Raw genomic sequence first — 70,202 nt, 5'->3', positions numbered from 1 at the left:
ATGCTTGGATAATTTTATAAAAATATATAAAGGTTCAATAAACCTTATTTTAAATCAAATAAATCCCTTAAAATCATTTAAAAATAACCAGAGCACATAATCAAACATATTTTCAAGTAATAACATGTATTCACATATCACGACTCATATCATAACACATTCGATCATAAAAATTTCCCTTTTTTTAATTAATATACACTTTTCGCGTAACGGGTCGCGTCCTGTCTGACGGCCCGATGCTGAGCGTTTTCAACTATGCTTCTCAATCATTCTCTTATACCAACTGACAAGTCACTGGAATATACCATTTTTTTAAACATTCTACTTCACATAGCAACTCATAATCACGCTTTATTCACATAATTTATAATTACAACACAAAAGTATATTTTATGCACTTAATCACATCGCGAATTACCCAGTCGCTAAAATCTACCCCCCTTAAAAGGATTCTGTCCTCAGAATCTAGTCTAAGTAAAAAGATGGGGATACTTTTCCTGCATTTCACTCTCGAATTTCCAAGTTGACTCTTCTACTTTAGGATTTCTCCACAACACTCTAACTAGAGGTACAACTTTATTTCTGAGTGTCTTCTCTTTTCGATCTAAGATTCGAACTAGTTGTTCCACATAGGACAGATCTTGCTGAATTTCTACCGTTTCCAATTCGATCACATGGCTTGCATCAGCATTATATTTCTTTAGTAGAGAAACGTGAAACACGTTATGAAGATGTTGCATTTGCGGAGGTAACGCTAATTCATATTCCACTTTTCCAACTTGTCATAGCACTTCGAAAGGTCCAATATACCTAGGACTTAACTTTCCTTTCTTCCCGAATCGGGATAAACCATTCCAGGGAGATATCTTTAACAATACTTTGTCTCCGGGTTCGAATTGCAATTTTTTCTGGTCTTGATCCGCGTATTTCTTTTGTCGATATTGAGCATCAATTAACCTTTTACGAATCACTTCCACTTTCTCTTTCGTTTGTTGAACTAGCTTTGGCCCAATTAGTTTGCGCTCACCAACCTCGTCCCAATATATAGGGGATCTGTATTTTCTTCCATACAACGCCTTATAAGGAGGCATGCCAATACTCGCGTGGTAACTGTTGTTATAGGAAAACTCAATCAATGGCAAATGATCGTCCCAATTTCCTTTGAAATCCAATGCACACGTTCTCAACATATCTTCGATCGTTTGAATTGTCCTTTCACTTTGTTTGTCTGTCTGTGGATGATACGCCGTGCTCATTTTCAATTTAGTTCCCAAATGATCATGAAATTATCGCCAAAATCTCAAGTTAAATCTCGGATCTCTATTGGACACGATAGACACTGGAACTCCGTGACGCATTACGATCTCGTCCAAATACATTTTAACCAACTTTTCAAGGAAAATCTCTCGTTGATAGGCAAAAAATGTGCTGATTTTGTAAGTCGATCAACTATCACCCAAATCGCATCATGATTAGACTTGGTATTTGGTAATCCTACCACGAAATCCATTGCGATATGTTCCCATTTCCATTCAGGTATGTCCAGTGGTTGAAGCAATCCACTCGGTCGCTGTAACACCCCCAGATCCGGGGTCGGGGATCCGGGTTGTCACGAGATCCATTTCCCTTAATAACACCCAATCTTAATACACAATCAACTACTCTGTACTGTGACCCCACAATAAACACACACCACACGTTATAGTCTCAGAGATGAACATCCACAAATAATCACAAGTCATTTTATTCCACAATTATAAGTCAATACACCTTAAAAGGGTTCTGAATAAATTTACATTTCTTTGCCATTATTACAATTCATAAGTATACATAAATCTGGTACATCAAAAGTTGAAGCCTAGTCTATTGGTAGTTCCCTACCTCAGCTACAGTGACTTCAATGCCTATAGGAAGCCGCGGAACGCTTCCTATCCGCTCGCGAATTGGGAGCCTGGTCCTGTTCATCTTATCTATCTGATGTTGTGTGATGAAAGAAGAAAGCAAGGGTGAGCAGCAAGCCCACCAAAATAATATGTATAATGATTAACAATATATGAGTCTACTCATAATACTCATGAAAGTCTTGGTCAAAAGAAATGAACCAAGTTGATAACTTAATGCGATAAAGTCGCAAAATATTCAGTATATATATATACATATATACTTTTCAAAATATTGGAAGTCCTCTTCCATGCATAATATACACAAAATCCCAGTGTATAACTGTATATAAAAAAATATCGTTGCAAGGTGATCTCATATATCTAACCTTGTCTCAACGTTTTTCTGAAAATCTTTGTCATACATAAGACAATTATTAATTAGATATAAGTTTAAAAGATGAAGTTACCAAATACTTCACTACACTTATATCATTCCCAAATACTACTTGAACTACCACCGTTCAAGTTACAATCAATTTCAAAAGTTCATCCCACTGATGAGACCACAAGATAAGACTTGAATAGATTCAATCTTTGAAATATTATTGAATGAAAAAGTTATGAGATACTTTCTTTAGTCCCGATATATATATATCCACACATATATACCCCTTTAAACATTTCCTGGAACCTCTGTTATGTAAAGTATGAACAGAGTTTGAAACATCCAATGAATTTTGGGAAAGGAAAAGAATTTTGGCATAAACCCGATATCTTGCTGATCAGGCAAAGATACCAATAAGTAACCTTTTCTACTAGTAGATGGATGAATTCCTCACCGGTCATCACCCTGGCCGCATTAGGACCTCGCGCTAGACCGTACCCCGGCCCCTCACGCGTTGATGGACTGCCACCCAGCCACTTACACAATAATAGACCGTACCCCGGCCTGTCGCTTATGCCGACTCAATGAGATGGGATTACTTCCCGAACGTTGGGCAAGTAATCAATTCATTTACCAAATCTGCAACCTCGTTGCGAATATAAAATACACCACAGAGCCGGATTCCCCAGGTTTTGAGCGAGTATTTAAATCCCCTTAAAAAGGAAGATCTTAAATATAAAAATGAGTTTTGGGATCCGCTCTGACTTTTAAAAATCATTTTGAAGACTCGAAAACACTTTAAAGAGTGTTTGGAGTAAGGCTGATTTAATGAAGTAAATCAGTCCCCAGAATATTTAGAAAATGACTGAATATTATTATTTAATATAATATTCCCATAAAGAATAATCTTTATAAAAATAATAGAAGTAGAAGTATTAAAACTTATACTTGAAATAAACATTAAATAACCAAAGATATACTTATATGAAAGTATTATCTTTAGTTGAATAATCGAAAATAAGTTTGATTATTAACACCTTATTCTTTAATAAAATAAAGAATATATTTCAGTACATAATCGGAGTCATAGATCCTCAAATGAATATTTAAATAATATTCATAATAATATAAAGGAGTCATAAGTCCTCGAATGAATATTCAAATAATATTCAGATAAATAAATAAAAGAGTCATAAGCCCTCGAATAATATTCGAAATAATATTCAAATATAAAATAGAGTTTAAAGTTATCGAATAAACCTTATTCGATTAATAGTTTGGAAAACTATAACCATATATATATATAAATATATATATAAATAAATATCCATATCCATATATATAAAATCTACTCGGGATCCTCGACTCCCGGTTTTAGAAAATATTTTCACCTTTGGGTCCCTATACTAAGGGTATATACAAGATACAACTATCCTCTAGCATAGGTATTATTAAATGAACCAACAGATATGTATTTCAAGAATATGAAACAGGCATGCATATATACCATATTAGCATACTCCAATATATTGCAAAATTTGCTAATAACAATCATGCAATATCACAAGATAATGCATATACATATATTTACATCACAACAACAGTATAACGGGTAGAAAACTTGCCTGAGCGACTTGGGGGTGAGAAAGGCTCGGGACGAGTCTGGTAACCTATAAACAACAAGTAAGTTGGAATTAAACCAAAATCACTTGTAAATCTATACTTTAACTAACTTAGACTCTAACGCTTGTTTTGCGCTCACCGATTTGCTTAAGTCACTCGGGTACCCTCGGCTCCACCATTTTTAATAATTTAACCTTTACGAGTTTTAAAGTGATTCCTTCGCGAATGACTTACGAACTGCCTAACACACTTACCATAAATGTTTCACACATTAATTAACCCTTTTTGGTCTTTAACCTACATTCCAAAGTAAGGCGAGGGAAAAAGTTTCGTTCGCGAAACGCCGTTACTTGAAACGGTCGTTTCTCCTAAACCGTAAATCGGAATCGAACGAACTACATATCAAAACGAAGCTCGTAACATGAGCTATCTAAACATGGCAGTGGTCACAATCTAGCAGGGGGTTCTCGGGTCCTAATGCTATGCACAAAAACAGTCCAAAGAAAATCGGACGTTACGACGGCTATGTTTACGCGATTTCCAATATTTTAAACCATTCAAACCCATTCCAAATCAACCCCAAATCCAACCTCAAATCCATCATACAACAAACATCCATCCTTATCACATCATAACAACCCCAACCAATTTAATTTAATCATTCATACTTATGCCTAAACTTAACTTTAATCATACTTAAGTTCTTTTAACTAATTACCAAGATTTACAACTCCAACAATGCAACAAAACCAACTAATCTCTACAACTCAACCAAACTTCAACCAATCAAGCATCATGCTTCACATATGCTATATCAAACACATTCAATCCTAATTACTCAAAACTAAAGCTAGGGTTTGTAGTTTATACCTTCCTTGGAGAGTGGAGAATCAAGAGGATGGCTTGGAATCACCTTTAAAGCCCTTATCCAAGCTTAATCTAAACAAAACTTCAAGAACACAAATTTTAGTTCTTGAAAACACTATTCACCATCTTCTTTGATGATTTATAGAAAAAGATTGGCTTGGAATTAGAAGCTTAAACTTATAGGAAGTATGTAACTTAACTAGGAGAAGCTAGGATAATTACCTTGGAAAATAACAAGTGGAGGAGCTTGGACTTTCAAAATTTAAGAAAACCACCCGAGAGCTTCATGAAGAATGGAGGATTTTGTGTTTTGTTTGATGAAAATGAAATGATTTGCTTGGTTGATTGATTTTTTGTATTTGATTTAGCAAATTACTACCTTGCCCTTGAATTTGTGTGGTCCTTATTCAACCACACCTCCTTCCTTCCCATGTCATGCTTACCTCATCCTCATGATGTCATCCTTCCTTCCTTGTCTTCTTTCTATTGGTTGGATGACATCATTCCCATTAATCCCTTTGATTAACTTCCTAATCGTTTGCCTAATGACCGCTGATCTGTTATACGGTTCGCTTAACTTTCGTTCTCGTTTATCGTTTGAAGGATCATACCCGGGATCTTATTACTTAGGTTCCCTTAACCTTTCTCAATACATTGTATTCCTTTTATGATCCTCTCTTATAATCCTTTAATTTAAATCCTTTTTATCCTGTTACCTTATACTCAATTCTCTCCGTATATTGTGGATTTCCGGGAAAAATCAAAGTGTTCGTAATTGGATTCTGACGATCTTTACATACACTTATATACCTCATAGAGTACTAATAATATCCCATAAGATCAATAACAGAACCCCTACATAGCGTGGCATGAAAAGTTTTCTCGTTCAGCAAAAACACTATTCATAATGGTTTCAAAATTTCTCAAAAATTGGGGTTATTACAGTCTCCCCTCCTTAAAAGGATTCCGTCCCGGAATCAGATAGAATTCAAATGGGGATACTTTCTTAGCATTACACTTTCTAACTCTCGAGTCAATTTTCCCACATTGTGGTTCTGCCACCAAACTCTGCCTAGTTTGATAATCCTTCTCCTGAGCACTTGTTCCCTTTTCACTCTACAACCCTTCCTGGTTGCTCCATATAGGTTACGTCTGGTTGCATGTCTATGCGCTCATATGCCTCTATTTATCTGGCATCTAAATTACACTTCCTTAACATTGATACGTGAAACACGTTACGACCTGCTACATGTTCGGGGTTAGGGCTAGCTCATATGCTAACTTCCCAAACGTCTTAACATATCCAAGGGTCCAATAAATTGTAGACTTAGCTTTCCTTTCTTTCCGAACCTCATCAATCCTTTCCAAGGGATACCTATAACATTACTAGGTCCCCTATTTCATACTCTTTATCCTTTCGTGTCAAATCAACATACTCATCATGTCCATCTTGGGCTACTACCAGCCGTCCTCTGATTAGATCTATCATATCCTTGGTCCTTTGGACTACTGCGGGTCCGAGCATCTTGCGCTCTACAACTTCATCCTAACATAAGGGAGATCGACATTGTCTTCCCTCAAGGATCTCATAAGGCGACATCTCGATAATGACATATGATCTATTGTCGTAAGATAACTCAATCCGAATTAAGTGATCATTCCAAATTCTTTCAAGTCTATTGCACAGACTCTCATCATAGCTTCCAATCATTAGAGCTCTTGCTTCTCAATACCCATTCTTTTCCAGTTCGTAATCGCTATCACCTTCCGTTCCTAATATTATACTGGTCATACTTTTGCTCGCTAGCGTTCTATAACCCTTTTTAATAACCACGTCAACCTTAGTATCACGAATGTGTTCCCATTCCGCATACTACCACCACTTTATTACTCCTTTTTCAGTTGTTTCTATTTTCCAAAATTTGATCAATCAAATAGAAGTAAAGGAATTTGTTGAGAGATCACTATGATCATGAACACTTGTTATATCGCATAGTTAGTACAGAAGGTGGCCAGCCTTTAGTACTTGACAAGCAATTAAACAACATGTGGTATCCTACTAGGCTTCTATCACAAAGATAGATAGTCATTCGGCAATACCTCCCCTTCCTGGAAGGGTTGTTCTTCTCAGTTTATATGAAATGAAAGAAGAGAAAAGAACGAATTGAAGAGAATTGTATATATAAAAAAATATACTGCCACAAAATATCTGGCTTGGAACCTACCTCTGAATTATAGAGGTTTGTCATAGGAGAACAAAACATAAACGTATTTATATCAGCATCAAGTATTATAACATCGTATTTCCCATGTCTAAATATTTCTATTCCGTTCATCATTCTATGGACCCATGCTCTTCCTCGAGCTCATACACAATCACCTTTGAAACTCCCTCGACATCGAAAATCGAATCTGGGATCTCATTTTAGACATCATCGTTACTAGAATTCTATGCTTGCACCGCAACCTTCCTCGTATAATAATACGACTCCCTATTGATAAGAAAGAATAATAATTCACTAGGTAGACACTCTACTTAATTAGTCTATCAATGATAACTTATACACTACCACGACCCGATTAGTGGTACTCAATCTCAACACCCGTTCCAATACAACTCTCACGGTTGTAATCAGCTCACTACTCGCAGAATCATTGCTGCCTTACTATGGCCCACCACTGACCTACTGTCGTCATTCACATTCCATGAAATCTTAATAGCTAACCATACGGAGTCCATACATGTCGTATCAAATCCTTCTAAGGAGGTAACATAATCACCATTCACGATTCATGAAGAACACTCCTGATTCTGACATACATACATGACATGAAGCAGATAAAATTGCAGAAGAGTTTCGCTCAAAGCAACGATAGCAGGTTAATACCATTCTTAATCATATGCCTTCGATAGAAGACTTAACTCAAAGGTTCGTTTAGTCCTTTTGGAAACATGGTCCTGGCTTATCCCAAGATAGGACCTCCTAAGATAGATAGCCCGTTCATGGCGATTACACGAATTAAATTTTACCAACTACTATTACGGTTGGGTATTGCACAGTCATCAGAAGGAATGTCAATCTTCCAAACCATAATACAACCTTCACAGTTTTAACCATCATTACTGTATTCTTTTGGCACAAACGCCTATAATTATCCTCTTACCTTTAAAGTGTCGGCCACCTCTTTGGCCTTTCCTGATAGTAAAATTTCCTTACAGTCAATGTCTTTTTAACCACCTCCAAATAAATTTTCTACCTTATTTCCGACCACTGCTTGAGTGAAGATATTTTCCTTAAAATCAGATGGGAAAAAAAATATCACCATTTTTCCATAAGTTATTGCCTCAGTCTTTAGAGGCTAATCACTGTCACGACGGACTCTCAATCATAATTAGAACATCTTTTATCCTAGGCCCTAATTGCCCTGAACAATTTCGACCCTTACTGGTTCGATCCATACTTTCTCGTGGTTTAACACGTGCCCCACTTGGCATCATTATAACTACGTCATATTTCCTTTATCAATATTTTTACTCTTGAGAATTTTGAATATTTCCTTTCTCCTTGTAAAACCTCTAAGGTTATCCTTCAATCGTTCCTCCTGTATTCCCTAGATACAGGGCATATCAAAATACCATTTATTAATACTAGAACCATTGTCTATATACTTCTGAAAAATTTCTCCACTGATTCTTAAAGGTTGTTATTACCTTAATCCTTTCCAATTCATACTGTCAGATTTCATATTATCCCTATTAAGGGTGAAATGTCCACCTTTATGCATTCCCCTAAGATTCATTTTAAGTTACCGATGTTCTATCCTTAATTCCACCTTTAAAAAGGTACATGCATCCTTCCATGGATAACTCAAGTCATATATCCCTGATAAGGGTATCTTATTCAATCATTCCCACCTTGATAGTACATGTCTATTTTCACAATAACGTATGTATTCAAAATGGGGTCAATAAATATGGCCTCCAAAAGATAACAACGGTTATCCGCTTATCTTGCCTAATTTGGTAACGATAACAAGGATGTTCTGGAAGATATTGGTCGTGTTCAACGTGAACTTCTTCTTAATAATTCCTTATTTACTTTTGTTGTTTATCTCAACAGTCACCTCAATATTGGGATATCTCTCATACCTGGCGTCTCCCTATCTGGGTATCAAGCCACCGATCTTACACTTCACATTCTTGAAGGTCACTTCCTTCATCCAATTTTCCTAATTTCTTACTTCCTTGTCTCCTTAGTCTATCCGCGTCTCATTATTTATCCTTCGAATTATCTCAAGGTTTCCTCGAATCTTCCCAACTTACAGGGGACAAAATATATGTATCTCTTATGCCCTCAACCATCAATTTTAACTCATGGTGAATCATCATCATCCTGACGATTACATACTTTTCTATTTCTATTGCTATGAGTCTTTAGGGTTTCCTCATACCCAACTCCCTTATCATTCCTCAAACTCTATTGCCGTTATATTCCTTTCTCTTATCATTATTTCATGAACCAACACAACATAAGCATTGATTTCAAACATCCCGTCATTCTGGATTCGTGTCCTCGGAACAAATCTTGACAACTTTTTACAACTTAGATTCACAATTCATCATACTCGTCTGCCTTTGTTCTGGCTCTAAAGCTTTTACACTATCTCCATAACCTTGGGAATTACTTTCTCGAAAACAATTGATTGAACTTTAATCAGTTTATTCTAACCTCTGGCTCCGTGCCTTTCTTGATCTTTCACCGGCGGGTGGTTTCTCTCTTAGGAGGGTAAGTGACGAAAACAGTCTTTGATGGTTCATCAATCATTTTGAATCTCAAATGATTCCTATATTTCCTTTAGCCAGGCTCTTGCCTCGGCTGGGTCAGCTTGTTCCTTAGAACTCAGAGAGCTTAGCGACTTAAAGGTCCTGAAAGAATTTCCCACTACATTGTTTCCTCAAGGTGGTGGTTGGGGATAATAGTCTAAGTTCTCTTTTTTTTTTTTTTTTTTTTTTAGACAGGTCCATGAATTGCCGTATAGGGGTACCATCTCGGGTCTCCTTTCCTTACTCGACTTTTGTTTCCTCAGTCTAAATGTTTCTTCCTACTCCCCATAATTGGAGTCATCTTTTAATTTAAAATCTTCATTTTCCACTTTATTATTTTCCGGGTTCTTTATATCTTAATTGCGGCCTCCCCGATTATCATGTTCAAGGTTTGCCCTTAATCTTATTCCTTGTGGGGGCATATTACTTGGAAAATTTTGAGAATCTCCGGATATTTGTCTTACTTACTTTGCTTAAGTCTTCCCCTCGTTTAGTACTTGCACGATTGTAAATTATGAATTCTTAAGTTCGATAAACTTCATGACACTCTCTTAAGTGTTAATAGAGCAATTAACAATGTGATTTATCACAATTAAACTGACCTGAACTGAAATTAACGAATATATACATAACCATTTGTTCGAGGGTACAACAACTGAACATACTAAAGAGGATTACATCATATGAACTTATCGCTCCTATCCCAAAAGTACTACCATAGATAGTCATCTCGTCATTAAAACTAATCATTCATAACTTAGGCTAATCCTCCAAAAGCGGTGCTACATGAGACCCTTGTTTGATTGCTCTGGCTCTGCACACTACCATGGATTAAGAGGTGCGAGCACGCACAACATCCCTAACCTGCTCCATCACAGAGGTGATGAGGTCTAAGATAGTCGCAAGTAGAGCTGGATCAACCTGACCCTCAAGATGGCCTCTAGCTGTAACACGGGTGGTAGCCTCAATCCTTTCCATGCTATACGCTAATCCTGCCGGAAGTATCCCACCCTCAATCCTTGGTGCAGTAAGTCGACCCAACAGATCACTCCTAACATTCCTGGCCTCTGACAGGCCACCCAAAGTCATATGATAATCAGCGATAAGAGAAGCCTGAGTGGTAGCATCTAGCAGTCCATGGGGGACAGGTGGTGCAGACCCAGGAGATCCAAATGGATAACCAAGCACGGTATCAGGTGACAATGGTGCAGGGGATAAAGGTGGCATTTCCTCAGTATGTGCTGGGCTCTGTACAGGGGAGGGAACAGGAACTGGTGGAACCTCATGGATGTCTACAGGAGCCTCTGGAAGAGGGTCTGATACTGGTATAATTGGGGTCGTGGAAGGCCCCACTCCTTCTGCCCTCATTAACCTTTGTGCCCTTGGTAACTCTTCATTCTCTAGGGCCACCCTCGCGGCCATTCTAGCTCTGGTAGTCGCCCTGACTACGGTCATCTGTTCCTCAACGGTCCTCTCTTCATTCTCATCAGGATCCTCCATGAGATCCTCCTCAGCCACAATCCTTTCCGGAATAACATCCTCAACCGCAGCATTCTCTATCTGAACCTCATCCGGTCCCTCATTAGGGTACTCCATCGGATTCACAATTTGATCTCCAACTTGTAATAAAACATCCTCATGCTGATGCTCCTGAACCTCAAGGTTTGGTGCCCCGCTGCCCTATACGAGAACAAACTATGTTACTATCACGATACCTATAAGGGTTCCCATAAGGGTTTTAACTGTCAGTGCTACGTTAGGTAGCCCGACTATGAACTTGGCAAGAGTTCTTATTATCTTAGTGAACTTATTATCTTAACGTCCCATCATCTCTGAGGTTTATAACGCTTAGCTCTGATACCATTTCTGTAACACCCCCAGATCCGGGGTCGGGGATCCGGGTTGTCACGAGATCCATTTCCCTTAATAACACCCAATCTTAATACACAATCAACTACTCTGTACTGTGACCCCACAATAAACACACACCACACGTTATAGTCTCAGAGATGAACATCCACAAATAATCACAAGTCGTTTTATTCCACAATTATAAGTCAATACACCTTAAAAGGGTTCTGAATAAATTTACATTTCTTTGCCATTATTACAATTCATAAGTATACATAAATCTGGTACATCAAAAGTTGAAGCCTAGTCTATTGGTAGTTCCCTACCTCAGCTACAGTGACTTCAATGCCTATAGGAAGCTGCGGAACGCTTCCTATCCGCTCGCGAATTGGGAGCTTGGTCCTGTTCATCTTATCTATCTGATGTTGTGTGATGAAAGAAGAAAGCAAGGGTGAGCAGCAAACCCACCAAAATAATATGTATAATGATTAACAATATATGAGTCTACTCATAATACTCATGAAAGTCTTGGTCAAAAGAAATGAACCAAGTTGATAACTTAATGCGATAAAGTCGCAAAATATTCAGTATATATATATACATATATACTTTTCAAAATATTGGAAGTCCTCTTCCATGCATAATATACACAAAATCCCAGTGTATAACTGTATATAAAAAAATATCGTTGCAAGGTGATCTCATATATCTAACCTTGTCTCAACGTTTTTCTGAAAATCTTTGTCATACATAAGACAATTATTAATTAGATATAAGTTTAAAAGATGAAGTTACCAAATACTTCACTACACTTATATCATTCCCAAATACTACTTGAACTACCACCGTTCAAGTTACAATCAATTTCAAAAGTTCATCCCACTGATGAGACCACAAGATAAGACTTGAATAGATTCAATCTTTGAAATATTATTGAATGAAAAAGTTATGAGATACTTTCTTTAGTCCCGATATATATATATCCACACATATATACCCCTTTAAACATTTCCTGGAACCTCTGTTATGTAAAGTATGAACAGAGTTTGAAACATCCAATGAATTTTGGAAAAGGAAAAGAATTTTGGCATAAACCCGATATCTTGCTGATCAGGCAAAGATACCAATAAGTAATCTTTTCTACTAGTAGATGGATGAATTCCTCACCGGTCATCACCCTGGCCGCATTAGGACCTCGCGCTAGACCGTACCCCGGCCCCTCACGCGTTGATGGACTGCCACCCAGCCACTTACACAATAATAGACCGTACCCCGGCCTGTCGCTTATGCCGACTCAATGAGATGGGCTTACTTCCCGAACGTTGGGCAAGTAATCAATTCATTTACCAAATCTGCAACCTCGTTGCGAATATAAAATACACCACAGAGCCGGATTCCCCAGGTTTTGAGCGAGTATTTAAATCCCCTTAAAAAGGAAGATCTTAAATATAAAAATGAGTTTTGGGATCCGCTCTGACTTTTAAAAATCATTTTGAAGACTCGAAAACACTTTAAAGAGTGTTTGGAGTAAGGCTGATTTAATGAAGTAAATCAGTCCCCAGAATATTTAGAAAATGACTGAATATTATTATTTAATATAATATTCCCATAAAGAATAATCTTTATAAAAATAATAGAAGTAGAAGTATTAAAACTTATACTTGAAATAAACATTAAATAACCAAAGATATACTTATATGAAAGTATTATCTTTAGTTGAATAATCGAAAATAAGTTTGATTATTAACACCTTATTCTTTAATAAAATAAAGAATATATTTCAGTACATAATCGGAGTCATAGATCCTCAAATGAATATTTAAATAATATTCATAATAATATAAAGGAGTCATAAGTCCTCGAATGAATATTCAAATAATATTCAGATAAATAAATAAAAGAGTCATAAGCCCTCGAATAATATTCGAAATAATATTCAAATATAAAATAGAGTTTAAAGTTATCGAATAAACCTTATTCGATTAATAGTTTGGAAAACTATAACCATATATATATATAAATATATATATAAATAAATATCCATATCCATATATATAAAATCTACTCGGGATCCTCGACTCCCGGTTTTAGAAAATATTTTCACCTTTGGGTCCCTATACTAAGGGTATATACAAGATACAACTATCCTCTAGCATAGGTATTATTAAATGAACCAACAGATATGTATTTCAAGAATATGAAACAGGCATGCATATATACCATATTAGCATACTCCAATATATTGCAAAATTTGCTAATAACAATCATGCAATATCACAAGATAATGCATATACATATATTTACATCACAACAACAGTATAACGGGTAGAAAACTTGCCTGAGCGACTTGGGGGTGAGAAAGGCTCGGGACGAGTCTGGTAACCTATAAACAACAAGTAAGTTGGAATTAAACCAAAATCACTTGTAAATCTATACTTTAACTAACTTAGACTCTAACGCTTGTTTTGCGCTCACCGATTTGCTTAAGTCACTCGGGTACCCTCGGCTCCACCATTTTTAATAATTTAACCTTTACGAGTTTTAAAGTGATTCCTTCGCGAATGACTTACGAACTGCCTAACACACTTACCATAAATGTTTCACACATTAATTAACCCTTTTTGGTCTTTAACCTACATTCCAAAGTAAGGCGAGGGAAAAAGTTTCGTTCGCGAAACGCCGTTACTTGAAACGGTCGTTTCTCCTAAACCGTAAATCGGAATCGAACGAACTACATATCAAAACGAAGCTCGTAACATGAGCTATCTAAACATGGCAGTGGTCACAATCTAGCAGGGGGTTCTCGGGTCCTAATGCTATGCACAAAAACAGTCCAAAGAAAATCGGACGTTACGACGGCTATGTTTACGCGATTTCCAATATTTTAAACCATTCAAACCCATTCCAAATCAACCCCAAATCCAACCTCAAATCCATCATACAACAAACATCCATCCTTATCACATCATAACAACCCCAACCAATTTAATTTAATCATTCATACTTATGCCTAAACTTAACTTTAATCATACTTAAGTTCTTTTAACTAATTATCAAGATTTACAACTCCAACAATGCAACAAAACCAACTAATCTCTACAACTCAACCAAACTTCAACCAATCAAGCATCATGCTTCACATATGCTATATCAAACACATTCAATCCTAATTACTCAAAACTAAAGCTAGGGTTTGTAGTTTATACCTTCCTTGGAGAGTGGAGAATCAAGAGGATGGCTTGGAATCACCTTTAAAGCCCTTATCCAAGCTTAATCTAAACAAAACTTCAAGAACACAAATTTTAGTTCTTGAAAACACTATTCACCATCTTCTTTGATGATTTATAGAAAAAGATTGGCTTGGAATTAGAAGCTTAAACTTATAGGAAGTATGTAACTTAACTAGGAGAAGCTAGGATAATTACCTTGGAAAATAACAAGTGGAGGAGCTTGGACTTTCAAAATTTAAGAAAACCACCCGAGAGCTTCATGAAGAATGGAGGATTTTGTGTTTTGTTTGATGAAAATGAAATGATTTGCTTGGTTGATTGATTTTTTGTATTTGATTTAGCAAATTACTACCTTGCCCTTGAATTTGTGTGGTCCTTATTCAACCACACCTCCTTCCTTCTCATGTCATGCTTACCTCATCCTCATGATGTCATCCTTCCTTCCTTGTCTTCTTTCTATTGGTTGGATGACATCATTCCCATTAATCCCTTTGATTAACTTCCTAATCGTTTGCCTAATGACCGCTGATCTGTTATACGGTTCGCTTAACTTTCGTTCTCGTTTATCGTTTGAAGGATCATACCCGGGATCTTATTACTTAGGTTCCCTTAACCTTTCTCAATACATTGTATTCCTTTTATGATCCTCTCTTATAATCCTTTAATTTAAATCCTTTTTATCCTGTTACCTTATACTCAATTCTCTCCGTATATTGTGGATTTCCGGGAAAAATCAAAGTGTTCGTAATTGGATTCTGACGATCTTTACATACACTTATATACCTCATAGAGTACTAATAATATCCCATAAGATCAATAACAGAACCCCTACATAGCGTGGCATGAAAAGTTTTCTCGTTCAGCAAAAACACTATTCATAAGGGTTTCAAAATTTCTCAAAAATTGGGGTTATTACAGTCGCTGATGTTCCGCTTTTACTCTTTGACACGTATAGCATTTACTTATCCATTCCATGATTTCCTTTTTCATGTTTGGCCACCAATAACTCTCTTTTAAGTCCTTGTACATTTTCGTACTTCCAGGGTGAATTAAAAATCTGGAGTTATGCGCTTCGTGCAAAATATCATGCTTAAGCTCCACAATGTTAGGCATCCAAATGCGTGAGTTAACGCGATATATCCCTTTTTCATCCTTTTGGCTTTAACCTCCTCTCCCGACAAATTATCTTTCTCATGGTTCATTACTTGCTCTTGACAACATCGAATATTTTCCAATATATCTGGTTGAAATGACATTGCATACATGGCTCCTTTTCTTAACTCTGCAATCTGCACTTCTATTTCCAACTTTTCAAAATCCTTGATCAATTTCTCTGATGAAGTTAATATATTCAATCTTTCTTTGCGGCTTAATGCATCTGCTACTACATTCGCTTTTCCGGGGTGATAACTTATCGTACAGTCGTAATCTTTGATCAATTCTAACCATCTTCTTTGTCTCATATTCAACTCCTTCTGAGTAAAAAATATACTTTAAACTCTTATGATCCGTATAGATCTCGCACTTTTCTCCATATAAATAACACCTCCAAATTTTAAGAGCAAACACAATCACTGCTAATTCCAAATCATGTGTGGGGTACTTCTGTTCATGTGGCTTTAGTTGCCTTGACGCATATGCTATTACTTTCCCGTGTTGCATTAACACACATCCTAATCCTTTATACGAAGCATCGCTGAAGATCAGAAACTCTCATTTTTCATCTGGTAACACTAAGACTGGGGAGGTTACCAGTCTCTTCTTCAACTCTTGAAAACTTTCTTCGTATTTATCCGTCCACACAAACTTCTCATTATTCCTTGTCAACTTAGTCAATGGAACATCAATTTTAGAGAAATCTTGCACAAACCTTCTATAGTATCCTGCTAAACCCAGAAAACTTCTGACCACCGTAGGAGTCTTGGGCCTTTCTCAATTCATCACAGCTTCTATCTTGGTTGGGTCTACTTTAATTCATTCACTATTGACTACATGTCCAAGAAATTGAACTTCTTTCAACCAAAACTCACACTTTGAAAACTTGGCATATAACTTTTCTTTCCTCAAAATTTCCAAAGAAATCCTCAAATGTTCCATATGGTCTTCCTCCGTCGTGGAATATATTAAAATATCGTTGATGAATACTATAACGAACTTATCCAAATATTGTTTGAACACTCTATTCATAAGATCCATAAATACAGCTGGCATGTTCGTCAAACCAAACGCCATTACTAAAAACTCATAGTGCCCATATCTCGTTCAAAACGCCATCTTGAGTATATCTTCCGCTTTAATCTTCAACTGATGATACCCAAATTTTAAATCAATCTTGGAAAAACAAGTAGCTCCTTTTAACTGATCAAAAAAGTCGTTGATTCGCGGTAGAGGGTACTTATTCTTAATCGTCAACTTATTCAATTCGCGATAGTCAATGCACAACCTCATACTTCCGTTTTTCTTCTTTACAAATAACACCGGTGCACCCCACGGGGATACACTCGGGCGTATTACTTCTTTATCCAATAACTCTTGCAATTGCATCACTAATACTTTCATTTCAACTGGCGCCATTCGATAGGGAGCTTTCGATACTGGTTCCGTTCCAGGAGCCAAATCAATCGTAAACTCGATCTCTCTATCTGGAGGTAGTCCAGGTAATTCATCTGGAAACACATCCGGAAAATATCTTACTACTGGAATATCCTCAATCCTTACGGGTTCTTTCTCTATATCTTTGACATGAGCCAAATAAGCTTCGCATCCTTGTCGTAACAATCTCCTTGTCTCAATAGCCGTTAGAAACTTCTTCTCTTGTCTTTTTCCCTTGAATGTCACTTTAACACCATCCTTGGTCTTTAACTTCACCTTCTTACTTTTACACTCAATTTGCGCCTCGTGGTTTGACAACCAATCCATTCCTAATATAACGTCGAATTCTCCTAACTTAAAAGGAATTAAGTCAGCTAAAAAGTGTCGACCTTCTATAATTAAATCGCAATTGGGACAAATCCTATTAGCAGCAACTCTCTCTTGATTTGCTACTTCTATAATCAAATTGGGTTCAAGAGGGTACACAACACAATTTAGTTTATCAAAAATACTTTCAACAATAAAGGATCTAGTTGCTCTAGAATCCATTAACACTTTTACTTCTACTGAGTTTATAACGGGCATAAATGCCACCACATCCACATCTTGCACAACATCTTTCATTGTCATGTTAAAGGTTCTAGCTCTGGGTTGAGCTGTTGGTGCTGGGAGAAGTGGCGGTCCAGCAATCCTAAGAACATTTTCCTTCTGAACAGGCTCCTTGCAATTTCTAGCCATATGGCCCACCTTTCCACACTTGAAACAGGTAATTCTGGCTTCCTTGCTCCATTTGGGCACTCTAACGAATAATGCCCTTTCTGATTACACCTAAAACAGGTCACATCTAGCTTGTTATATCTTCCAGGGTGTCTCTTCCCACAAACTTTACATTCTTGAATCTGGGGTTTACTATCCTTTCCCGGTTGTCCTGTCTTCTGAAAATGATTCTTTTGAGCTTCATTCCCGGGTTTAAACTTTTGAAACTTTTGATTCTGACCTCCTCCATTCTTACCAAACTTCCCTCTAAACTTCGAACTTCCTTGTTCTTGCTCCGAGCTCTCAAACTTCCTTTTACTACCTTCATTCTCTCTTTTTGCAGCTTCACGCTCTCCTTCCACTATCATTGCCTTCTGCACCAGCGCGGCATAGTACTTGATGTCCAAAAGTGCCACTTGACTCCGAATCCATGGCCTAAGTCCCTGTTGGAACCTTTTGGCCTTCTTCGCCTCCGTATTCACATACTCAGGTATATACCTAGATAACTCCGAAAATTTTACTTCATATTCTGCCACCGACATATCCTCTTGTTTAAGATCCAAAAACTTCATCTCTAACTGGTCTTGCATATAGCTTGGCAAGTACTTCTCCAGAAACATCTCAGTAAACTTTTCCCATGATAAGTCCTTTATTTCTTGTAAAGCCTTTGAGGATTCCCACCAATAACTAGCCTCGTCCTTAAGGTAATCACTTGCATACTGAACTTTCTTCTCGTCCTTAACTTCCGCTAGTTCAAACGCTTTCTCCATTTCTCTTAACCACGACTGAGCTTTTATCGGGTCTGGAAAACCTAAGAATTCTGGGGGATGGACAGACTGAAAATGCTTAAAGTTTCCAACTTTAGGGGCTACCGGTTGTTGCAAAAGTTGAGCAAGTCGGTTCATCATAGTGGTATCTTGGTTTAGTTCTTGATCTTGGGTTTAAGTCTCTTCTTCTCAGTGATCTGGTGAGTTGGCCATTTCTTACAAACCTGATTGAGCAATTATTTAGCAATACGGTAGCATGGCATGAATATATAACATTTTTACTCTGAAATACTTTTACGGGTTTTAAGCTTTACCCAATTTTGCACATGCAATCCTATTGCTATATAATTTCTCTTATCAGTTGTGTGTTTTCACATGGTATAAGATATGATTTGCGAAATGCTAAACATGGTTATATAGAAACATGGTATGTAAAAAAATTTCATAAAGGTTTCCAGGGTTCACAACAAGAAACAAGATATTTGATTCATTCAACAAGCCAAAGGTACATAGATAAAATGTTTGATTACAACAAGTTCTGAAATTAAAGTACAATAATATAACAGGGTTAAACAAAGGAAAAACTGGAAAACATCCCCCTATCTACCCCTAACTTCTAACAACCGCTATGATACAAAGTCCTGAAATACAATACAACAAAACAAATGAAAAAGGGATCTCAACATCTGACCAAGTATCCCTAAGCCTGCTGGCGCTGAAAAGAAACCATAACAACTACGGGCTCCACCAGATGTCCCTCCTAACCAACACTATCTAACTATCCAGAATCTCTCTCAACCCAACCAAAATCCTGCGAATGATCTTATGCAGCCTCCGGGCCTCAACATCAGCATCACTAGTGGACGGTTCCTCGTCCAATCTCCTCTGGGCAACCTGCTCCATCAACTGAATCCTAGCTTTCCACTCATCCTCCACAACTAAAGTCCTCTGCCTAGACTCTCGAGCTAGCCTATCCACCAAAGCTCCCCACTCAGGAATGCGGGGGTAAACAAAGTCTCGATCCTGGGCTAACTTGCCACCAACACTAACAGTCACAATCTTAGGCATCTCAGACTCTGGCTCAGAGGCTGGGGTCTCTGACTCCGTCCTCAAGGGTGATATCTGCATAGGAATCTCACTACTCTCAGATGGATCCTCCTCCGGATCTGAACTAACATACACAGGCTCCTCTGAAGAGGGTGGAATAGAGTCCACTGGGGTACCAGTCAAACTAATCTCTGAATCAGAATCACTACCACTACTGGGATCCTGAGAGAAAACACAAAACAGCAACCAAGAAACAGTGTTAGGGTTAAATAAGACTTCCAACTGACTCACACCCTGACTCTAGTTGCTACTTTAACTATTCACTTCACTTAGACTATACCTAATAGTCTAACTCAACTCTATATGAGTCGAACACTCTCGCAATATAGATATATACACGAAATAACCTTTCATCCTAACTTGTCTCAGGGACTAGATCCTGTAGCCCGATACCAACTTGTGACGCCCTCAATCTCGGGGTTAGAAAATGAGGACCCACACACCATTTAAACTAACATTAAATAAGCATAAACCCCAAGCTATTAACAGGATCTAACAGGATTAAGTTTGAGATAAGATTACAACTACCAACCATATAATATATATTACAACCCAAAATAATAATTAATTTACACAATCGATTCCGACTTGGAACCGACAGCTAACCCATTGTATCTATACAACCTTCCAACTTAAAGCGCTTGCTCACACAACCTGTACTACCTGCTCTGACATCTGGAAGCCTACAACACGGTAAGGGCCACCAGGTACGCTCTTACGAGTAGTGTGCCTAAGTCTGGCCATCTTCTCGCTTAACTGTCATGGTTAGAACAAAGCAAAATATATGAGCATAAAGAGCTCAGCAAGTAACTATATGACAGTTCTATAATGCAATAATAACAATATACCAAAATCACTTCTAAGGCGTTCCACTTTACGACTCTAGGTGGCAGATTTCTATCTTTGGCAAATGGGGGGTTATGAAGAAAGGTTTTGAGCTTTCAGGAATCAAGGCTCGAGATAGGGTGAAAGCCGACATTTATCACAAATAATTATTTAGATCTCAAAGGATCTTTCAAGAAGAAAGCAAGAATCTATTTAACTCTGGAATCAATTATATGATTGCTAACAATATCAGAATAAAAACAGGGTTCTCAAAGTTGTATGTTAAACAATAACATAATCAACTCATCACAAGTCATTTTAAAGCATTTCATTTTCAAAGAAGCAATTGATGAGTAAAGGTATTCAATTTCTCTTTATAAAGTGATAGGGAACCCTTGATTGGACTACTTTAACTTTCATAAATAATACGGGTGATCAGCCCGTACCGATCTCCATCTGATCTTTAAGGTATCTATGGCATAATTTCAGCATTAAATTGGACTAGCCCGCTAGTCTCTTATATAACTGGACTAGTCCCACTAGTCTCTTACGTTTCAATCCAATCTATCAGGAATTCATTTTGGAAAACCTTATATTAGAAAAGAAAAGTTTGACTAAGTTCATATTATTATTACCAAGAATATGAAATCATTCAGACTCTTTCGAGTCGAAAATCATTCTTAAGTTCAATTTCAAGAATTCAAAGGAATGCACTACGCCATAGATGGCATAACTGAACATTTGAGTAGGGGTGTTGGCTTAGATTATGTTATTATAAATATGAAATTTTCAGCCATCACAACACCTACACTATGTGGGTTACTAATGCTAAAGGACTGTGTTACCATAGACCACTGAATTGTTAAGTAGAGGTAACATGATATAATGTGTTGTTATAGACTAAGAATACAATAAATTTTAAATTTAGACCAAAAATAAAATTTATTTTTATAAATATTTCATTTGGATAAATAATTCATGGATTCGTCTTGAAAAATAATATTATATCAAATAATTGACTTATGAACATTTTGTAACAAGTAAAATAATTTATTTGAATATATAATTAAGACATTTTACTTAATTAGTATTAAAACTAATAAAGTTTGATTGAAATTACTTAAAATTTTATTTGTCAAACTATGAACTTTTAAAATTTAATTAAATCAATAAATTTATTATATTATCATAAATGTAATGTGTCTATTTTAATTTTTTTATAATATTTATAATTAATATGAAAAAATTGGAAAAAGATAAAATCAGGGAAGGCGGCTTAATTTGGTTGAAGGAGCGGCAAACGAAATTTTTGTACAGTTTAAAAAAATCAAATAGACCAAATCAAAACCCTCCACTTTCACTATCTCTTTCCCCCTGTCTTTACTCGACCTCACTCTCTCCCCCTGTCTTCTCTTTACACTTTCACTCATAATTCAATGTCGAAACCTCAAACATCTCCAACAAATTCATGCCCATATGCTCCGTACTGGCTTATTCTTCGACCCCTTTTCATCCAGCAAGCTAATTACTTCTCTAGCGCTTCCTCCAGTCTCGAGCATTGAGTATGCACGCAAGGTGTATGATCAAATTCCCCAACCAAATCTTTTTACTTGAAATGTTCTTGTTCGAGCATATTCTTCGAGTATCGAACCAGTGCAAACTCTGCTATTGTTTGTTCAGTTGCTTTATCAGTGTGATGAAATGCCGAATAAGTTCACATTTCTTGTTGTTATTAAAGGTGTAGCTGAGGTTTCGGATTATAAGATGGGGAGGGTGGTTCATGGAATGCAGTGAAGACTGCGCTTAATGTGGATATGTTTGTTGTTAATTCTCTTATTTATTTTTACTCCATGTGTAGGTGTATTTTCTGCTTGTGTGAAAAAGTTGGATTTGGGATTGGTGAGGTGGCTACACTTGTTTCTGGAAAGTAATGGTATTCGTAAGGGCCTTACTTTGTGTAATGCAATTCTTGATATGTATACATGGGAAATGGCAAGTTTGAGGAGGCGGTTAAGGTGTTTGATGAAATGCCTGAGAGGAGTTCGTCGTATATGGCTTTGGCTGCTTCTAGTTCTAGGTAAATAGTAATACTGCTTCTAGATTGATTGATATCCATCTATTTGACAAACTTATATGTTAACCTTGAAGGCTGAAGCTAAGTTGAGTTATAAGGATGTAATTTTCCGACTTCTGAAGACCTTTGTAATGGTTTGCACAGAGATTCTCGTCCTCCACCATGGACTGTTTTCACTTCTGAAGATATTCTGTCTGAACTGAAATTCTCTTATTTTTGTAGGGCTGAGAAAGGTGGGAAACGTGATCAGAATTTGTTAATCAAACAAATAGAAAAAACAAGCGCGAGGCTGAGAAGCAGAAGAAACTGTCTGAGCTTGAACTTCAGAAGGAAAAGTTGCAAAGCGTAAGTTACCATTTCCAGCTGTGAATTTGTTTTTTTTCTTGCAGCAGGTATTTGATATGTGGATTTATTTTTGAAAATAAAACATCTTCGTTGTTTGCATTTTCTATGATTTCCAACTGGTTTGCATTTTCTTCATACTTTCTGATATAAATTTGTATAAATGGCAGGAAAAGGAGCTTAAAAGGTTACAAGATGAGGCAAAAAAAGAGGACAAGCGTCCTGTTCAAATTCATGAGTAAACAATTCCCAGAACCCGATAATTTGCATTCTGCATTCTGGCCACTACGCTCTGGTGTGACCCGGTTCTGTGGTTAGGTGACCAGAATCTCTGTAAATTTGATTGGCGTGAAATCAGGTTAGACTGATGATGTTTGATGATCTTCATGATGGTACAACCTGAACCCTTTCCAGGGGGTTTATTTTACTTTATTTTTTTTAATTTTTAACTTTTTCCAGTACCGAGCATATACACATTTAGAGTTTTTTTATTGCTGAACAGTTATCGAACACTTGGTGTGCATACAGTTATTTTCATTTTGATGTATATGTTGTATATTTATGTAGTTTATCACTTGTATGATTACTGTGATGTACTAAAGATTCGACGGTTTTGCCTTATTTTGTTTCTTTGAATGGATTTTCTGTTTGCCTTATTTTGTTTCTTTTATTTTAGTTCTTTTTGATGTACTATTTTATGAGGGACAACAGATATGCGTTGAGTATGAATGCTTTTGTCAGCCTTACTATAGATTGTTAAGATGTGGTTTTTTATTAGAGCTTCAATTAAACAGATAGTATGCGATTGTAATATTTATTTGAATCTGATGCTTAAAGGTGGATTAAAGGTGGTGGTCACTACAACCTGGAGCTCTACCCAGACTACATTCACCATCTCTGCAAGTTTGTCCAAGAAATGGAAAACATGACCACTAAGGTCCACCTGAAAAAGATCCGCCAGACTCTTCGTTTACCAAAAGGACCAAAAGGACCAAATGCTACAGATGCAAAATCTACCAAATGCTGCTGCTGTTGTGGAATCAGATTAAGGTGGCCCAAATGCCTTACATGTTCGACACCTAGCTGTTTACATTGCTCAAAACCTAGCTGCCTAAAATGTCCATATCCTAGCTGCTGCTTCAAATGTTTGAGTTGTAGCTGCATCAAATGTTTAAGTTGTAGCTGTTTCAACTGTTTCTCGGGATCTAAAAGCCAAGGATGTCAACCACGATGTCCAGATTGTTTTAAACTTCGCTTGACGAAATGTTCATGCGGTGTTAAGTGTTCATGTTGGTGCATAAGTTTGCCATGCTGCTGATAAATTAAGGTGGGTATACATATTGGTATAATTGAGCAGGAAGAGTATAAGTTAAAACTAATCTGTTTGTATAGAGATTTTAAATTTTGTTGACAAATGTCTGACGTGTGCACTTAGAGATCGTTAAAGTTACACAATTTAATTTAATGTTTCCCGTGGTGGTGATATCAAACCAGATTATTTTCTTTCATTGATTTGTTTCTCACTTCTCACTATATATTAGAGCTCAAACTGGTATTAGAACTCTTGAAGGTCACCACTCACTTGTTACTAGAAGGGCCTTGAAGGTTGAAGTGTTTACAATAGGCTACCCCCACAGACATTGTCACTGTTTCCGTTGAAGGAACTGTTTCCTTGTTAAACGAAAGTAGTTCTGGGATCAGTGCCTGTTTTGTAATACTCTAGGAGCAAGCTTTTCTGATTTTAAGAAGGAAAGATTAAATGCATTGCTTTGCCAAAGTGTGCCTCTTCTCACACAGGAAGTTAAAGAGGTATTTGTTCTTCTTTCTATTTAGTTTTCTTTACTTTGTAAAACTAAGTTGTATGATATGTATTAAAGAATTAGCGATAGATATTTTAGGAGTTTATTTAGGTTTTGTTATGCATTGGTTTAAATATTTAAGTTGAAATGAATATCGACTACCAAGTCTTACAGCAGCTCAAGTCTAAGACATGATGTATAAGCCATTGATTCGTGATTTGTCTGTAATAATATGTAAAACAATGAGATGAACTCCTTATTGGTATTCTGAGTATGAAACGTAAAGATGATACATGGTAGGATTAATCTATTAGTATGGGTAGAGGCTAATATTCCTGAATTGATTGATGCGGAACTTGGTTATGTTACGTTGAAATATTATTCTTAATGCACTTACATACTTATTGACGGATTTGTAGCTGATTTTATTGTCTGTTACATTTATTAGTCAACTTACCTGCTTGATGTTTTGCTCCGGAAATAATTTTGTCATTTCACCTCAGTGGTTGTCTTTTTTTGTCAAAATTTGCTACTTCTTAGTTGTTGGATTGTACCAAGATTTATGCCTTCTCATATGGACCTATAACATGTTAATTTCTACATTTTTTCGCATTTTTTTTCAAATTCTCCAGTTTTCCAAGTCAAAGGACTCACGTTACACAATTACATGATCAATTTATGTAGATGCTGTTTGAATTTTTTCTGACCTTTTCTTTACTTGTGTAGATTGACAGAGTCAAATTAGAGATGGAAGCCGCTGAACATGACTATGATCTAAATCGTGCTGCCGAGCTGAAATATGGAACATTGATGTCTAATTAGAAATTTATTCATTTTTTTGTAATAACAATTCACGAGTTTATATTTATTATTTAAATTGAGTTGTTATTCTAATTATTCTTGCAATATTTTCATTTATATTTTAGATTGAAATACTTATCTATTTATTATTATATTTATGAAAATTAAAGAAAAAACAAGCAACAAAAGAACTACAAAATTTTAAAAAATGATTATGTGGGCCCTACCATTATGAAAGAAATGCTTAGATCTTTTGCAACATAATAAGTATGTTACTATAGAGTTCAAAAAATGTTGCTATTGACATCTATAGTAACACAATATGGTATGTTGCAATAGAGTACTTTTTATGTTACTATAGATACCTATACTAACTAGTTACGGGTCAACATAACTTTGATGTTGCCTTAACCCTTTTTGGTCCTTTAGCAACATTTTTTTGGTTCTATAGCAACACAGTTTGGGGGTTGCTTAAATCAATCTATGACGTAGTGATGAATGAATCAAAAGTAATCAAAGGTCAATACTATGGTCGAGATCAAATGATAATCAAAGTATGAAAGTTAAGGATTCAGAACACTACTAGAAATCATCATGGTATAAGGATTTAGGTTAATCGAAATAATACGCAAGGGAGTTCATAAAAATTCTTATGAGGTTCACGAAAATTCAAGGTATCCAAATGAATCAATAGGTAATCAGGATATGACTCAACATGGTTATTATAAGGGTTTGGACAATAAGCAAATCAAGTCGTTACAAGAACAATATCAGGGTGTTTCAAAGGATCAATAACAGGTTAGGTACAAGAATCAATATCATGATTCAAGAATCAATAACAAGTTATCACAAGTGTTATAAAAGATCAATACTCTATCATGGCATCATCAATATCCTTTGAATACACAACTTATACTAGTAGGCAGAGTTACTTGCCTGAATTTGCTTTCCTGCTTTACGAGGGTTGAACTACTGCCACCTAGAACACATTTCCCTTTCCTAGACTAAATGCCTTCACGCTCCGAATCGAGAGGAAAGAGAGAGAGAGACTTCGAGAGTGAGAGAGAAAAAGAGATGAGAGAAAGTGAGAGAAGGGAGAGAGAGAGAAGAGAGCCGGGTGAAGAAAGAAAGAAAAGAAAGGGGAGGGTGGGTTTTTATAATGAAAAGCAGGGGCATTTTAGTAATTAACAAATCCTTCTTTCTTTTATTCTCAATCTAAAAATGAATTTAAATAATGAATAACTCTCTCAGAGAAGATGGGAATGAAATGAATAATAATTTTAGAACATAGATCTCGAAATTAGCTTTCTGGACACATTTTAAAATAATTTTTGAGCGTACGGTTTATTTTATATGAATTTTATAAAATTACGCTCGAAATAGAATTATGACTCAAGAAAATCATTTTAAAATACACCGAGCACCAAATAATTTTATCTATCATTTTTAGAAAGTCTCTAGGAATATTTTGAAGATAACAAAACCACTCTCATGTCTTGATCATGCTTGGATAATTTTATAAAAATATATAAAGGTTCAATAAACCTTATTTTAAATCAAATAAATTCCTTAAAATCATTTAAAAATAACCAGAGCACTTGATCAAACATATTTTCAAGTAATAACACGTATTCAAATATCATGACTCATATCATAACACATTCAATCATAAAAAATTCCTTTTTTTTATTAATATACACTTTTCGCGTAACGGGTCACGTCCTCTCTGACAGTCCGACGCTGAGCGTTTTCAACTACGCTTCTCAATCATTCTCTTATACCAGTTGACACCTCACTGGAATATAACATTCTTTTAAACATTCTACTTCACATAGCAACTAATAATCACGTTTTATTCACATAATTTATAATTACAACACAAAAGTATATTTATGCACTTAATCACATCGCGAATTTTCCAGTCGCTACAATTCAACCATATTATGGTTAAAATATCCTATTCAAGATCTGTGAATGGATCAACTGCCTTCACAGGTGTTAGGAGAGAGTGCTGTAATCGCTGCCACATCTAGCACAACACTTACCTCCCCAGGACTAATAAACCTGGATGCATTTGCAGATAGGGGATCTGACGTAGGTGCGGATCGGCAACCCATTGGCGATGAACCATATTCAACTGGTGAGCCCACGGGGAAAGTGTCTTGACCGACACTAGAGGAAGTTGAGGAACAGATGCCAAATATGACGGCCTCAATGATCTTCCCATAGATTCGAACTCTGGACCATTTGTCTCATGATGACATGCAACTTGTCTTGAACAAGGATCGGGAATCACGAACTCCCATTGCACCACTGCTGACCTCCTTAAGGATGGCTCCAGTGTTTCCTGCAGGTACATCTTCTGGATCTCAGAGCTATGAGCGGAGTGAATCCGTGAGGTTGAGTGAAACACAAAACCCTAAACTGAGTGAAAGAGTGCTGAGTGATACACTGCGAGAAGCCCGTGAGACACCTACCTACCAAATCACACATATAGATATGTCATAGTATGTAACAAAATCTTACCTTGAAGATCAGTTAGCATTTAAAGATATCTATCTCAAAGAACAACTGGCTCGCAAGGATCAGTATCTCAAAGATGAACTGTCTATCAAGGATCACTAGATTGCACGTCTTTCCAAACAACTTGAACTTCAACCAGCATCATTTGCTAGTTTACGGAAATTCGTGGAGCAATCTATCTCTCACTCAGGAAAGGGAAAGGCAATTGCCAATATTGATCCAAAGATCTCAGTTAGCAAGCAAGCGCCAATCCCTGTCTCCACTGAAATAGCTTTTGCCAGTATTGGGCCAAAGACCTCAATCAACAAGCAAGTGTCTGTTTCAGAACCATATACTCAAGAGATCTATGTCTTGATCTTGCCTGCTCAATCAACCCCAGCTCTGAAAGATAACACAACTGAGGGGGAGAAATGGGCGGAGCAAGAAAAAGTAGTTGCTTCTGTGAACTTAATTCAAGATGCTTTTCAAGCAGCTGATTCTGGATATGATGAGTTTGGAGATGAGTTGGTAAGCTAGCTCATAGGGTCGGCTGTCGGATGAAAAGGAAGAAGAAGAGGAAAATATTGATGAAAGGGTGCTATTAAAGTCAAGACATGCTGCTTAGAAGAGTTCTACAACTCAGGGGGAGAAATCAACATCAAAACAAGATCCTCTGAGCAAAGTCATTACGACTCAGATGAATCTTCTGTCGGAGATATATGCTCCAAAGCCCCTATTCTCAGAGTATGAGCTGGAGGAAGGAGAGATAGATGAGAGCGATGTTCCTAAGGGGTATGAACCCAGATTTGAAGAAGTGATGACAGAAGAGAAAAGGTTATATCTGAGGACGAGGAATTTGAAGATGAAGATGCCTTCTCGGATGACTGTTTGTTCTATGGATTGCCGGAAAAGCTCAACCGATCTTATGAAGAAATTCAAGGAGATATTGAAAGATCAAGAGCTATACAGAGATGGGAAGCCAGAGAAGCAAGAGAATCATATCTTCGGGCTAACAGGAAATGAAAGGAATGGGATGTGATAAAAAGGAAAATGGAAGAATATAAAAACTATCATAAGTTAGACCCTGGAAACAGGAATCTTCTAAACACTGTGGAGAAGTACAAAGAGAATTATCCCAATATTCATGAGTTCTATGATCAGTTCAATAGGATAATCACTGGTACCACTGTGAATATTCTAAAGAATGGATGGAAAATCACTGTCAATCACAAAGATGGACTCCAAATAAAGATCTCTACTAGTGTATTGAAGAAGCTAAATATTGTGGAACTGTTTGTCTAAGCATCAAAATCCCTTGGTTGAAATCGAATGAAAATGAATACTTCAGAGACAAGTTTCGAAAGATGATGATGGATGTGTCTCCTCAAGCATTCTCTTATCCATTTATGATCAAAGTATTTGCAGATAGCAGAATGCAAAACATCACCTTGTCTGATCAACATATAAGATCTATTCGTTTTCTACAACTCACTTTCCTGGAAAGTCAACTCAGGAGCAAAAGAGCAAAATTGGAGGCACCGGGAGTCAAAAGATCAGAAGAAGACCTTGGAGCTGCTGAAGTTCTATATGCTTATAGGCTCAATGACAAAATGATCAGGGATTCAGAGAAGAACATGAAGAAACTTAACAGAGTTTATCATGAGATGGTGTTCATAAGTGGAGAGCCATAAATTAATCCTAAAAGATAGTGAAACTATCATCAGCACTAATAGTGAAGGGGATCTAGTCTTTGAGATTGATAAAGCGAAGATTAAGATCAATGATTTCAGAATAAGCGGATCAGAAACAATACATCAAGCCTTGATGGATGTCAAACTCTCCACATGTAAGAAGGACAAGATTGCTTTGATTCCAATCATAAAGATACTTGATGAGGTAGTGGAAGAAGAATCGATCAACGACACTAAAAGAGTACGAGGACATCCTAAAAGGATAACAGTCTTCGTAATGACAAAAAGATCTACAATGTTGTTTGAGCTTGTTCCTAAGTGCTCCAAAGTCAAATATCTTCATATGATGCTTAATGAATTGAATAATTCACCTCCCATTAATGCACTTGAAATAGAAGCTCGTGATTTGGTCCAAGCTAGACTGGATGACCTTTTGAATGGAAACAAAGGATCATCTCTTCCATATTCAACAAAATCAACAGATCCCAAAAAGAAAGCGCTCAAGAGAAAGTCTGTTCAGACTAAATTCACTCAAGAAGGAGAAGATAGTTAAGGTAAGAAGCTCAAGAAGACAAAAACAAAGAAGACTTAGATTACCTGTTCAGACCAGAGGAACACTTCTTTGTAATTTGTAATTTAAGAATTCTAGAATTGAATATATAATCCAAAATGTATTTAATATCTCTATCTGTTTTGAGGTTGTACTTTTTCTTATTGTCAGTTGAGTTATCCTTAGGGATTTGCTTGTCGGACTCTAACAATCAAATAGGGGGAGATTGTAAAGCATAATGTAACGCAATATGTAAACGAGGAATTATAAATCAACATGAAACATAAACAGATAAATAATATTAAATTGTGAAGCATAGGAACCCTGGAGATGAAGACTGGATAAACACAAAGGATCAAAAGATGGAATTAATGCTCTAATTCCGTATCCAGGTTATAGGAAGAAGTTCATTAATATGTTCAAGCCTCCATGAAGAATAAGATGTCAAAGGACTTCCAGTGTCAGTGAAATGATTTGATTTAAAGCATTAAAGATCAGAGGTTCAGTGATTGAAGCAATGAATAATCAACCAAGATGTATCAGTTCAGAATTGTCAAGGAAATTGAATTATATCAGTTCATGCTAGTTGTTTGTGAATCAGACCAGTGCACCAAATATCAGCATATCATAAAAGGTTTAATTCACTTATACAGAAGAAACATTAATTGTTGGTACAATTATTGGAAACAAGATTTTTTCAAAGGTCGCAAGTAAGTTTGTATGGAGAATTTGGCTAAGGCAATTTACTTAGCCTTCCTGGTCGCAACTAACTTACGAACAGAGAAAGGTTAGGTCGCAAGTAACTCATACAGGAAGCTGCAAGGTCGCAAGTAAGCTGTACAGGGAAAGACAGGTCGCAAGTATCTTGCAAGGGAAAAGTGACTAAGGCAGAACCTCAGGGTCGCAAGTAACCTTGCTCTAGGAAAGGAAGGTCGCGAGTAAGTTTGTGTGGAGAATTTGGCTAAGGCAACTTACTTAGCATTCCTGGTCGCAACTAACTTATCAACATGGAAAGACTAGGTCGCAAGTAACTACTTCTCTACACTGCTGATACAGGTCGCAAGTAGCTACTTGGTTGTATTATTATTGATTACAAATGCAGCAATTCAAAGGAATATGTGGATACAATTATGCCACATGTCCAATGGAAATTGAAGACTACAAAGCAGCAAATGAATTTAATTCATTTTGATTATCTTCCTCGGCTAACAGAAAGTCTTTTACGGAAACTCTATTAGAGACTTCATTTATTAAGCTTGTAAACACAAAATTGTGCTGTTGAATTTATTGTAGCTAATAAACTCATTGATTAGATGGTAGCAACCTTAAGATTTATATTAATAAAATAATATATTCCTCGAATTATTTTGTGTCTATTTTAATTCCATACTTATAACGAAGAACTTGAAACGAATCGAAAAAGATTGTAGGTATCATATTCAAACTCCCCTTCTACGATACTTTGGAACTAACAGTCATACATTTAAATTAAATACCGGTTTATGTAAAATTAAAAATCCGTCATTTTGTATATAAATTTACAAAATCTGAATTCAAAACAAGAATAAAAATAATTTGTTCAATGTATTTTTATATAAATTAACATTACCGTTCAATATTCATACACCTCAATTCTCACCTTGTTCATCTTGATCTGTGATGATAAATATTCCCGTAAAGATGATGCATCTCTTTACAAAAGCAAAACAAAAGCCCCTCTGTCAATGTATCATCTAGCAAAAGCAAAACAAAAATCTTTGTAAATAACAACGTGAATGTATCTCCTAACAAAAACAAAACAAAAATTGTTGTTAAAACTATTGAAAGCGACGTTTGTGCAATTTGATTTGATGGTTTTGATGTTAACAAAAAAAATTGTTCATTCAAATGTGGTCACCTGTTTCATAACAATTGTGTCAGCAATTTATTAATTTTGGCTTAACGATAGTTCAAAAAATTAAAATCAAATTATCTTATATTTTTTAGGTGAAATGAAAAATTATATCAAGTAATTACCAAAATGTTTTTTGTTCTACAAACACTAAATGAAGGTGTTTTTAAAATTAAAAAAGTGAATCGGGAAAAATAATGTCCTTTTTTTTGAAAAAAATAGTTATTTCTTCTCCAAAAAGAGTGGTTTTGTATTAGTAAAATCTAAAAATGAAAATTTTACCAATGTAAGATTATTCAAGATTTATCATCGTCTATGCATTCTCATTCTCATTTTAATTTTTTTTAACTTCTGAACTAGTATATTAGAAGTTAAGAAGATATATAATTATCAATTTTTTAGTATTCATATCAAAGAAAAATTGGAATCTCAGTATTAGTTTGATATTTAAAATAATTTTTGTTCTAAATTACAACTACTATTTAGTTTAGAAATTGTGCACTCTATGTACCGATATAGATCGATAGATCATACATGCACCTTTTTGTTGTCTATATAATTATTTTCCCGCCGGGTCGTAGAATAATTATTTTCTGCCGCTTCTCTTCTTCTTTATACTGTAACTGATACTGGCAGTAAAAACAATTTCGTTACAATCTTCTTTCATCTCACACTCATTAAAACAATATTAACATGATAGGCTCACATACATGTATCAATACTTTAACAACAAAAACTTTACTAATCCCAATCCTTTTAAAGAAAATCCCGATACTTCAGCTCATAATAGTATTGCTATATGATCCATGCAGTGTTTGTTTATCAGTTACTAAAGATAGGCAACAAGATGGGTTCCCAAGGCTGCAGAAGCTTGCATTATCCTATCGTCAAATCATCTCCAATTTCGCTGAAGACCTTCTGTACTTTCATCAGCATATCTGAATATGGCATAACAAACACCACTTAATTAATCAGAATTTCAAACAGTTAGAAATAAAACACAATGGTCTTCTGGCGCACGTATGAACAAAGTAACTCTAACTCCACTAAAGCATAACATCACGTTTTTTCTATATTCATATCATTTTGCTCTTACATTTGATACATTAAGCAAGTGTGAAAAATTATCACTAAAACTTAACATCACTTTTTTTCTATATTCATATCATTTTGCTCTTACATTTGATACATTAAGCAAGGGTGAAAAAATATCGCGAAAGACTGAAAGTACATGCCCTTTTAGTTGTGTAAGTAGGGCAATGCATTTTAATACAAGCGAATATAGCTTAAAAATACCAATTTTTCTTCTTCTGTAAGCTAAGGTACAGAATATGTGGCATCATGCAAGTAATAACCTTATTATTCAGGAAAATTAAGAAGGACAATATAAAGCAGACATACCTTGAAAAGAGGAGTCCCCCAGATACCTCTGCCCAAGAGCAAGATAAAAAAAAGTCAATCAGTAAGTATTCACTTGATGATGGAGATTAATTTGAATGTGGCCAATGAAAACAAAGACCATATATATATATATTCTTTTAAGAATGAAACTTAATTAGTACTGATATTGAGTTGCAGCATAAACAAAGTTACCGCAATTTGATCTTTCAGATCTGCATCCTCTATGACAGGCGGTTGGGCGCCAGCAGCTACATATACACAACAAATGAACGGATCAGTGTACATCACCAGTTCAAGCTACATTACAACAATATTGATGTAGACATGGGTAGCAGTCTACCTTGTTGGACAGCAGGGCTACAGTTCATCAGTAAAGATGTGAAACTAGGAGGAAAATTGGAAGGAGTAGCCCCAACAGGATTATAATATATGGTTTCTAGCGGGTTTGAGATTTGGGGAGCTTCTAGATTCAAAATTGATGAAATTTGATGGGACTGAGTACTAGCAGAAGGCAAAGGGCTCCAATCCTTGGTAGGTCTGCACCAATCAACGGTATAGATTACTTGGTCTATATCACACTCGAATAGTAGTAATTGACTTGAATTACACATATGCAACAGAGCAAGATAAAGAAACTTCTCTCACCGATACAGAGATTCACTTGAAATTACGCACTCTGATGGAGGTGATCGAGCAGATCCAAAGTTACTGGAGGGTTCTCCAGCATCACTTGAATCGTCCAAGATCTCCTGATAGACGAACATAACATGTTTATAATGGAAGGAAGTGAAATGACAAGCAAGTACACGGATATAACATTCAACTTGACATATCACTCACATATCTACACAAGGCACAGCAAACAAATCAATACATATACCTTTAATGAGCTTATAAACTGTTCTGTTTCATAAACCGACAAAAAGCGAAGGGCAAATTTCTGGACCTGCAAACACGTAAAAGAAGAAAAATTAATCACAAATTTTATCAGGATTGTACATAGAATATGCAGTGCACCATAGGATATCAATTTCCGGCACAATCATTTGCAGTGGTGTTGCTAAAACTAGGTCCACCGCGAGTAAAACTGTGCCAAACATGTTGCATAAAAAATGTATGTGGTACACTCAAAGACAGATCTTTCCAAACACACATATAAAACACCTGGAGGTAAAACAAACTACAAATTAAACAAAACCTACAATGCAGTATATTCTGTGGATGGAGAATATTTTTCTAGCATAAGTAATAAAGTTCAATTGGAAAAGCAAATAGCGAGAGGGGGGGGGGATCGAGATCTAGTTTTGCCTTCAAACATAACCTCGTACAATTTAATATATTAGAAGATAAAAACTGTACTAGGTCTGTCATAATATTAGCTTGCCTGGCCTGCAGAGTCTTTGTAACTAAAGAATACAACTCTGCTCCCCCTGGCAGGGTATCCAGATAAACATGACACCTGAGGCCACGTAAAATGCAGCTTTGAGATGTAGTGCTCCTCCTGCAAGATATTAATGACCGACATTAAGAAAAAGCAACAGTGATTCCAGCTGCAAATAGGATCAGCACAGAAAAAGAGCTGCCAAACATCTCACATAATTCAATACCCATTTAGCATGTATCATAAACCCACTCACTAAAGCACAAAAATTTATGATTGGTTCTTGTAAGCAAAGTGAAACAATACAAATTCAAGTAACATAGCTGAAGATAAACATATTAGATATTTGAGAAATGACACACAAGCAAAACAGATAACGCCAGTAATACTTCATAAATCAAATTCTTTCCCACTACTTCTTGGATCAATTTTATTAAGATTAGTTTCTCTAGGAGGAACACGTGTTTGGTCAAAGGACTGGTAATGAAAAAAACAGTCACAACATATATATTTACAAATGAAAAGTTGACCCAAGAAATGATAAAATGGGAAGGGCAAATAAAGAGGACAATACACAAAAGAAAACCTTATTTATCTTTAGCTCATTATTTAGATGCAAGTCATATCACTCTATCATTTCACATTCAGATAAACTTCAAGTGTATTCATATAGGAAGCAAGCATACGGTGGTGGCATAAAACGATTACTGAATATTTGAATTTACATTTAAATTTTAAGCACAAAAATCTCAGTTAATGTCAGGTTCAGATAAATCACAATCAAGCTTAGCCTAACATAATATTGAATATGTAATCAAGAAAAAAACGAGACAATAAAGAAGATTCGATCCAGGAGTGGGGCAGATTATAGTTCAGAGAAGAAACAAGGGAAAAACTCCCACAAATGAAGTAAATTTGATTCAAACCATAATTGAGCTTAGCCTTATCATAGTTAATAACGTGCCATCATAAGAGAACAAAAAAAGGAGGAGAACGAATTGCATAGTTATAGAAACTGTTGTTTAAAGTATGAACAATAAGAAAACTCTGTATCAAGAGCAGAAACTCATACACAGGAATTTTTTGTAGAATTCTAATTTCTAACAAAACAGTAACTGATACATAAGAGAAATCGAAAACTTATTAGAAAGTAACCAAGTCTAAGCACAGTAATTAACAAACGATCGTAAGTGAGAATATATAGCGAGGCGAATCATGTAGTTAAGCAACAACTCTGGACCTGATATAGAATTGAATTTTATGAAACTCTAACATTCCAACATATCAGTAATTCTATGATGGATACTTAAAACTGGAGAAATCAGAAACTTATTAGGCATAATCAAGCGTAGCGTCAACAGAGTAATCAACATAGATCATATAGATAAGCACTTGACATGGTATAAACTCCGTAAGATGACTGAAACTTGTTTAGTACTTCATAAATACTAACAAGACAGTGCAGAGAAATCAGAACATACTAAAACTTTATTAAATAATCGATCCCAGAATTAACACATCTATTGACAAGGCAATCACAGAAAACAAGAAACAACAGAGAAAACTCCTTCAGCTGAACCATAACACTTAAAACCGAAAAACCGAATAACACATAAAACCATAACCGAATTTAAAAAACCGAATTATTTTGGTTATTTCGGTGCTGTATTCGGTTAACCGAACCGAATGCTCAGTCCTAAATCCAATTCAGAGGATATCAAATTTCACGAAATAATAACACAATAGTAATCGACACATAATACTACAGAATCAAAAACTTCCTCCTACTAGACATAATCGATCTCACAGTAATCAACACACGATGACAGAAAAACGAGCAAAATATAGGAAAACAATCATGTAATTGGCGACTCACGGACCACGATAAAAAAACTGCGTAACCTAATCCGAAACTAAAAACAGAAGGAAATTAAATTTCATGAAACAGTAAGATAATAGTACCGGATACAACAGTATATAAATCAAAATTTTAGTAGACATCGAGCTAGACTGAACACGGTTACAACCACACATATCGACAAACAAATTGCAAAAACTCCGTAACCTAAACCGAAACTAAAAACAGAGGAAAATCAAATCTCATGAGCCAGTAACATAACAGTAATTGAGACTAATAGTATAGAAAATCAAAATTTTACTAGACATCGAGCTAGTCTCAACACGGTTACAACTACAATATACGAAACATATCGACAAACAAATCACAAAATCTCCGTAACGGATACTAAAACAGAGGAATGAATTATATCAAACCCTAGCACAACAAAATTTCATAAAAATAAATGTGTGGAGGAGAAATGAGAAATTTACGAGAACTTTGCGACCGAGAGAGGCGAGGAGAACGAAGCTACGACGATCGAAGGAAGCAGCGAAAACACGAAGCGAGACGAGAGAATCGGAAGAAGAGGAGGAGATCCAGTTGCCTCTGGTGGATTTAAGAGGAGTGAGAGAAGGATGAGTTGATGAAGGAGTGTGAGGATTGAAGAATCGAGAGTATTCTACTTCGTATTGATCTCTAATGGTGTTTAAATTGGTTTTGTTTTTGTTTATTATTGCTAGCTCCATTGATGTTGTACAGTTTCCCGCCATTTTGTGTGTATGTGTTTGGGTTTTATTTGGGGGTTTTGGGGTCAAGGGAGCGATCAGCGCTGGTTGGTATTTAAAATGAAGAGTAATTAGCAGACTGTGTACCTTAATTTTCAGGTTGGTGCACTTTGTGTATCCAAATCCAAATTTTAGTATCTAGCGAAAAGCATGCTGAAATTTGAGAATTCTTGCAATAAGCATACTTCCGCTAACTTCTGTTAACGTCCTTCAACTTCTTTTGACTAGTGCCGTAAAAAACGCAAATCGGACCTAAGCGGGGAGGTCACCTTCTAGCACTTAAGCGCTAAAGCGAGCGCTTAAACGGTTTTAAAAGCGGACGCTTAATCGGATTATAAATAAATAAATATGTATATATTAAAAGTAATAAATATTTTTTTTGAATAAAGAGATAACATTCACGTATTATAATAAATCAATAAAATAATCATTCATAAAGTCATAATCAACTTAAAAAATACAAGTAACATTTAAAAATATCAAATTATACTTTTTTTAAAAATAAGATTTATTTTTTTCTAATTATTTTTAATTCCACTTTTAATTGGTCAAAAACCGCTTAATCAGTCAAAATCCGCTTAATTCCGCTTAGAGCCGCTTAAACCCGCTTAAATTTTATTAAACGCTTAAATATCCGATTTTGCACTAATCCAAGCGTTTTGACCTCCGATTCTGCTTAAATCCCCGCTTAAGCGTCCGCTTAATGCGTTTTTTACAACACTGCTTTTGACATATTAAGGGTATATCAGTAAATTGAATAGTGTGCCTATTTTAGTGAGTTTGATTAGTCGGTCTTTTTCTCGGATAACACCACATTTTTTTATGTATTTATACATAATATATTTTAATTATAAATTTTTCAATGGAAGATTTTTCACTTAGTTTCTTTTTGTTACATAAAAGGATGTATATGTGTTGTATTTAAAATAATAATTATGAAAATTTTTATATCCTAACAAAAATTAAATATATAAATCTAAGTCTTATATGACTTATTCAAAAAAAAAAGGTCTTATCACTACAAAATGATATAAAACTTCAAAATTTTCAAAGCGCTATATTCAACTAAAAAAATTAAATTATTCTTAAAATTTAATAACTCCCACTCGATTCATTACCTTTGTTTTCTCTTTATACGAATTTAAAATTATTATAAACTATAGTTCTGTAATTTATTTTTTAAATTTTTTATTAAAAATTTGAACAATATATTTAACTTTAAATTTATTATAAACTATATTTTCATAATTTATTTTTAAATTTTTTTTCTACAAAAATTTGAATGATATTTATTAGTTTAGAAGAAGAAAAATTAAAAGAAAAATAGACAACTATATTCTACAAGATTTAAAGTGTGTGGCAAATCTGACCCCAATTTTCTAAAAAAATTGGATGGAATCAAGGGAGTATAAGATATTATAATTTTCTCGTGTTATATTTATATTAGTATTAAATTATCAGAATGGTCTTCGTGTATAATTTAAACTTCAAAAAGTAATGCACATGTTGAGGGACTTGAGAATGTAAAAAAAAGTTTTAACCAAAATTGTAATTATCCATAACCTGAACTAATGGGTAAAGATACCAATGGGAAAATAAGGGTTAATTTTGGAAAATATTGGATTTATTTTAATATTTTAATTACATTATATTTAATGCCCTTATTTTATTAGTTATTTAAAAAATAATATATTTTTATCATATTATATAATTTATAGTTATTTAAATTTAACTAATAATATATTTTTTATCCAAGAATTTATTTGCAATATACTGTATAATTCACAGATTAATCAAATTTCAAAAATCACATCATACATGTTGTCGAAGATTGATCAGATAAAAGCGGAAATATCAGAATTTAGAATCATGATTTATATGTAGGGCAGAGGAGAATAGTAGCTTTCATTAACGACTACTATGTTAAAAATATTGGTAAATTATTTTCTTTCTGTACTAAATTATTTGTCCAATTCAATTTTTAAGTGTATTATAAAACGTATTTGTTAAATAATGAATCACACTTAGAGCGGGGGTGAATGTGTTTTTCTGATTTTAGGTTTTTCTTGAAAGATAATGGTTTAACAAAGTAAATTAAATCTTGTATAGAAAAGTGTTCATGCAGAAATTAAACTTGCATAAAATAAAGAACACTGATCTTCAACACTCACTTAATTTTTGTATTAAAAATTATGATGTTTTGCTACAAAATTTTTAAGCTCTTTGATGATAAAGAGCTCAGCTTCTTCTCGAGAGTAATACAAGAGATTTGATCTAAATTGTTACTTTTAATTAGAGGACCAGTGTTAACTTTATAACTCAGTTAAATGCTGATTGTGTTATAACTCAGTTAAATGCTGGTTTACACAATGAATAATAAATATGCTATTAACTTTTCTAAACTGTCACTTGTCATTTCTATTAATAGAAAAACAAATCTTCCATTTCTGGATTAGCATATCTTTAGCATCCCGTGTTTACTTTAATCTTCCTCTGTCAGTTAATCTTTGCCATTGATCGTGCACACTCTTCAAGCTGCTTTTTATAGACTTGTCAATCCAGCTGTTGGATTGTTTGTTGATTGTTTATCTTGAATATTGAACTGATCTGCAATTCTGTACTTTGAGACTGTACTTCGAGATCTCCAGTTTGAATTAATAGAACACTTGACATCTCGATAAGTACATAGGCTATCGAGATCTCTAGTACTCCATAATGAGTTTGGCTTTTAGAGGTCTTTAGCTCATCGAGATCTCTAGTCTTCATATCTTCACTTTGACTTGTAGATATCTCTGAGTTCTCGAATGAATATAGACTTGTCGATAACTCCGAGTTCTCTAGTGAATAAATGACTTGTCGATATTTTCTTGAGTTCTTAAGTAGCTTTCCTGACTTCTACATTCCCGATGGATATTGCTTATCCGTTGAGTAGATATATAGCTCATCCATCGAGTAGATATTGCTCATCCGTCGAGTAGATGTATGGCTCATTCGTCGAGTAGATATTGCTCATCCGTTGAGTAGATATTATTTATCAATCGATTAGATATATATAACTCATCCGTCGAGCAGATATTGATCATCCGTCGGTACTCTCAGGAGTTTGAATGACTTCTCGATAAGTCATTCTGGAGTTCTCGAATGACTTCTCAATAACATTAAATCTGTGACTTGTAGAGATCTTGACTTAGAATATTTTTCTCCAAAACAGATTTATTCAACTCCAAGCTTCTTCAAAATTCTTCTGAGGCATGATCTTCTTGATCTTCTTCCAGATAGAATCCTTAGGCTTGATACTGTTCTAGGAAAAAGACTTCAGTCTGCTCTTTTGTATTTTTACAGACTTTAAGTGTTACAAGTACAGAATACAAATTTAGATAACAATACAACTTACTTAGGGTTGTCCCCAAGCTTAACTGATTACTGAAAATAACTGTTCATTAATCTTCTACTCAGATCAGATGTCCATTTGAGTTGCTCCATACTAGGATCAGAGATGCTAAGGACATTGTTAGCTCCAGTAATCTTTAACATCATCTATTATATATTACAGTATTGAATATATTATTTTTTATAAAATTATTTTCCTAAATAATATTTTATTTTTAATAATAAGTTTTGAGTTTTGTTCAAAAGCTCACTGATTTTTTCGATTAATTTCTCGATTAATTGTTTCAATATACTCTGCCGATTTGATTTTATATCACACCACTTTTTTTAAAATTGTTATATTTAGTTTAATAAATTAATTATTATTTTTATTTTATTAAAAACATCTGATTAATGCTCCGATTAATCAGTTCGATTAATTACCAATTATTCGATTAATCACTTGAAAAGTTGTTCTACCGTATAATGCCGATTTTTGCTTTTTAAAATAACGATTTTGAGAAATAATTACGGGTACGATGTGTTTGAAGCTTACAGGTAAAAACTGAAGCGAGCAAGTATATTTTTTAATGATATAAAGCACCGATTTTTATAATTTATTTTCTTAGTTTTTTTATAACAATAAAGGAGACACATGTTTTATTGTAAAATTTAATAAAAGAATGTTAAGAAATTTCCGTAAATGTTATTAAGTAATTTATTAAAATTATATAAAAAAATTCAGTCTCACTCAATAAGAAAAATTGAAAAAGCCGAACATAGACATACATGTATATGGGGCAAATACCATAATACCCCTACTTCTGCCGGAGCAAATTGACGTTATTAAAATAATGTAATGGAAGTATGCAATTTACAAGGTTTAACAAATTTTAGCATGCATTTCGCTAGATATCAAACTATGAGTACAGAAAGTGCAGAGAGTTAAAATTTCAGGTACACAAACCGCAAATTACTCTAAAATGAATGGAAATGGATCGGGTCGGGTCTAGAAGCTCGCTTTGAGAAGTGAAGTTTGAAATTTGAATTGATTTGCTTGTTTTATTCAAACTTATTATTATTATTATTATTATTATTATTATTATTATTATTATTATTATTATTATTATTATTATTATTATTATTATTATTACTACTAGTTTAAATCTCGTGTTAAATCTCGTGCAATACACGGGTTCTGTTAATATTTAAATAAATTTTGAATTTTCCATCAAATCATATATTATTTTTAATATATTATTTTTGAATATATATAATATTTATAGATTTATACTAAAATAATAAAAAATTAGGAATGAATTTTGATCGTAATTTAGTGGGATAAGTTTTGGTCGCAGTTTAGCGTGATAATGAGACTATATCTAGTAATTTAGCAATTTAGTAGTTTAGCATGTCACACCATTTATTTTTATTATTAATAACCAAAAAATTATTTCCAAAAAAATTAGAAAACATGACATTTTTGAGTACTAAAAGAAGTGTGTAAAATAGTACATCCATTAATTGAAAATGAAACTATCAAAGGAAGGGAATTCATGAAACCGGTGAAAAAAAATATCGAAAATAAAAAAAAATTAAAATTAAATAAGTACAATGAATGAAAAGTATATAATAAAATAACTAATTATAAAAATAGAAAATGTTATACCATTTCTCAGGATGTGGCACAATCCTCTTACAAAACAGGCAGTGGCATTGTTTGCCAACCAGTTTACATTCTTTGTAGCATAAAGTGCATATATAGCGAAACCACGTTTCCATGATAGGCACTTGATCAATTCTCAGAAAACACATCACTTCATTCTACGAACAAAGTTATGGTTAAAGAAATAACTGTAAAAAGGGACGATATTTATAATATAAATAGAAAATTTGACAATACCCCAATGTCATCTTCACCAAGATTCTTCATTTCTTCAACGATACAATATTTGATATTAAACAATTCTTCTTCTTGTAAGCTCACAATCACAAAACATATCTTCCTTCAGCCTGTTAATATAATTAATTAGTTAGATAATAAATAACTTGGAGTATAATAGTATGCTTCTACAAAAGTCTGGTAAAGGCATACATTTTCCGAAGCTGACCAACACTGTGGTGATTGTAGTTAAGATAGAAGGTAGTAGCTCCAACATGTGATACGTCATCTTTATCGGGAAAAAAGTGAAATAAACAAAATCACAAAATTTATAATCTTTTGAAGATGTTCTGGGAGATTCTTTTTACATACTGTTCCACTCCTGTATTCTGGCACTACCAATAGTAATGATGAAAGGATATTCATATTCCTCTTTTAGAGCTTCAGCAAAAAGCTCTGCAAATGCATCCCAAAAGGTCACTTTGACAGAGTTCCTATAAGGTTAATATATTCAAAATTAAAAACATAGATACTGTAATATAAAGAGATGTATATTAAATAATCAACATTTAGAATGCAAACCTCCCATCAGTTATGAAAAATTTTATTTACCGCTGCTCATGGTTCAATTTGTTTGTGAACCTGGAAAGAGTAGGTACTGGGATTTTGATGACACCAATCACGTCTACATATTTAACATGATAAATTTAAGAACATAGTGTTATTTGAAAAACTTCACAGTGGTATAAAAATTCTAAAATCAGAAAATATAAGTTGAGATAACTTGCCTGTGAGATAAGTTGTTTGTTTAGAAATATTATTTAGCTCACCAAGATCGTAGAAATCAAACACAGCCTGCTCAATGAACATTTCATTCTCATCCATATCCGGAATCTTGGTTTCATTAGAGAATACAATTTGAATATCCTTAATCAGATGCCTGAATTTGTCATCTAGTTTATATTCTCTCACAGTAAAATTCTTGAAGTTGTAGATGCTGCCAACTTGTAAAGTGGATTCTATCTTGCAAGCAACATTGCCGGGTACAAACGCATGGATCCTACTTCTCTGTTCATAAATGTTACCAATACTGGACTTGTACAAATGCATAATTGGAATGTTAAAAAAAAGGTGCTAACCTTGTTATCTATTAGCAATAGGTTGAAACTTTGAAATGGATCTCCTTGATTGGTGTAACCCCTCCACATATTCATTATTCTTGCAGTTACATTCCAATCATATTTTCCTTTTTTTAAATCTCGGAAAGAGTCATATTTCTTAGAAGTCATTGCCGTGTGACTCAATAGCAAGAAAGGTGTATACCTTATCCTGGGATTCTATTATGTTATATAGACAAGGTATGGACCAATAACATTGACTATAAATTTAAAATTTCAAGCAATGGTAGGACCTCAATACAAATACACTATGGTAGACATGCAACATTATGTCATCTGATTCTTTCATTCTAAAAGTGGAAATATAGTAAAAAAAATTGAATGATGCAAATAACTTTTCACTTAAAAATAAGACAACAATAATATTCCTGACATAGTTGGACCACAAATAACTTCTTTCAAATGTTCAGCAAGCAACCGAATGGCAATTCAGAAGTACAGATGCTACTCAAGATTTAGGTTACAATGAAATCTATCTATAATATAAATCTTGTTGCCTGTATACATTTACACCCCCTACCCCAAAACTTCACCTATAATTACCAATTTTGCCATCCCAACTCTTCTACAAGCACCTTTCCTACATTCACATATGCATACATTATTACATTCTGCCACATGTCTATACACGAGGACCACTATTTTCTGTTATTAGGTGCACAACCCCTCTTTATTTTCCAACACAGTCATGCAAATTGGAAGCAACAAGCACTGGTACAACATCCTTTCTTTTGTCTGCCTTTCCTTTTTTGTGTTAGAAGACTTTGCATAGTACTTTCATTTTGTCTCCTGGTACAGCTGCCCATTACTCCATCTGTACGTTGATTTTGAAGTTTTAAATTCAATTTTTTTGAAACTTTATACCATGGCCAGCTACCTTTTGTGTTTGAAGTTTTGAATTCCTTTTTTATATGTTTTGTTTGTTTATTGTGTGCTTTTTTCATCACCTTCATAATTATTGGGATTGATTTTTCAAACACAGAGTGAAATGAAAGAGGTTTGTATTTTATTCTGAGTTTGTTGTCATTAGATCTGAATGTAAAAATCTAACAACTTTTGTGTTATTTTGCAGGCATCTTACCCAAATCAGAGCGAAAAAAATTGAAATCTAATGAAAAACTCTACCCAAAATATTCATTGCATACTTGACAATAATTTTCGTAAATAGATTTCAATAGATTTGATTAACATGTAATTTTGTTGGGAAGTCGTCTGTGAATGAGCAAATTGTAAATACGAAATAAAGTCGATTTGTGGCTCCCGAAGTTTCCGCATCATCAGCTTCACGATTGTTTGAAGAATCTTCCATTCATGATGTTGACTATGAGAATGTTGGTCTGTTGTTCATACATTGTTTGTTTTGCATCTATTGTTCCTTTGAACACCACATTCATTAAATTTATAATGACACCTTACGTTTCAGAGCAAAGTTTGGTTGGTGAAAATGTTGTTGATGGTTTGAGTGATAAAGAAGAGGATCTACCTTGGGATGATGGTCAAAAGATTTTATCCATGTACTATTATTTTGCTTGCCTAATAACAATTCTGATTGTTGTTTCATAAAAATATAGAATATGTCCATGATGAAGATGAAGGTGCTTTTTCGGAAGAAAGTGATGTTCATAAGAATGACAGAATACAGAATAAGGCTGCTATTCCTGGTTTTTTCTCTATTACATTATTTTGACAGTTTGTTTTATTTGTTATTGTTTAGGTCTAATATTTTGAGCCTATTTTGATTAGTAGATGGTTATGCAACCTTAGGATCTCCTGATGTAGAATGTCCCAAGTGCCGTGCTATAATGTGGAAAGAAGAGAAGGTTAATAAAAATTTCACCCGTGGTTTGCCTAAGTTTAGCATTTGTTGTTCACAAGGTCAAATAAAATTGCCCGAAACTCCTCCAATTCCTTCATACCTATTTGAGTTGTACAATAATAAGGCCAAGTCAAGACATTTCAAGAAAAAACATCAGGCTCTATAATGCCATGTTTGCTTTTACATCTATGGGTGGTAAGGTGGATAATTCTATCAATCGTGGCAGAACTCCTTACATATATCGGCTTAATGGTCAAAATCATCATATTTTCGGTACTCTCATACCGGATGATGGAGAAGATCCCAAATTTTGTCAACTTTATGTATATGATACTGAGCAAGAGGTTGATAACCGAACGAAGTGGTTTAAAGTTGATGATGGTGACAAAATAGACACTGGAATTGTTGAAGGGTTGATTAGAATGTTGGATGATACTAATCATTTGGTTCGCAAATTTCGTTATGCCCGTGATCGTTTCAGAGAGGAGCCTATAAGAGACCTGAAGATAAAGATTAAAGTAAGTCATTCAGAGAGTGGGCGTGAGAATAATATTGGTCCTTCTGATGAAGTTGCAATTGTAATGGTTGGAGACGAAAAAACCACTGTTGGTGAACATGACATTATTTTAGAGAAATAAAATAAAGATCTTGAAAGAATCTCAACTATTCATCCGTCTCTAATGGCACTACAGTACCCACTTCTGTTTCCAGCTGGCGAGGATGGATATCATGATGAAATATCTTATGTTGATCCTGAGAACCAGTCCAAGAAGAAACGTAAGCGGATAACAATGAAAGAGTATTATGCTTACAAGTTACAAGTACGTCTGAATGAAGGTATTGTTGGAATCAAATTTCTTATTTAAATTTGTTCAATTTTAAATTACAATTTAGGTTATTGTTCTGTATTCTTACAAATATTAGATTTTTACTACAAATAGGATTACAAGTTCGATTGGGCGGTAAATTGTTCCAGCAATATGTAGTTGACGCTTTTTCATATATTGAGCAGTCGCGTCTCTGGTGGTTGCGTACTCATCTGACCATTCTTAGGAATGATCTGTATAGTAATATAGCGAAGAAGGTAAGGAATGGAAACTTGGATTCAACCACTGGGAAAGGTTTTGTTCTTCCAACAAATTTCATAGGATCTAAAAGATATATGCAACAGAATTTTCAAGATGCACTTGCCGTTTGTCGTGTTGTTGGTCACCCTGACATATTTCTAACGATGACATGTAATTCTCAATGAAATGAAATACAAGAAATGATGAAAAAATTACCTGGTTGTTCTGCTTCTGATTCTCCAGATATAATATCACGTGTGTTCCACTTGAAACTGAAGCAGTTGCTAGATGACATAAAGACCAACCATTATTTTGGAGTATGTATTGGAGGTATTACTTAATTTTGTAACTAAATATATGTGTATGTAACTTGTTTACTGTTATTTATTTAATTTAATGTCTGACTTTTATCATATTTTTCCATTTCAGTGATGTATGTAGTTGAATTTCAGAAGCGCGGACTTCCTCATTTTCATTTGCTGATTTGGCTTATTTCTGAGTCTAAAAAGAATTTGACTAATAATGTCGATAAATATGTATCTGCTGAACTTCCTGATCCTGAAACAGACCTTGTAGATTATGCTGCTGTGCAATCTTTTATGATTCATGGGCCTTACGGAATTGATAATCCCAAATATGCGTGTATGAAGGATTTTAAATGTACGAAGCATTTTCTGAAGAAGTAAGTTAGAAAAATGAATAAAATATTTAATGTTGATATATATGTTTCCATTTGTCCTGACTATTTAACAATTATGACAGGTATCAAGCTCAAACATCTTTTGACCAATCTGGTTTTCCAATTTACAAACGTCGTAAAACCAGCATTACTGTTTCTAAAGGAAAATGTAATCTGGATAATCAATGGGTAGTTCCATATAGCCGCGATTTGTTAGTCAAATACTACTGCCACATGAATTTTGAGATTTGTTGCCATGCACGTAGCTTAAAGTACTTATTCAAGTATTGACTTAAAGGACACGATCGTGTTACTGTTGAAATAACAGGTCAAAATGGAGGGAACACAGAGAAATCTGATGAGGTAGTTGATGAGATAAATGAGTATTTTGATGGACGTTATATATGTGCATCCGAGGCTGCTCATCGGATTTTTGGTTTTCCAATACATCATCGATCCATATCTGTTCATCGTTTATCATTCCATTTGCCTGGTGAGAAGAGCTGTACCTTTCGGGAGCAAGAGTGTCTTAAAAAAGTAGTCAACTGAATCGCACCGATCCTCTTTCCTGTCAATACACCTATGATGAAATTCCCCAATTTTATGTTTGGAATGATACGAATCAGATATGGACACCACGGAAAAGGGGAAAACAGATTGGTCGTCTTTTGTATACACATCACAATGCCGGTGAATTATGGTTTTTGCGACTGTTGCTGTCAAAAGTTCTTGGTCCTACTTCATTTGATAATCTAAAGATAGTTAATGGTGTACAGTACAGAACTTTCAAAGATGCATGTCGTCATTATGGCTTGCTGGATGATGGTAATGAATGGCATGAGATTTTGTCAGATGCTGCTAAATCTGGTTTTCCAGTTCAGATTCTTCATTTGTTTGTGCATATTATTATTATTTGTCAAGTAACAGATATCCGACATCTGTGGAATGAGCATTGGAAGAACATGATTGATGACATCATTCTTGGTGGTAGAGACATATCTGGTGGTTTGCAATCAATTTTAAATTAGAAGCAGCTGGAGTTTTATGCTTTGGCAGGTTTGTTCGTGTATTATTTTCTTCTCTATTAAATTGTTATGCATTTTTATTTATAATGATATTGTACAGAATTCATTGTATGGCTTGAACACAATTTTGATGTTTTAGTTTTAATTTTTTATTTAAAATTTATGCAGAGATTGATAAATTGCTACGTTGTATTGGAAAATCTCTAGAACATTTTAAGCAATTACCGATACCTCCTCGAAGTTACTTGCAGACTGGTTTGAATAATTTGGTTATAGATGAAACCAGTTGCAACATGTCCGAGATGGCAGCAGAGTTTGATTATCTATTCCCAAAATATTATCCTGAACAATTACAGATTTACAATGTTGTTCTTCAATCAGTTAAGGAAAATGCTGGTGGATTATTCTTTGCATACGGTATCGGAGGTTGTAGTAAAACTTTTCTTTGAAAAATTTTAATTTACAAACTGAGGTCCATGGGTCTAATTGTACTCCCTGTTGCCTCTTCTGGGATAGTTGCGACACTTATGCCTGGTGGTCGGACAGCGCACTCAAGATTCAAAATACCGATTATTCATCATATGACATTGGCCATGATTCAGATATAGCGGAGCTTATAAAATGTACCAGCCTTATTATATGGGACGAGGCTCCTATGCAGCACCGTTATGCATTTGAATGTCTTGATCGTTCTTTAAGAGACATAATGCGATCGGTTCATCCAAGCAAATATGAGCTGCCATTTAGGGGTATCACAGTTTTGCTTGGTGGTGATTTTCGACAGATTCTTCCTGTCATTTCCCTAGGGTCCCATGGCGACATTGTCTCTGCATGTATTACCAGGTCTTACTTGTGGCATAATGCTCAGATTTACCTTTTAAAGAAGAATATGAGACTTAACCAAGGTCAATCAGAAGAAGAAGTTGGGAACCTTAAGAATTTTGCCGATTGGGTTCTAGATATTGGTAATCGTAAAGTTGCTCCTCCTTTGAATGGTCGTTATGAAGTTGTAGAAGATGATATTATTGTGCCTGCCCAGTTCTGTGATCTAGAAATGAAAAATGATGTGGGCAATATGATCCAATAGACATATCCTGATTTTTTGAACATGTACAAGTCTCCACGCTACCTAAGTGAAAGAGCAATTTTAACTCCTACAAATCAGGTTGTCACTCATTTGAATTCAGCAATTGTTGATACTATTCCTGGGGAATCCTTTTCATATTTTAGTGTGGATAGGGCTAAAGATTTTGGTGGTACCGCATCTGATTTAAGCTTTGCGTTCCCACCGGAATATTTAAACTCCATAAATATTCCTGGTCTACCACCAAATGAGCTAAAACTGAAAGAAGGAGTTGTTGTAATGCTAATGCGTAATTTGAATCAAACCCTTGGTCTGTGTAATGGTACTAGAATGATGGTTACTTGGTGTTTTAAACAATTTGTTGAATGTGAAGTTATTTATGGTGCCTTTGTTGGCACGAAACATTTTATACCCAGAATGGAGTTAATTCCTACGGAGACAAAACTACCTTTCAAGCTTATTCGGAAGCAAATGCCTTTTAAAATTTGCTACTCTATGACCATCAATAAATCACAAGGTCAATCTCTTGAAAGGGTTGGTCTCTTCCTTCCTAATCCAGTTTTTACGCATGGGTAGCTTTATGTTGCCTTCAGTCGTGTTACCTCTCCAGACGGACTGAAGTATTTATCGATTCCCCAACTGGTGCTTCAACAGATTTGATGTGCAATGTTGTTTTCAAGAGAGTTTTTATAATCTTCCAGCAATCTGAGTAGTATTAGTAAACGTTTATTGGGATGTTGACGCACTAATTTTTGTAATGCAAAAATTTGATGAATTCATTTTGTGATTTGTTATTTACCCATTACATACTTTATTGTATAAGTTTATAACAATGAGTTATTGGAAATGATTGAAATTGGATGAATGAAATTATTTTTGCTACAAAAGAATTTTTTTTAATAAATATATCATAAGTTTATAGTTCGTTATGATGTTGATCCTGTTGTAAACCTTCCATTTGTGCTATACTGTAACATTGTCTTACATTTGTTGTCACATGTTGAAGTGTTGAGCAATTGAATGTATTTTCTTATTGCTACCTTTACCCTTTTTGTTCTTATCATGTATTTAGTAAAACCTTATATGTCCAGCGATCTAACTTTTTTTGTTATATTAGTTCTTTTGTTTTAGTCATGATGGCTAGCAAATGGCAATGCTTTTACCATTTTTGTGTAAGACAGACCTTTCATTTCTTTACTACAGTACCATTGTACTGCATATATAATATTATCATATATAGCTACACCCTGAATATTTTTTAGGTAGTTTTATAAATTTTCTTCTCTGCCAAAAACTTGAGATTCAGTTTGTTGAAAAATATTTCTTTAATTTCACTAAAGTACCTAAGATGAAGTTTAAAAAATATGATAGTGTGCTGGATCTTAACTCTGAAAAGAGTGAATGGTCCTTATGTGTTAGGGCTCAAGCAGTTTGGAAAGGCATTAACTGAAATAACAATGAATTTCGTGGTTTCAACATAATATTTGTAGATGATCAGGTATTGATCACATGATTCTGTTTAAAATTTATTTAATAAATGTATAGATTTACTTATTTTCTTTAATTTTTCTGAATATAGAACTGCAGAATCCATGCTTTTATTAGTAACAAGATTTCTGTTGGTTTTGCTGAAGACCTTAAAGAAGGAGATGTCTACACTGTTTCAAATTTTAAGGTTAAGAAGTATTAAGGAGATGAAACCAACAGAGCAGTGAAGACGGACAAACATATATACTTCGACTCAGAGACAAAGCTTGAACCTTTGAAGGAAGACTGCTGCAATATACCTAACTACTCCTTTGATTTATTTGCTCTTGAAGATCTTGCCAAATACGTCACTGATAATCGATATTTGATTGGTATAAATATCTTTCATTTATTTCAACTGTGTAAGTGTCTTTACTTTAATATTCTGAGCAATTAATTCAAAGGTCTTTAAAATGCTTCTGTAGATGTAATTGGAGTAGTTGATACTGCTAACCCCAGTTGTGTCTTTTCAAAGGAAGATCAGAAAAAGTCACACTTAAAATTTAAGATAACAGATGGAAGGTATTAATATCCTTCTTAATTGCACATTTCCACCTTTTTATTTTCTTTTTTATTTACATCCCATATATGACAGCTTTTTGCCTAATTTGACAATTTTATAGTAATGTGGTTGTTGTAACCTTTTTTAATGAGTTTGCTGAAAGTTTTGAGAAAACATTCAAAGAAATTGAAGAGGAGCATATAATTGTCATTATAGCATGTGCTAAAGTGAATAAATATGATGGTAAGTTTTTATCATTTTATCATAAAATTGCAATCCTTGACTCCTTACTGAATTGTGTATTAAGTATGTAACCAATTTTCATTTCAGGAGAAATAGGTCTTACGAACTTCCCAGCAACCCGATTTTATCTGCAACCTAATCATGTCAGTGTTAAAGAGTTCCAAAACCGGTTTGAGAGTGTTAAATTAGATTATGTTAATATTTATATAAGATTATATTGTTATTAATAGGTGTTAATGCAAGATGGCTGAAATGGATATCGTGGAAGAAATTGATAACAAGTTACACACTCTGCAGGAAATCAAAAATATGGGAGCAGACATTATTGATGTAAAAGAATTAGAGATTATAATATTAGTCCATCTAATTGAAAGTGTTATATGCGCTCACTATTAGTTATTACTCTGCAGAAAAATGTTTCATGTCAAGTCATTGTGAAGAAGGTTGAAGAAAAGAATAATTGGTATGACAATGTATGCAACAGTTGCAGCAATGAGGTTAATATTGTGGATGGAAGGTTTCGATGTACTGATTGTAATAGAAACATACCCTTTCCTGAGAAGCAGTATGATTACTTATTCGTAATTTTTAATTTTAGTTTTATTATTTCTATGCTTAACTGAACTGGTGTAAAGAATTATCAAATAACTCTTTATCATAGATTTCGTTTGTGCACTGTTCGTTCCGATCAAACTGGTATTCTTGCAATTGTTTTTCCTGATGATGAAATCCAGCATTTGATTGGGAAAGATGTTTTTGAAGTTGAGAATGATGATAGTCAGGTACACATAGCTAAATACTTATGCTAATCTACTAATTATTGATTTGTTTTTACCAAAATTATTCTGTTAGACAATTATTTCTTAAACAATCTGTGAATCTAGGTTGTTGAAGGGATAAATTTTCCACCTCTACTCAAGCAATTTGAAAAGAAATAGTTCATTGTTACTTTATGTCCATCTGAAGAGAACATAAAGAAATTATGTAATGTGTATTTGGCAAAGAAAGTTAGTCAAGTTCCAGAGAAGACTGGAAATTATATTCCTACAGAGCCACAAACTCCTAAAATTATTCAGATATCACTGAATGGTGTAAGAACCCGCTTTCCTGAACTTGCACCATCCTGTTTGGAAAAGAAAGACTAATTTCTTGAACTGTGTAATAGGAAAGTGGTAATAATGATGTCCCCCCAGGTTTTTCCCCTACTGAAAAGACTACCAACAAGATTAGAACACGCAAGAGCAAATTTTCTGTAAAATGTGAGCTAGATGACAACACACCTTTAGGCAAGCAAATAAAATCATAGTTTGTGAGTGTATACTTTCTTCCTTTTTATTCAATTCTCTGCACTTTTTCCTGCTATATATTTAAGGTTATTACCTCTATTGTAGGTTTTTGCATTAATAGGTTGGTGGACATTGATTTGATTTGAGATGGTTTATGGATGATGTTTGGCATATGGCTACTTTATTTTTCTTGGACCACAAACTTATTTCAACTAGTATTTTTGCCCGCTACGCTAGGTGAAAATATTTTTTAAAAATAATCTTTTTATAATCCTTTCTCTAATAGAGAGTTTTTTTAGTGAATATGTTTTTCGGTTGATCTCATATTATATTAGATTAAAAAATTATCTTTAATATGATAATAAGTTAAACAAAAAAAAAATTAACAAATTAACAACAAAATCAGTATTCAAACAACTGGTTTTGGTATTCTAAGAGTAACAAATTTAATTTGTGATATTCTAATTTGTAATAAAATCATGACTAATAATTAGTTGCATGTATTGAAAATTTATTTGGATGGAAAGTAGTATTAAATAATTACAAACAAATTTTAATTTACGGCAAAATAAGAAATTTTAAACAACATCTAGAAATCAACAAATAATATTATCAAATGCTCTTTTAAAAATAATACAATATATAAATATATATATTTATATATATTTGTTATTATATTTACATTTTCGATACATTCATAGAATTTTTTTGAGTAAAATAGACAATATACATATATATACAGTCATAATAATTTTTTTAATATTTGAAAATTGCACACATATCTTTTTTGAGTAAAATTAGTTACTTTTACAATTTTAAAACATGTAACTGCTATATTCTTGTTTGACTTTACTAAGCAGTAAATAAGAATAAATAAGAGTAGGTGGGGTAGTTTCTAGGTGGTTTTTATTGTCCGGAAATACTCTCCGTTACACAACTTCCTTCATTTCCATGTTCTCAAAAACTCATCTCCCATTGAAAGTGTTCAAACTCCTAATTCAGTTTGGGGGGAAGGGTTAGATGAAATTAGGTAATACCTCCTTTCTATTCAACTTTCATGAATTACTTTTAACTTCAAATTATACTGCCATTTGCATGTGAATAATTTATCTCTTTTGATGTGTACCTTCTTCTTCTATCTTCATAGAGACATGGATTGTGAAGAGAGTAAGATTAGATTCATATGCCGTAATTATGCTTGTTCATACCAAAAAGGCTGATTGGTAATATTCTTTATATTGTCTTGTACTTCAATTTGATTTCTTCAAAAGCCTTTTATAAAGTATTTTCAATGATATGCATTTTTCAGTCTACGAATTAAAGTTATTGTCCATCTTTTCATTAATATTCTGGATGTGTATTGTTCATTGTAGAAATTACCGCTTTTTTCATCTGAGATATGGATTAAAGTTAACAAAGAAAGTATATCTACATGTGCCATCAAATGCTATATGGTATGGTCGTATCTCTGAAAACCATGAATATATTGAGGGTTTGGAGGAGATGATGTGCTTTCACAATATTAAACCATATCACGTTGTCATCATGGAGTATAAAAGTGGTGGGGACTTTAATGTAGAAATATTTAATCCATACTGTGTACCAATTGATTATACTTTAGACCACAATGTTCGATTAGGTCAGGCAGAGAAATTGGATGGGATTGCTGAAAATGTTCAATTTAGTGATTTAGAAGTGGCAAAACTGTTTGAGTGTTACCGCTATAATGCCTACTACAATTTTGTTGGTATGCACACTCTACGTATCGAGGCAAATCATTTGATAGAAGCATCTGGCCTGAAGGTATATCTTTCTAAAACAAAATGTGGGTAATATCTTTGTGCAATGTTTCAGTTAGCATGTTCTTCTTTGAGGTTGAATGAGTCTTTTTTATTTTGTAGGTTCTTTCATCACAAGCATGTTCTTCTTTGAGGTTGAATGAGTCTATGCAGTTTATTGAAATTAGATTTGGTAAATTCCACTGGACCATTAAACTGAAATGGCTCAATGGTGATGTTTTTTTGACAAAGGATGGATTCCGTTTGTTTGTAATTGCAATGTTCATGATGGAGATCAGTTGGTGTTTCGAAGCAGCTTTCTAGCAATTCATTTAGAGTAGTACTTTTCTCAGACAATTTATGTGTTGCGCCTTTAAATGATGAAGGTAATGACTGTATCTTTTCTAATTAATTGCCAATTTTTATTCTACTATTTAACATTTTTTCGTTTATTGTGTACTGTAGATGTTTCATCGAGTATTCATCCCAAATTTATTAAACTGATGCGCAGGAGTATAATAGAAAATGCTAGCCTGGTATTTGATATATATTATCGTACTTATATGTTGGATAACCTAAAATCTTTATTGAGTTTTGCTAAATAATTTAAAATTTACAGGAAGTGCCTCTTGTTTTTATGCAAAAATTTGGATGTAACCTGAATCGTGGTATTGTAGAGGTTCATCTTGGTGGTGGGAAAGTAATGAACTTCAAATTCTGTCCAGTAACACATAATATATTTGGTCTAAAGCGGTTCATACAGAAGTATAGGATTTTATATAATCACATATTTGTATTCACTTATATTGGTAGCTGTAAGTTTGAGTTGGAAGTGTATGATTCTCAGTGTGTGACTCATTTCCGTGATGATGAATGTTATTTATGCCTTGATGAATTTGTACCGCCAGAAGCAGGATCACAAGCGATTTTCTTATCTAGTGTTAGTGGCACTTTAATTGAAGGTATTTCTTTTGTTTTCAGTACCAAGCATAATCATTTAGATAATTTTCATACAAATGATGAATTTACCGGTCTTCTTCTTTGAAGATGATAATGATGACAAAGAGGAGTTTAATTCTTCACCAGCTAATGTACTCATTGAAGTAGAAGGTACCCTAATTATAGCCTTCTTTTGTTTAAAGTAGAAATTACACTAATGTAGAGATATAACATTATATTGGGATTGATATATTGATTCTTACGGTAAGATAATGCCAATGATGAAACATAGTCTAACTCATTCTCAAGTAATGCAAAATATTAAATTTCAGTATTCTTACAGCATTCTTCCGCATACACATTATAACATCATTCTTCTTTTTTTTAATATTTAAAGTGAAATTTATAAACCTTCATTGCATTCTTCTCTTAATTTTGTAGAAACCGAGTCGAACATTCGACTGATTGATATTGCCTCTTCTTTAGAGGACACCAATGAAGGTGTGTAACATATCTTCATTACAAAATTAGTATTGTCCACCTCTGTGAAACATACTGAAACCTAGCACATATGCTCTGTAATTTATGTAAAACCTGCATCAGAAGCTATAATTTTATGTATTGTTACTGCTAATTTAAATGAATATATTTCTTTTTTTTGGGAGTAGAAAGCACCATCATTCTTACGTATTGACAGAATACTGAATTTGCTACATGTATTCTTCTGAGCAGATGCTGACAATGCAACTCTGGGTTTTCACTCTTCCTCAGATAATGCACAAATTGAAGCAGAAGGTAGCTTATTGTGAGATTTTTTCCAATTTGAAATATACCTAATTTGGACAGCTTACATAATATCTTTAATCATATATCTGTTGTTCTGCTTAGATTATGGCATTAATGAACTGGAGTTACACTCTTCCTCAGGTACTGTATTGTATATATTGCTAATTTTCATGAATGAAAACATGTAATAGTAAAGATTGAATTTGCAGCTCTATACATTATTACAACTTTATGTGTTTGTAATATTCCAATTTCTTTTTGGTAATATATTGTAAAGACTTCTCTGTAGAAAGCGACACAGACATTGAACTGATTGATACTTCATCTTCTTCTGAGGAAAGCAATGAAGGTCTGTAGTAATCTAGTTTGTGAAATTAGTCTTTTACACCTCTGTGAAACCTACAGAAAAAGAAATGAAATACTCTGTAATTTGTAGATGAAGAACAACAACATATGGTAAATAAAGACATAATTCTTGATGAAGAACCAGCTTCTTTCGTTGTTGTACTTAAAGATTCTCATGTTGACAATAAATGTCATGGCGCTGTAAGTTTACTAATACTTAAGGAAACCGTATATCAACATTTTCTGTTTTGTATATCTTTTTACAATTATCCAACTCTTGTTATATTGTAGTACATTGCAACTGCTTTAAGGCCTATATATTCTAACTGGGACAGAAGAACCAACATAACTTTGATGTTGGGTGGGAGACAATGGGTAATGCAAGCATTGCGAGTAGCTCGTCAGTGCCATTTTGGAATTGGATGGGATGACTTCATTGGTGATAATGAATTAACTGCACATACTGAATTATTATTTGTGTACTTGGGTGAATATCGGTTTGAAGTGTTAGTTATTAATTAGTGAGTTACTTGTGATTTAATATTGGTATGTAGTAATGAATGGCTAACTTGTGCACTCTTCGATTTGTGATCGTACACATTGGTGGATAAACTAAGGTTGTTTTTACTTCTTTTAAGCATTTGAGTTGTAGACTTTTTTTTAATATCATGTTCTTTAGTTATAAAGTATTTAATATGAATTAGCTTCTTTTAAACATCAACTCAATTATGAATATAGTGGTAATAATAGTAGTGGCTAATGTCCTGCAATTAGGTAAAATCCGCACAGAGTACTAATGTAAGACAAAAAAAAGATTGTCTTAAGTGAATTACATTTGGATAACTTGGTTTCATAAAAAATAATGGTTTTGTTATTTTACTTTATGAGAATTTAAATAATGTTTTTTATATATAATTAATAAGAGAATATTATTAATAGTAACAAAAAATATTTTTAGATTAAAAGTTAAATTAATGAGAAGAGCTAATTTTATTAAATATGAAATTAGAAGTACATTGAAGAGTGGCGAATTCATAAGTTGAGACTATTCCAATCGATGAGTTTACTCAATTCCAAGAATTCCTGGATCGATATACAAAAATAAAAAATCAAGAAGCATTTTTTGTATGTTCATTATAACAATGAAGAATACTCAATTAGATTTGCATTAGTAGAGCATTTGTGGGAAGAATATAATATTTCTGATCTGTTGCTGATCCAATTTTAAAATTCTGAAATCTTTATTATATAATTTATTAGATATATTTGTGATGTCATGGCTAATATGATTTGTGTTTAGTTTTCAGATCTTACTTAATAGGACAAATCAGTACTTAACTGGAAATCAGTACTTATCCAAAAGTCAGGACTTAAGATATCAGAACTTAAGATATCAGAAGATATTCATCAAGAGATAATATCAGAACTTAAGAAGACTTTCAGATAAGGAAGGTGGCTGATCGAAAGGAAAGAAGATCGAGACTAAAACAAGAAGAGATATGCATGGAGAAGAATTCTATGAAGAATAGAATACTTGGAGGAAAAGATAACTAATTGATATATTTTAGGATACAGAATTATATTCCATATCAATTAGAACTTATCTTGTAACTGTGTGTCTATATAAACACAACATAGGGTTTACACTATTAGTGTTATCATTATCGAGGATATTATTCATTGTAACCCTAACAGCTCTTAGTGATATTGTTCATCACTGAGAGAGAACAGTTCCATTATAACAGAGTTTATTATATTGAATAAAATATGTGTTCTGTTACTTGTGTTCTTAATTCGATTTGATTGTAGTATACACTGTATTCAACCCCCCTTCTACAATATGTGTGACCTCACAAGTGGTATCAGAGCAGATTTGTTAACACACAAACAGTTTAAGATTAAAAAACAATCATGTCTGAAGAAGAACGAACTCCAACCAAGCCCACCAAAACTGAAGAAACTCCAAAAACCATAACCTATAGGTGATATGAGACTATAAGAGTTCCCATGTTGAGACCTTCTGAGTATTCCATATGGAAAGTGAAGATGGCTATGTTTCTGGAAGCTACAGATCCAGAATACCTTGACAGAATTAATGACGGACCAAATAAGCCAACCAAGCTCTCTGTTGTAGTTGCAAATCAGCCAGCAAAGACTGTACCAAAGGAGAAAAGTGAATATACAGCTGAAGATATCTCATTTATTGCCAAGGATGCAAAGGTAAGGCATTTGCTGCATAGTGCCATTGATAATGTTATGTCAAACAGGGTAATTCACTGCAAGACTGCAAAGGAGATATGGGATTCCTTGGAAACAAGGTGTCAGGGAACTGATGCAATCAAGAAGAACAGGAAGACTATACTCACTCAGGAGTATGAGCACTTTGACTCAAAACCTGATGAGTCATTAACTGATTTATATGACAGATTTGTCAAACTCTTGAATGATCTGTCACTGGTGGATAAGGAATATGATCTTGAAGATTCAAATCTTAAATTCCAGTTAGCTCTTCCTGAAAGATGGGATTTGAAGGCCACAATAATAAGAGACAACTATGCTCTTGAGGAAATAACTCTTGATGAAATTTATGGGATGCTCAAGACTCATGAACTTGAGATGGAACAAAGAAGCAAGAGGAATGGGAGATAGTTAAAGACAGTTGCTCTTAAGACAGTTGCCTCAAAGAAAAGCAAAGGAAAAGCTCTCATCACAAAGTCTGATACTGAGTCATCAAGTTCTGATAGTGATGATGACTCAGAAACTGAAAGTTTACCTGAGATGGATGCTGATGAAGAGATGATAAAGTTGTGTGCTCTTATGGTGAAAGGTATCACAAAGATAGTATACAAGAAATTCAGAAAGGGAAAGAAGTTTTCCAGGAAAGGTGCAAGTTCTGATAAGAAAAGTTTCAGAAAATCTGAAGGAAAAGGAGGAAAGTCTGACAGAGGAGATTACTCAAATGTTAAATGCTACAATTATGGTGAGAAAGGCCACATATCTACTGATTGCAAGAAAGGAAAAGGTGACAAAGGCAAGGCACTGGTCACAAAGAAGAAAAGCTGGACAGACACTTCAGATTCTGAAGATAAGGTGAACTATGCCTTGATGGCAAATGCTGATAGCAGTTCTGATGTTGCTGAGTTAAAGGTACCTCAAACAACGTATGCCTTTCATACTGATGATATTACTGAGTTGAGATTATATCTTAAAACCATGTTTATTAGTTACAGAGATCAAACTTTAACATGTGAAAGATTAACTTCTGAAAATCTTGCTTATAAGAAAAGGAATGACTATTTAGAAAAGGAGTTAGTTATGTTCCATCAAGCTCAGAAAGAAAGCGATGATGCTTTTTATGTTAGAGATGAATTGTTAAAATTGAATCAATCTCTAAAAACTGAGTTAGAAAAGGAAAGAGAGATTATCAAGACTTGGACTAACTCTGGCAGAACAACTCAGAATATACTAAGTAGTGGAAACTGGAAAGAGGGCTTAGGTTATGGAGATGATAAAAGTGAAATAGAAACTGAACAAATTAAGCCAATCATTGTTAAACAGACTACTAAGCCTAGGGTAAATCCTGTTAAGTTTGTAGCTGTAAAGTCTGATACTGATAAATCAGAAGTTAAAGAAAAATTAACTTTTGACAAACCAAAACGGGATAAGCCAACTGAAGTTAACATAGGCTTAATGACAAAGAAGCAGCTTAAGCATAAGCTGAAAGAGGCTAAGAATGTAAACAAGGAAAAGCCACCTTGGAAAAATAGGAATGGAAAGGAAGGTGTGAATAAAAGTAACAATTATAAGCCTGTTCCTAATGCTCCTAGAAAAACATGTCATAACTGTGGAAATTCTAACCATCTGGCTTCTTTTTGCGGAAGAATAAGAACATAAACTCCTTACCTTCAAAATCAGGAGTTAAGAGTCAGTATGTTAGATATAGGCCATAAAATCCTTGTTTTCATTGTGGTAGTTTATGGCATTCCATTTATACTTGTAAGGAATATCATAGTCTGTACTATGATTATTATCAAATAAAACCTTCTTTAAAGAAAGTTAGCATTATTCCTTCTAGTGTAAGTTCTGATGCAAAGTCTGATATTGTAAATTCTGATAAGAAAATTGTTAACATAAACTCTGATGTTAAATCCGCTGCAAATGTTAACAAACTTAATAAGGCCCAATGATCCAAGCAAGTCTGGGTCCTTAAAACTAATCATTAGTGGTCTTTGTGATTGCAGGGCAACATAAAGAACATCCTAGTTCTGGACAGTGGATGTTCAGGACATATGACTGGAAATAAAGCCCTGCTATCAGACTTTGTGGAGAAAGCTGGCCCAGGTGTTTCTTATGGAGATGGCAACATGGGAAAAACTCTGGGATATGGCAATATCAATCTTGGGAATGTCATCATTGAAAAAGTAGCTCTAGTCTCAAGACTTAAACACAATCTGCTGAGTGTTAGTCAAATCTGTGATAAAGGTTATCATGTGGATTTCTTTGAAGAACACTGTGAAGTTGTAAGCAAATCTACAGGCAAAGTTGTTCTGAAGGGATACATGCATGGTAACATTTATGAAGCTAAGCTTTCAACAAGTTCTGATGGTTCTGTAATCTGTCTGTTAAGCAGAGCATCAATTGAAGAAAGCTGAGATTGACACAAGAAACTCTTTCATTTAAATTTTAACAATATAAATGAACTAGTCAAGAAAGATCTTGTGAGAGGACTGCCAAAATCAGTGTTTGCTCCTGATGGCCTATGTGATCATGTCAAAAGGCAAAACAAAGAAAATCTTCATTCAAGAGCAAGACTGAATCTTCAATTCTTGAGCCTTATCACCTACTACATGTTGATCTATTTGGTCCAGTGAATGTCATGTATATTGCAAAGAAGAAATATGCTATGGTCATAGTAGATGAGTTTACCAGATACACATGGGTGTATTTCTTGCACATAAAAAGTAAAACTGCATCTATCTTGATTGATCATGTCAAACAACTGGATAAATTGGTCAAAGACTCTGTGAAAATCATAAGAAGTGATAATGGCACTGAGTTCAAGAATTTGATTATGGAAGAGTTCTGCAAAGACCATGGAATAAAGCATGAATTTTCTGCTCCTGGAACTCCACAGCAAAATGGAGTTGTTAAAAGAAAGAATAGAACTCTTATTGAAGCTGCATGAACTATGCTTGATGAAGCAAAGTTACCAACCTACTTTTGGGCTGAAGCTGTGCAGACTGCTTGTTTTACTCAGAATGCAACACTTATCAACAAGCATGGAAAGACACCATTTGAGATGGTGAAGAAAAAGAAGCCAAATCTGAAGTACTTTCATGTATTTGGATGCAAGTGTTTTGTTCTTAAGACTCATCCTAAACAGCTATCCAAATTTGATCTAAAAGCTGATGAAGGAATTTTTTTTGGATATCCACTTTCCACAAAAGCCTTCAGAGTCTACAACTTAAGAACAAGGGTTGTCATGGAATCTATCAATGTCTCTTTTGATGATAAGAAGATTGCTGGACTTGAAGATTTCAATGATCATGATCAGCTGAGATTTGAGAATGAAGTTTTAAATTCTGATTCTATAAATTCTGATAGTCTAAATCCTGATACTACAAATTCTGATGGGTTAAACTCTGATGTTATTGAAACTGTGGTGACTATGTCAAAGGAAAATGCACCTTTGTAGGGGGAGCAGATTGAAGATCAAACCACATCTCAAGAAGTATCAGAACCTAGAACAGGCTCTTCAAGTTCTGATTCATCAAGTTCTGATGGGCCAAGTTCTGATAATTCTGGAAACTCAAATTCTGAAGGATCCAACTCAGAGAGCATAATTTCAGGGGGAGCATCAGAAAATGTTGATGGAGACAACATGGATCATGGGGGAGCATCCAGTTCTAGAGATCACCTTCCATCTGCATGGAAGTGGACCAAAGCACATACACCTGACTTGATTATTGGAAATCCTGATGCAGGTGTTAGAACTAAAACAACAACATCAAATGAATGTCTCTATCATTCTTTTCTTTCTCAGACTGAACCAAAGAAAGTGGAAGAAGCTCTTCAAGATGCTGATTGGGTGCAAGCAATGCAAGAAGAGTTAAATGAATTTGAAAGAAATAAAGTCTGGACCCTAGTGCCAAGACCAAAGAATAGATCTGTTGTTGGTACAAAATGGGTGTTCAGAAACAAAACTGACAGTGATGGCATTATTACAAGGAATAAAGCAAGACTGGTTGCAAAAGGCTATTCTCAAGAGGAGGGTATTGATTATGATGAAACATTTGCACCAGTTGCTAGGTTGGAAGCCATAAGGATATTTTTGGCTTATGCTGCTCACAAAAAGTTTAAAGTCTTTCAAATGGATGTAAAAAGTGCTTTTCTCAATGGAGAATTGGAGGAAGAAGTATATGTTGAACAACCTCCAGGTTTTGTAGACTCAAAATTTCCTAATCATGTCTACAGACTTGATAAAGCACTTTATGGCCTTAAGCAAGCTCCAAGAGCAGGTATGAGACATTAGCTCAATTTCTTCTGGAAAGTGGATTTAACAGAGGGACTATTGACAAAACTTTATTCTATCTCAACCATGGAAAATACTTACTTTTGGTACATATATATGTTGATGATATCATTTTTGGTTCTACAAATGACAGACTTTGTAAAAGGTTTGCCAAGTTAATGCAGTCAAGATATCAAATGAGTATGATGGGAGAACTTAGTTATTTTCTGGGCCTTCAAGTGAAGCAGAATGAAGAAGGAACTTTTATTTGTCAATCTAAGTACACCCGGAATTTGTTGAAGAAATTTGGAATGCAAGACTGTTCAAGTGCATCCACTTCCATGGCCACTGCAACAAAATTGGATAAGGATACTTGTACATCAGTAGATATTACTGATTACAGAGGTATCATTGGCTCATTACTCTTTCTAACTGCAAGTAGACCTAATATCATGTATGCTACCTGTCTTTGTGCAAGATTTCAAGCAGATCCAAGAGAACCTCACTTAACAGCTGTGAAAAGAATTTTCAAGTACCTTAAGGTTACAGCTGATCTAGGATTATGGTATCCTAGGGAATCAGACTTTAAGTTAATAGGTTACTCAGATGCAGATTTTGCAGGGTGCAAAATTGACAGGAAAATCACAAGTGTCAGTTGCATAAATTCTGAGGACAAGTTCTGATGGAAGTTCTAATAATTAAGTTCTGAGGAAACCATATCAGTATTTGTGTGAAGAATTATTGAAATAAACATTCACTTTTCGAGTATAGAAGCCATATTCTGATGACCTTTAAATTCTGATAATAATCAAGTTCTGATGCTTACGTGGCATTATTTATTTACTTGATTTATTTTGTTGGTCAATACTTGAACGGTTATATTTTATCAGAATATTGGATTACGTGAGAAAAAGCAGTAATAATCATTTGTTTAGTGGGAAGTTTTTTTGAAAAACTGCATGTGCATAGTAATCATTACTTATTTACCGTGCCCATTAACTTTTGTCTTAACTGCTGCATGGCTGACAGGTGTAGGGTCTGTTCCACTTCTCAATAACTGCTGCATGGCTGACAGGTGTAGGTGGGATGTTTAAGTAAAAGAGATAAAAGATTTTCAAATCTTTTATTCACATTTCTATTCTATTCACTCTCTCTATTTTCTTATTCTCTCACATTTTCTGACAGTTTTCTATACAGACATTTCATCAAACACCTTTCAGGCACTCTTATTTCTCACTTATTTCTGATGGCGCCCAAGGATTTAATTGTTGATGGAGCCAAGTTCGTACCAAATAACTATTCTGCAATCCTGAATAAGGCTGAAGCTCCATCAGATCTGCACTTTGTACAAGATCTCTTAGCTAATAGTGAGATTGAGTATGCTTTGACCCAACCTCAATCTATTTCTGGAAAATAAGTGTTGACGTTCTGGCGAACTGGGTTATATGATGATGGTGGTGCTGCTGGTTCTCCAAGCATAATTTTCACATCAGGAGATGTCGAGCACGTGGTCACAAAATCAACTGTTCGTAAAGCTCTCCATTTACCTAAAAACTGTACATTCTCAACAGTGGATGAGCCTGTTTTACAGCAGCTTATGGCAAACTTGGGCTATGAGCAAAGCTTGGGAAAGCTGGGTCAACTGAAACGACCATATATCAGAAAGGAATGGAGCTTTTTCTTTGACTGTATCACCAAGGCATTCGCCAATAAATGCACCAACTTTGATGCTATTCCCATCATGAGTCAGCATATCGGGTATGCTCTTATCCATCAAATTCATTTTGATTTTGCAAGTGCTGTGCTAGGTTTTATATGGGATAGGATGACAGAGGATAGGAATGTAGTATACTTTGCTAGATTCTGTCAGCTTATATATACTTTTTGTTGTGCTGATGAACCACAACTAGCCAGTGATTTAATTTCACCCTTTAAGCTTGCAAAGAGGGCTTTTAATGATTTGTTAAATGCTGACAATAAGAAACAAGTGCTGAGACCCTTACAGATTCCTCAATCAGTAAAACAAATCTTGGTAAATACTGATCCACAAACATATACATCTGTTTATCCTGATGTCCAACCCATCAACTCACCACAACCAACACAACAGCCATCAGAACATACCATCTCTCACTCACCTCAAACTCAATCACAACCTTCAGCACATCAAGTGAAGCCTTCATCTTCAAAACCCAAGAGGACAAAGACTATACCTCAGACTCAACAGAAGAGAAGGAGAATTATTCTGAGAGATGAGTCAGATGATGAGGAACATTTTCCTCTATCAGAACCTGTTGTTGTAGAAGCTGAGAAGATTTCTTCTCAGAAAGAAAAGGAAACTGGGAGTTCTAGGCCCCTCAAAAGGCTTAGAAAGATAAATTCTGATGACAAAGCTCCCAAAGTCTCTCCACCAGAAAAGAGACTAAAGAAACAAAGAGCTAAAAAGGACATATCTGAGTCAGTTTCAGAGGATGAGGAAGCAGCAGCTAAGGAAGGGGATCAGGAATCTTTGGTCTCAAAGGAGCCAATTATGATTGAATCCCTTCCACCTACACAACCAGAATTTGCTGAAGCTACTGAATCTACACCTCCACTATCACCAATTCAAGCTGAAGAAACTGCTCAAGACAGAGTACCTACACCTCCTATGTCTCCTATCATTGATCCAGTACATGTTGAAGACCCAGGTACAATTGATGAAATAGATCTAAACAACTTGATTGTGCCTGAGGTTCTGTACTTGGAAACTCCACCAACTCACATCACTCCACCAACAACACCAATTTTGGATGCTGATTTCACTGAAGAAATTCCAACAACACCACTTCTGAATCAAGATCATGAAGATCAGATATTAGGTGGGCATCAAACTTTGGATGTTGATCAGAACTTGGTTGTAGATCAGCACTTAGAGGATGATTTTGAAACCTCTATAGCCTCACACACTGTTCTTCTATCAGAAGATGCTGATTCTGTCAGTTCTGATGCTGCAAATACTGACCATACTGTTGAAGCTGCTACTACTCTTAATGCTGATGCAGCTGGTCCATCTGGACATGCACCTCAACAAGCTCTTTCAAAAGCTGATCTAATCAAGAAGTTTGTTAGAGAGGATGCCCCAGTACCTTGGAGTGAAACTCCTAGAGGAAAGAAGTGGACTAAGGAATGGAACAAAGTTGATTTTGTTCCTAATCAGAATATACTTGCTGAGCACCTGGCCAAAGCTGATGAAATGCTGATCAATGATGATTTCAAGGCACAGCTGAGAGTTACTGCACTGAGTACAAGGCACCTTCAAGGTCAACACTCAGTAACTCAAGCCAAGGTGGACAAACTTCAAGAATCTATTATTCAGCAAGATATGAATGCCTAGCTGGACAAGAAAAGGTTTTTCCAACCTACCTTTGACAGAGTTGAGTATATTGAGAAAACTCAGGAGAAGCAACAAGTTCAAATTTATGAAATCCTACAGAATCAAGCTTCCCAGCAATCTCAACTCAATGAGATCCAATCCTCAGTGGAATTGCTTGTCTTTCTTCTTCTGCCTGATGATGCCAAAAAGGGGGAGAAAGTGATTAAGTCCAAATGCAAATCTATTCAACCACTGAAGGGTAAGGATGATGGAAATGATGACCAGGGAAACTCTGATAAGGGTAGAGGTCATGGTCAAGGAAAAAGTTCTTCATCTAGGAAAGCTGGAACTTCTACACAGAGATCAATCTCTGATGCTGATAGAAGAATAAGTTCTGGTAAACAAGTTCTGACTAGGCCTGATGTTATTATACAGGGTGAAAGTCAAGAATCACAAAAGTTTATGCAGACACTGAAGCTCAAGGGGAAGGAAACAACAGTTTATTATCAAGACCCCAAGATACAGAAGCTGGATGAAGAAATTTCAAAGAGATTATTTCTTAAAGACAATCCAGGAATGGACCTTGAAAGTCTAAAGGAAGAAGAAGACAGACTTAAAGCAGAAAATGTCAAATCCAAGTCTAAAGCTTCTATTGTTGAAAAGAAACCACCAAAGCCTAAGGGCATTATGATTAAAGAGAAAATAAACTCTGAGGCAACCAAATCTGAATTAAAAGCCAAATCACAAATGGAGGTAGATCCAAGGTTCAAGGGCAAAGCTAAAGTTGATGATTCTTTAAAAATCTATCTGTCAACCATGGATGAACAAATAATTGATGAAGAAGATACTAGTCTTACTCTGAAGAAAAGGAAAATTTCTCAATCAACCTCTTACATGGCTCAAGTTGTTCAGGGTCAAGATGTAGTAAGTTCTGATATTACAAAGAAGCAAGCAAACTCTGACATTGCTCAAGTTGGCTTGATATCAGAAGATCAGAAGATAGGTACATTAACCTCTGACAGTGCTCATGATAAACCCACTACAAGTCTGCTACCAGGATTCACCAACGCTCAACAGACTCAACCTTTGAAGACTACATCAAGTGGTTTTGAAACAAGAGTTATTCGAGGAAAGGAAGCTAAAGACAAATCTGGATTGGGTAGTTCTAGAGAGAAGAGAATAAATAACACTACCAATGATCCAACTTCCTTAAGGGAACCAGGGATAGGAGCAACTCCTGAGGGATTGAATCTACTTGAATCTGTACAAATGGTTTACCATTCTATTTTGAAAGAGCATGTCATATTATACTTTATGACAGATGGGAGGGTATTCCAAATTAGGAAGAATGCTATAAGATTGAAGTATTTTGAAGAACTGGAACATGTTCTATTTCTACTTCAAGTGAAGAACAAATCAACAAATGGTGCTGCCAGTTATTTAAAATCTGATATTCAAAGGCAAAAGAAACTTTACTCTGTAAAGTATGACATACCATACTTTCCTAAGTACAGAGATCACAATGGAGAAATAGTTGAGATGAAGCCTAATACCGCAAAAATCACTACATATCTTGGTATTGAGGGTCTTGAATTCAATCTAGAGTCTGACAAAGCATATGTCATCAGACTAGATCAGGGGATAAGAAAAGCAAAGATAAATGATCTTAGAGCTGCTATCTTTCAAACTGGTGAAGATACAGTTGAACTCAAAGATGCTAGAAGGAGGATGATCAATGAACTTGAATATACTGAGAGAACACTTTTGAAGAACTATCTCAGAACAACTCCTGACATCAAAGAGATCATTAACTGAAGCAAAGTCAAAGATCTACAACTGCTTAAATTCTGAAGTGTATACATGCTAAAGCTGATATCAAACTTTAAGGATGGTAAAGCTGCAAGGATTGTTAGTTGTAGTTATCTAGTCAAATTCTCATGCATTTGTACTTAATGTTTTTGACATCATCAAATATCTGTTGAACTTGTATATTATGCTAATTTACAAGTTGAGGGAGATTGTTAGATATATTTGTGATGTCTTGGCTAATATAATTTATGTTTAGTTTTTAGATCTTACTTAACAGGACAAATCAGTACTTAACTGGAAATCAGTACTTATACTGAAGTCAGGACTTAAGAAATCAGAACTTAAGTTATCAGAACTTAAGATATCATAAGATATTCATCAGGAGATAATATCATAACTTAATAAGACTTTCAAATAAGGAAGGCGGCTGATTGAAAGGAAAAGATAACTAATTGATATATTTTAGGATACATAATTATATTCCATATCAGTTAGAACTTATCTTGTAACTGTGTGTCTATATAAACACAACATAGGGTTTACACTATTAGTGTTATCATTATAGAGGATATTATTCATTATAACCCTAACAGCTCTTAGTGATATTGTTCATCACTGAGAGAGAACAGTTCCATTGTAACCGAGTTTATTATATTGAATAAAATCTGTGTTCTGTTACTTGTGTTCTTAATTCGATTTGATTATAGTATACACTGTATTCAACCCCCCTTCTACAGTGTGTGTGACCTAACATAATTAATAAGAGAACGTAATTAATATTAACAACATTTATTTTTTAACTTAAACTTAATTTAAGGAGCCAAATTTTTTTTACTAAATTTTAAATAGAATTAAATTGAAGAATCATAAATGCCGAATGCAGAAGCAATTTTATATTTCAAATCAAAGATTTCTTGGACCACTTCAGAAAAAAAGTAACCAGGAACATATTGCACTTAAAAATGAATTAATTGACCATTGGTGGGAAGAACATACTATTTCGGAAACATTTTATGTTACACAAATTTTTTGATAAACCCTTTTGATTTTTATCTTTACTCTTAAACATATAATTGCAATTATATTTTCTAGATAAACATATTTGATTTTTAACGTTGCTATGTTATTTTTTTCAAACATTCAATTTTCAATTAAATAACGATTTAAGGCATTATTGGTGTCAAATAACCTTCAACTTACTATTAAAATCTAATAATTTAATATTTATTAGGTTACATATTTAATTTTTTTAGTAA

At 34.5% G+C, this 70,202-nt stretch overlaps 3 protein-coding genes across 5 annotated transcripts; 1 reads left to right on the top strand and 2 right to left on the bottom strand.

Moving 5' to 3' along the window:
- The first annotated feature begins 22,015 nt into the window (after window positions 1-22,015).
- LOC141672077 (uncharacterized) lies at window positions 22,016-25,851 on the top strand. Of its 3 annotated transcripts, none has more exons than XM_074478590.1 (6): window positions 22,016-22,449; window positions 22,570-22,788; window positions 23,008-23,130; window positions 23,298-23,485; window positions 23,965-24,936; window positions 25,653-25,851. In XM_074478590.1, the coding sequence occupies exons 1-3, from the start codon at window positions 22,413-22,415 to the stop codon at window positions 23,043-23,045; spliced, it is 294 nt and encodes a 97-aa protein (XP_074334691.1). In that variant the 5' UTR covers window positions 22,016-22,412; the 3' UTR covers window positions 23,046-23,130; window positions 23,298-23,485; window positions 23,965-24,936; window positions 25,653-25,851. The 3 variants fall into 3 exon arrangements, with proteins under 3 accessions (XP_074334691.1, XP_074334687.1, XP_074334680.1); XM_074478586.1 differs by having other exon boundaries at window positions 22,025-22,286; XM_074478579.1 differs by having other exon boundaries at window positions 22,025-22,788.
- Window positions 25,852-32,955: 7,104 nt separating this feature from the next.
- LOC141722423 (protein POOR HOMOLOGOUS SYNAPSIS 1) lies at window positions 32,956-37,891 on the bottom strand. The gene is made up of 8 exons (XM_074525041.1): window positions 37,475-37,891; window positions 35,147-35,263; window positions 34,643-34,708; window positions 34,408-34,511; window positions 34,103-34,299; window positions 33,955-34,010; window positions 33,763-33,790; window positions 32,956-33,299 (listed from the first exon to the last, which is right to left on the bottom strand). The coding sequence occupies exons 1-8, from the start codon at window positions 37,751-37,753 to the stop codon at window positions 33,238-33,240; spliced, it is 909 nt and encodes a 302-aa protein (XP_074381142.1). The 5' UTR covers window positions 37,754-37,891; the 3' UTR covers window positions 32,956-33,237.
- A 5,204-nt stretch (window positions 37,892-43,095) lies between these two features.
- Window positions 43,096-44,308, bottom strand: LOC141712101 (uncharacterized). The gene is made up of 6 exons (XM_074514906.1): window positions 44,159-44,308; window positions 43,808-44,087; window positions 43,632-43,704; window positions 43,392-43,513; window positions 43,233-43,308; window positions 43,096-43,150 (listed from the first exon to the last, which is right to left on the bottom strand). Exons 1-6 carry the CDS (start codon window positions 44,306-44,308, stop codon window positions 43,096-43,098), a joined length of 756 nt encoding a protein of 251 aa, XP_074371007.1.
- Between the last annotated feature and the right edge of the window lie 25,894 nt (window positions 44,309-70,202).

Source organism: Apium graveolens, chromosome 1, assembly GCF_009905375.1.
Source record: "Apium graveolens cultivar Ventura chromosome 1, ASM990537v1, whole genome shotgun sequence".
In the NCBI taxonomy this organism is placed as follows: domain Eukaryota; kingdom Viridiplantae; phylum Streptophyta; class Magnoliopsida; order Apiales; family Apiaceae; genus Apium; species Apium graveolens.
This window is presented reverse-complemented; position numbering and strand designations above follow the sequence as displayed.

Bases quoted from the DNA above. Each gene is read 5' to 3' on its own strand.
- LOC141672077 (XM_074478586.1), top strand. From the start codon at position 22,694: ATGGGAAATGGCAAGTTTGAGGAGGCGGTTAAGGTGTTTGATGAAATG. The intron at 22,789-23,007 runs GTAAATAGTAAT...TTATTTTTGTAG, and splicing joins TTGGCTGCTTCTAGTTCTAG to GGCTGAGAAAGGTGGGAAAC. The intron at 23,131-23,297 runs GTAAGTTACCAT...TATAAATGGCAG, and splicing joins AGAAGGAAAAGTTGCAAAGC to GAAAAGGAGCTTAAAAGGTT.
- LOC141722423 (XM_074525041.1), bottom strand. From the start codon at position 37,753: ATGGCGGGAAACTGTACAACATCAATGGAGCTAGCAATAATAAACAAA. The intron at 34,512-34,642 runs GTATATGTATTG...TTCGTCTATCAG, and splicing joins AGTTTATAAGCTCATTAAAG to GAGATCTTGGACGATTCAAG. The intron at 34,300-34,407 runs GTGAGAGAAGTT...TGATTGGTGCAG, and splicing joins TCAAGTGAATCTCTGTATCG to ACCTACCAAGGATTGGAGCC.
- LOC141712101 (XM_074514906.1), bottom strand. From the start codon at position 44,308: ATGACTTCTAAGAAATATGACTCTTTCCGAGATTTAAAAAAAGGAAAA. The intron at 43,514-43,631 runs GTAAATAAAATT...TTAACCTTATAG, and splicing joins AAATTGAACCATGAGCAGCG to GAACTCTGTCAAAGTGACCT. The intron at 43,309-43,391 runs GTATGTAAAAAG...TTCCCGATAAAG, and splicing joins CAGAATACAGGAGTGGAACA to ATGACGTATCACATGTTGGA.